The sequence below is a fragment of the Adelges cooleyi genome, unplaced genomic scaffold (genome assembly GCF_023614345.1).
Source record: "Adelges cooleyi isolate 19-005CV unplaced genomic scaffold, UGA_ACOO_1.1 ACOO_flye_CR_arks_rails_tigmint_CR_PRNA_39, whole genome shotgun sequence".
Lineage (NCBI taxonomy): Eukaryota > Metazoa > Arthropoda > Insecta > Hemiptera > Adelgidae > Adelges > Adelges cooleyi.
In genome coordinates this window covers 116,599-178,658 of record NW_026096067.1, presented here as the reverse complement: position 1 = coordinate 178,658, position 62,060 = coordinate 116,599, and the positions used below count along the sequence as shown (strand labels likewise).

Genomic DNA, 62,060 nt, shown 5'->3' with positions numbered 1-62,060 from the left:
GGTTATACTTCCAAAAGTTAACCCTCTGATGATTTAAAGAGAAAAACACCGGTAAACCATAACTCTTTAGGATTGCGTAAAAGCTGAAAATAAATTACATAAATGTTATGTAGAATTCTTAGAGGCTTCGTACGATTATCTCGTTTCGTATTCCAACTTTTCTTAGCATTTATTAGTTAGCGCTATTTTAAAAAATTATTATTACATTTATTTACATATTATTATTAGAGATCTATCGTCTGTGGAAAATTAAATGCTAAGATCATTGTCAACTTAATAAGTATTATTCCTGTCATTCGAACGATTCATAGTACGTCCGTAGATCTGGAAAAACATTTTTAAATGTAACGTAACAACAGAATTATTAACAAATAAAAATTTACAATAAATAAAAACATTACTCCGGCCATAAGTTGATGTATATTTCATTATATTGTAATATTCAGGTAGTATAAGACGTAACATGTTTAAATATATTATATACATATGTTAATGTTATTCATAAGCCGTTAAAAAATAATATAATAATAGGTGAAAACTATAATTAAACGGGGTTTTCCTCATATCATATCGTATTAAATTGAAAGGAGTGGAATTCTTAAATAGATAATCAAGTCCTTGTACAAACAAGTGTAAACCATTATACAGCTGGTATGTCTAAAGTGAAGAAATTTCACTTAATTATTATTATTTAACACCTCTAGCTTTTTCACATCTAAAAGTTTTCAACTATTTCAATACATTACACCTATGTATTTTGTCATAAATAAATTTAAACGTTTTTAAAATAATGCTTTTAAAGCCTTTTTCTACAGCAAGGGTCAAATTGTTTTATATTATTTGGTGTAGTTGACATTTTTTTTTATAGATAAAATGCCAAATGCCAGATTTTTAAATGACTCTCAAAATTCAATCTTTGTTCAAAATATGTCAAACGTTGTTTAATATTTCGACATAAGAAAATATGAATTTTGATACACGGTGTAATGCTAACGTGTACTTACAAATGTCATTAAAATTGTTCACAATAATTACAGCACAATTGTTTCTCCTTATTTTTAAAAGTACCACACCAATAATAAACTACTTACAAACATCAGGAATAGATTTATATGGAACATACAAAATGGTAGAAAACGCAATAAAAACGTTAAAAGATGTAAGTAGAAAATGTATCCATGTGTACGAAAAAGCTAAATATTTTTCATCTGCTATGAACGCGATTTTTGAAAATGAAGATACAACATTCAGAGTTGAAGGAGATTTAAAGAAAAATAGAATTGTTACAAAATATGAAATTATTATTTATAACATACTTTGGTTATTGTTATTGAGAGTTTAGAAAATAGATTTTCAAAGCATAAAGAAATGTAAATGAAAATTGTATACTTTGCATTATCCATAACAGATTAAGAAGTAATTTAAGTCAAGAACTTGTGGAATCATTTATCATAATGTCGTGTGAGAAGGATATATTAAATTCTTTACAAAATGTAGATATCGTTGAATATGTCGCGCAAAGCAGTAACTTAGGTACTAATTATTGATTAAATAAACTAATATACAATGTAGGTAGGTACTATGTTTTGTCTTTTGTGTACACTTAGTAAGTACCTACAATAAGTATTGCCTGTATTATTTTTTTATGTAATAATACCTAGTGTATAATTTAAGTATTGTATTTGAAAATAGAAAAAAACCTAAAATGAGAACTATTTTCTAAGATTTGTATTTTTATAATTTTACAATTATAACTATCTATATAATGTTTTATAGACATTTGATATTTTATTTTAAATAAAGGGTCGGCAATTGTGTATCGTTTAACTAAACTTTTAATTAATAATGTGAGATCAATTTAGGAATACGAATGGAGATTTCGTTTCCTCCAGTCTCATCATGTGCCTTTTCGTTTATTAAGGCGCATTGTATAGGCAACATTTTACCATATTTTGATCTTGTATATCAAAACAGAAAAAAGGGATCTACATGGATATTTTTTTTCTGACAACTTTTTTAACGCTAACAGACCGTAATTATACCGTTTCTACTTCAAACGGTACTTTCCTATAAAATAAAAAATCCTAATTATAAAATATTTTCAAAGAGATCTTTGACAACCGATTTTTGATTTTTTTATGTAAAAAAATTGGGTTTTAATATGCAGCAATCATATTGGATATTATAGTATTTCCAACAGGAATATTTCCAACCATTTACTATAGCCAGTTTTTTTTTGCCCGGGAAATAGTTTGGCATAAATTGAATCTTACATGCCGGTTTTAATTTGACTTGTAGCAAGGTGTTCATTCTAATATTATACCTAAACACCGTTCTCTGCCAAACATTGTCTCGGCTGTCCAAACTTAATCTTAAACTTAGTTTATATTATGTTCTCATATTACCATCGTGGTGCAATTTATCAATATTAGTTGCCGGGTGAATTATTTTAAAACGAATACATTGCCTATTATCATACTATGTAGGTATCAATTTCTTAAGCTTTTGGAGTTTTCTATAACAAGCCAATTAAATATTTAATTTGCAATACTTATATAATAACCTTTTTGTGTTAATTAAGCAAATGAATTTTATACTGCTGTTTTAGTATGTTTTGGGCATTATTTTATAAGTTGCATTTTTGTGTAAAACAAGCAGCATCATCTACCTAATTAAGTTATATCGGAAACGAATTTTAAATATTTTGCTTTATCATGTCAAAAATTACTTTTTAATAATGACAAAATTGCAAACTAAATGTATTGAATTAGAAGAAACTGACATTTTTTAATGAAAAACGGTTTCCTACATATTATATAGTAGTGTAGCCAAAGAACTTGAACGTCTTTACAGAATTGTTTTCAAAATTTTGTCTGTTTCTTTTAGTCTAAAATAAACGGCTTTCACTCAAAGAAAAAATGTATTAAAATTAAAAATAATAACTCGAATCATGTACAAGTTAACAAATTTAAATTATACCTATTTCTCTTTCCCCTAGGGTCGGGGGGGGGGGGTGCAAGTTATTTTGTTTTTAGTTGTTTTGCCGTAATTAAGACCTTCAAGTTGTACTACAAACACGGTGTACTAGATGTGAGAAACGAACAGACACTAATAACAGTCGGTTGGTAACGCGTGTGTAGTGTGAGAGATAATGTTTAATCGCACCCAAACGGTCGGTATGATAATATTGTGTTAAAATGTATAAAGAATAATACTTCATCGAAGAGTTGATTGATACCTCTTGTAAATGACTATAACTGTAGGTATACAAAATAAAATAATGAAAAAAGTGAATGAAATAGAAAAAAGTTTTTTAATGATCATTGCCATAACGCGGATAGTAATAACGTCAAAAAAATATATATATTTACTACAAAATTGAACGGATTACTCAACACGTTTTTTATTATTTCAAGGCTGTTTAGATTTCCTAACTTGGTTAGGCACGATTGACACAAATGACCTTACACCGGTGTGTATCTACATATGCTTTTTAACACTAGCAGATTACACACTAAAAAAGTCGAGTCTATATAACTAAACACAAACGATTAACTCGGAAAATGTATACAAGTAGATGCCAATAAACTCTAACATTTTATAAAGAACATAACGATAGAAAACATATATAATATTTAAATGTATTATTTAGATAATATAAATTAAAATGATAGGCGTGAATGACAATGAACGCCTTTTAACCGAGTGTATCGTTATAAGCTTTATATATGCCACCACTCTGTATATAATAAAATAATAGATTTAATGTATAATAAAATAATACCCAAATATTGACCTAATCCATGAAGCAAACCATAAAACTCATAACACCGCCTAGGCCTGCAGAAACATTTAAATATATAATTATTTAATACATCTACTTCATTGATATTTCATTTTTTGATATTTTTTCTTTTAACAACATTTTAGCTAAACAAAATAACCACCAAATACTTGTTATTATAGGCTAAATTAAATTTTAATATTTGTTTGAAACAAAATATAAGAACAATAAATAACAATGTAACGAAAAATAATATTATATATTTTATTTAAAATAATAACTGTTAAATGTTTAATACTTGTTTGCTACTAAAAGTTAAACTTTTTAAAAAAAATTACACAATTATAAAATTGCATTATCTCACGGTAAAAATAATTTTAAAAACAATACACAAAACAGAAATTTGCTATGTCCTAGTTCATAAAAGTAGAACACGTTAGATCAGTATTTAGTTAGGTGTATAAGTATATAAATAATATTTGACTATGTTTTAGATATCAGATTGTAGAAAAATATTATTCCAGCATGGAATTTTACACAGGTGTATACTTTGAACTGAAAAATGACGTTGTTGATCATATAAACATACGATATAAGTATACAAGTATTGCAAATTAAGTATTTGAGAACGGTGTTTTGGTATAATATTATAATGAACACTTCGCCAAACTGTTTTCCGGGGGGGGGGAAATTGGTCATTTTAAATGGTTGGAAATATTCTAGTTGGATCTACTATAATATGATTGCGCCAATTAAATCATTTTAGTTAGAAATACCAAACTAGTTTAGTTGTTTTTGGGCAGTCGGATAAACTATGTGAATTTTCTATTAATATTTTATTGATTGTTAAATTTGGCTTTTATGTATTTGTACAATGAGTTTGATAGTGTGAAATTTAAATTGTCTTATGTATATGTATATTGAATAGTATGCTGTGTCATTTGGCAACCCGCATAGTGGGCAGCTCACTTTATGTTTTAATTAAATAAAAGTTGTTTCTCTCTTTATTGTTAAACATCTATATTAATTGTCCCAGCTACATAATTTTTTTACTTGTACTAATAATACACAAAATATTACCCAATGAAGTATTCAATATGATGACTGCAATAAAAAAAAAATTGATTTTCTTCATATTGTACCGAAATACGAATCTTGTAACTCGAGGTGGTCACGCCGTTCGGTTGTACGATTAAGTGCTTTGTAACAATACACAAAACAGAAATATATTATGCCCTAGTTAGACCAGTATATTTAGTTAGGTGTATACAAATAAGTTTGAACTATCAGATTGTAGAGAAATATTATTCCAACATAAAATTTTACGCACGTGTATACTTTAAACTGAAAAATTATGTTGTTGATTTCATAAACATACAATTCATGCGATAAAAGAAAAATGTAAAAACAACTTATGAGACTGAGCAAGAAATAAAATAAACACTACTGTATATAGTAATTCTACATTTTCAAATATATATATATATATAGGTATAGAGAAAAAACAAAATTGACTTCGAATTTGTATCATATGTATCAATTCAAATATTTAGACCGTTTTCGACCAGAATTATTTTTAATTCTTTATATGAAAGACTAATAAGAAAACTATGTATGTTAAACTACTGTGTGATAAAATGTATAAATTGGATGCCAATGGAAATGATTAGTTATTAAATTAGATTACATAAAAAAAATCATCGTTAGCCTAGAGGTACTCAAATGTATAAGTATTTTTTGACGGAATACAATTTGATCGTTTGAAATAATAAGTAGGAGATGCCAACGATCTTTTAATGCTATTTTGTTAGCGTATTTCTGATTCGGAATTTTCACTTATTATTTGTCTGGTTGGGTAAGGTTCAGTATAATATACAAAGGGGAGTAACATGGGGTCACAGCACAAAAAGGGCAGGTGGTAGAGTATACAATGGGGCGAGGGTCGAAGAGGTTTTCTCGGGCCTTTGGGATTTATCACAATGGAAATAAAATACAATGACTTCCAAACAAAAGAACAACGCTTCCACGGCCATCTGCTAGGGGTGTAAAATACCAAACCCCATAACAAAAAATATTACCCTCGTCGTTTGAAATGTTAGGTAAAGCTAGATATAATTTATTTTGCCATGTGGTTTTATCTACAGGCTACAGTGCCACTAATGCAATTATTACCAGTAGGTGTACAGTAGAAAATAGTTCACATTATAGACCTATAAAGAAATGGACTGCGCGTCCCACACACCCCGCCTGTTAGGTTTCCCTTGGAGTAAAAATTAAAAAGACCTGGAATAATAAAGTTATTTATATATTATACTTATATATGCCAACTAATACACACGTATGGAAATATGAAAATAATTAAATATTATTTAATATTATGTTACTCGAAGCTGTAAAGTATTTAAGTCCCTCGCAGATGTGCATCTAAATTTTAAAAAAATTTACTAGGTATTTGGTAAAATTATTAACTTTTCAGTTTCTCTTTTAAGCTATACCTACTATGTAATTAAATATAAAAAAAAAAATCACAGTGTATAAACATGATACAAATAATAATAGCCTCAATTATGGATAACTAATTAGGGTTAGAACTAACTGAAATAAAAAAAACATTTTTAATATATTGGTATTATCATATTACTATTTTTCCATGTTCTACAAATACCGTTTACTAGAATATTTGATCATGATGTTTTAATAACATTAAAAATAATACATGTACATATATATTTGTATGGAATATTAAATTTCTATTCGAAATACACTACCTATTTTTCAATTTTATCGTGTAAAAGTAATTTTCTTCGTTAAATGTAAATATGAACTAGGATTTTGGACTTGAACTTTTGAGGGGAAAAATATACCATATTTTGTGTCCAGTATAATATGATTTTTGTAACAATTAGAAAAATAACTTTAAGGAATTATGTAATTAGACCATTTGTATGGTAATTCGATGTAACGTTAACCTCCAACATAAACTAAAGATTGACAATTGGTTTTTAATTGAGTTTTGCAAAAAAAATTGATAAATAGGTGGTACTTGGGCATAACGCGTTCCTTTAAACATAAATTTAAATCAATTCAATATATTATATTATACATATTATATTATTATGTTGCACGGATATCAAAATAAAATATATTATTTCCAAGGTGACACGAATGGAAAACTAGAATTTTTGACTTCACTAATCACTGTATGGTAATAATTGGATAAAAAGTCTTCTAATAACAATTATTTGGATGCCATTTTTTAGACAGTTATTAAATAAGTATATATATATATATATTATTGTCATTATATTATAGATTTGTTGGTATTTCCTATAAAAAAAAAAAATATGTATTTTTTCAATTTTAGGTTGGTTTACGTTGGAGAAATCAATCTGTGTTGGATTTTTTTTTTTTTGCAGAATTCTTTTAAAATCTATTGTAGACCACGAATAATATTGTGTAAATAGAAATATAGTTCAATAATAATGACCGCTTGTGCACACCAAGATGTAAATATTAGGTACAACCATTGTATTTTATCAAAATTAATCAAACAAATCATATCTATACGGTAATATATTATATAAAAAGTAAATATTTCTATTCAAACTTTATTATTTAGTTTTGATGTCGACGCAACCGAAACCCTAAAATGACCTCTCTCTCGCTCCTTTTTAAAAATTTGTTTTGTATTTTAATAATATGACAACCCATAATCGATTGCACACCGCTGCAGCAGCAGCTGTTGGAGGTAACTGTAAACCCGAAAAGCGGTCACGAAACAGGTACGTCGGCAAGTCACGTTATCAGATTTTTGATAACGCGGTCCGCCATCAAATACACGGCCGCCCTAGAACGCCGGGCATCCATTTTGCCGTCAACGCGAGCCCGCGACGTACCTGTGGTTTTTTTGCCCCGGCGCGTTTGCCTCTATCATTGCAGACCAAAGCCCCAAACGTGGTTTCTCGACCGGTGTAAACATTAGTAGTTGAATTTGTAAACAGATCGATCTGTTCATTTTCATTATTCATTCTTCTTCGAACTACTGCCTACCACGGATTAGTTCAAATTTAACATTTTATCTCATCTGTGCTGCCACCCGGAGTGGCGGGTCTGTATTCTTATTTCTTGTCAGTTGTCTGTGAGTTTCATCCAATTTTTTCATATATAGTTAAACAAAAAAACAAATTCGGAGTGACAAAATCGGTTTTTCGTTTTACTATTAATAACAGTATCGTTGTGCAAACCGGATTAATGATTGCCGAGTGAATTCAGAATAATTATGTATAGTTCTGATGCGTTTGCTAGCGGCGGTAAAAGCGACGGTGCCAATGACGACAACGTGTCCAAAAACTACAACAACCACTATCGTCGACCTCGCAATGAACCCAATCAATTTCCTCAACAGCAACCAGCATATTACTCCACTCAACAAAACTACTATAACCGAGGACAAAAGAAGACAAAATGGGTAAATCGTAAAAATGTTATCGATTTAAAAAAGTCAAGCTCCGTGTTGCCAGCTCGAGCGCCGCGTCCGGATCCGCCGAGTTCTTGGGCAAATTATAAAGTTCCTAATAGTTGTGATGATAAAAACAACAAAAACTCTAACAGAACAAATTACCAGAAAAAACAATTTTACAAAAAAAACAATAACCCTTGTACAAATCGTCTCAATAACTTGTGGAATCAAGACCTTTCGAATAGTTATTGTGTTGATCCAACCAAAAGTAGTATATTGTCCTGTGCCATTGCTGAATCTAAGATAGTGTCAGAGGAAAACGCGATAGTTCCTATTAAGCCTAAAATAATTTTGAAGAAATCATCGTCATCGACCGAAGAAAAGAAAAACAATCTCTTCAATTGCAATATAAAAAACGACTATGTCAATAATACTAATGAAGTGCAAATAGACCCGTTCGAAAAGGTCATTTCAACACATATCGAACCAAATGTATTACAAAACACCGTTGAGAAAATGTCTGCCTTAAGTGTGGCGGATGCGCCGTTTGAGAATGATCATGAATCTACTAATACAAGTCAAGAGTCATTAGAAGACGATAGACCGCATCCGTTGGCCTACATGGGCACCATGAACAAGTTTCCTTATAAAGGTCATAGATTTGTTTATACAAACAATAATGCTTGTCAGCAAAACCCAAACAAACGAGATCTATTATCACATTTAACAGCCAAAGACTTTGAGTTCGATCGGTATGCTCGTTATTCACAACAAGCGTGTCAAATCAAAGACTATGTACGAACCATAACGTACCAGAATGCCATCGAACAAAACGCACACTATTTACAAGTAATGACTGCATTGTTGACTCGTAACAATATACATACTTACGCCAGATATAAATTATGTTAGTTCTTAATTAATTTTGACTTTTTAGGGCTCGGTTGTGATGGTATTGAGAGCCGGACTGGGATTATTAGCCATGATGTGTGCTCGACACGGCAGGGCTCGAAAAATTATCGCTTTGGAGACGAGTTATTGTGCAGAGTACACTAAAAAGATTATTGAAGATAATGGATTTGCCGACGTCATAACTGTGATAAATAAAAGAGTAAGTGGACAAATTGAGAATAAATTCAATGCAAATCGATATGTATTATCCCAAAAACCCAACTGATCTCTCAAAGTAGTCAAACGCCCAAACTTGGTCGATACAACGCTTTTGCATTGTCAACAAATGCACGATAAATGTTTGTGTTTAATTGCTAACGATAATTTTCAGAAATCGTTTAACTTTACACGGTAAAATTTTCTGATTTCTCATTAACTATTTTCTCAAATTTGAATTTTACTTGTTTTTAAACTATTAGCTGTAAATTTTGTGACTCACTTTTTTTCTTCTTCTATTGCAGCCATCCCAAATCAAAAGTCTGAGACAATTCGGTGTACAACAATTGGACGTCATCGTTTCGGATTGGATGGGAGACGCCGTTTTCGGCAACGGCGACCAACTGGAAGATTTAATTATGGCCAGAGATTTGTTTTTAAAACCCGGAGGTAGACACTTGTAAAAAAATTTTTTAAAAAAATGTTCTAGAGCTTGTAGTATACCTATAATTTTTATCATATAGGTCTGCTGATTCCTGAAAACGTACAGCTGTACGCTCAAGCTCATGATTCCAGAAGGCATTATGAACATAATTGTACGTTTTGGGATGACGTTTACGGTTTCGACATGTCATCGATGAAGAAATTGAATTTAACCCGCTCGGATAAAGAAAAGGAGAGACCCAAGGGAAAAAACAGAAAAACCAAAAACGGCAAACAAGTCTATCCGAATTGGAAAGAACCTCTTGTCACGTTCCTGAATCCGTACAAAGTAATCATAAGAAGATGTTTGAATTTATGTGCTCCCAGTAAAATAGAAAACCTTTGGAACAGTTTTCAACTATTGAACTTTTTTACAGGTCGTATCCAAAGCCTGCTTGTTGTACGAATGGGACTTGCGCACGTGTAGCCTGATCGACGCACGTTGTGTTCACGACAGGCCTATGAACTTGTTGTTCACCCGGACAGACTATTGTCATCTGATAGAACTGTTCTTCGTCGCCAGGTTCCCTTATTTGCTGTCCGAAGACGGGTGTCCGACGACCGATACGGCTCATCGTCAAACCTACGACCTGGAGTCGACCATCGGCTTCTCGACCAGCTCCGCCAGCCCGAACACTTCTTACATGCAATGCGGACTGTTGTTGGACCAACCGCTGTTGGTGTTCAAAGGCGACACGTTCCGCGGTCGGCTGTGCGTGTGGCGCGAGCAAAACCAAACCGCCGAAAGCGCTGCGACGAAGCCGCCCGGCAAACAGGACACGTGCAAGTGTTGCGACAACGCCATCGCATGCCCCGATTTGAACAACGACCCGTTGCATTTGAGAGACGAGTATTTGAATTTTTCGCTCAAGTACAGTTTCAAAAACAAGTACACGTCCGTGAACGCCAACGTTTGCCGTTTCAAACTGAGAAGACACGCTTTTTGAGTGGGGTTTTTTTTTTTTTTTAAATTTATTTATACATTCCATGTATCGTTTAAAAAAATTAGATCATTTGTTCCTTATTGTTTTTTTTAAATTTAATATGTATTGTATCGTTTAATTTGGTCCGTTTGAATTTAATGTACTCCGTTAAAAAAATATATAAATGTTTTTTTTTGCGTTTACAACGAACGTGTAAAATATATTCGATAAATACTTTACGACACTATTATTAATTGTTTTTTTTTTAAATCAATACAGGTAAAAAATAAAAGCGTAAAAATTGTAAAAACGATGAAGGGTGTAGTACAAACAAAAAAATACTGTTATCCTAAACTCAATTTTACCAATATGTTATTATGATTGTCAGACAAAAAATATAAGTGTTATATTGCAATAATAATTATTATAAAAATGATGTGCTGTAGTAAAAAAATGAAAATAAACGACTTGGAATTCTTTTTAAAGAGCTCACTTTTTTGAAAAAACAACATTTTTAATTACCAATTAATTTATTGGTTAAATTTTCCGTAACTTAATACTTGAAAATAATTGTTATGTATTATTTACGTTAACGATAAATTAATTTTAATAGAATTTATAATCAAACAATATTAAATGTATACAAATACGTATAATAACTTTAAGGGAATTAATCAAATGATTAATGAGCAACAACTAAGTGTACACATTCGATATTAGTAGGTACATAGTTTACAAAAAGTCGATTCCTTTTGATTTTTAACGTATCGTATTTTAGATTTTCTCTTTTATTTATAATATTTTTTTTACATTTTACCAGTTTTTTTCAACAACTTTAATAATACTAGCCGCTTGTAACATACTTTGAGCGATTTGTGCTTCATTTAGATCATCTTTGTGTAGAGCTTATTTCAGTCTTTCATTAACTTCTCTTGAAAACTTATCATAGGCTACTATTTGCAAATATCAATCAACATTAATATTTCTTTCCTTTTTCAAAACTTCTTTTTCTCGTGGTACAGAGCTTACTTTTTTATTTAATTTTCACAATTTAACTTCACCACTTTGTTGTAACACGTCTGTCTTGGAATAATTATTGAAAAAAAAAAAAACAATTGGTTTATTGTATTGTAAAGTATTTTTTATTTATTATTTTATTCACAAATACAAGATAGGAGTGAACTGAAACGATAATCATCTTAATTTATTGTTATAGTTGTAGTAATTATAGATTAAAAAAAAAAAAAAAAAAAATCTAAGTTACAAACCAACGTAAAGAAATAATACCTCAATATGTATAATTCATCGTTGGTCAATTCTTAACGTCTAGTCTACATAATTAATAAAGTATAAAAAAAAAAAAATGTCAAAAATTTAAATCCCTAAATATGTATATATGAAAAAAAAAAAAAAAATCAGATTAACTGTAAATTGTCTTGTATTCTATTATTTGATAATCGCCACAACTTGGGTGCCAACTCTTATCAAGAATTTGTCAATGTTTGTAATTGATATAATGAGAAAAAAAAAATCGTTATCAACGCGAAGGTCTACCGCGGCGTGCCACGCCTCTGCCTCTGCCGCCCCCTCGACTGCCACGACCTCTGGTCGGAGTCGGCGGCGTATGCACCACCGGTTCCGGCTCTTGGACGGGTTCCGGCTCCGGAGTGGGTTCTTTTTCCGTCTTGACGTCCATCTTCTCGGGCTCTTGTACTTCTTCTTCTTTTTCTTCGGCCGGCTTTGGAGAGTCCGTAATTATTTCTATCTTGGGCGTTACTACGACGTTTTCGGTTTTGGCTTCGGCGACCGTTTCGTCAGTTTCGACCGCAGCGACCGGTTCAGTTTTGACCGTCTCGGCGACCTCGGCGGCAGCATCGGTTTCCGGTACAGAAGTGTCCATTTTTTCTACTTCCTCGGCGGCAGCAGCGTCCGTCTCCAACTTGATGCGTTTAGTAGCTCGTTCCTACAAAAAACAAAAAAAAATCATTAAAAAATCATACAGACACAAATTGTCTGATACGTCAACGTGTGAAGACAGCAGAATCGACAACTTACGTCGGTTTCTCCATTTTCTTCGTCCGCTTTCACCTCCTCTATGCCTTCTTGGTTCTGACCTTCGTCTTTCACTTGATCGATTCCCCGTTTTTTTCCACTCAACGTAGCGTCTTTCATTTTGGTCATTGTCGTGTAGTTTATGTAGTGCGCGGCCGTTTGACAGTGCAAAGCCACTCCGTTCAAGTCTCGCAGGTAGCACGTGCACAGTCGGCAAACGTAACCGGTAGACGGCACCAATAATTCTTTGCCTGTAAAAAAAAAAAACACGGATAAACATTGTTTAGCTAAACCGAATTAAAAGAAAAAAATAATTACACACCTATTGCCACGTTCGGATCGTAGCCGGCCACCAAGTCCGATGGATCTGCTTTGTTTTCGTCGGCTGCAGCAGCTTCGTCTTCTTCTTTTTCCAAACTGGGAGCGGCCGATTCCTCGTTGACGGCGACGGTTTCTTCTTCGGTCGCGGCCGCTTCGGTTTCTTCTTTCTTTTCTTTTTCTTCCTCGACTTTCTCTTGTGCCGGTTTGTTTTTGGTTTCTTTGCCCGTTCCTCCTTCCATTTCCAATTTCACCTTGACGGCGTCTCGATCGCCGAGCATTTCATACTTCTTAGCCACGGGCATCTGGTCTTGATCGTCCAATTGGTCTTCGACTGAACATTTATTGAAATAAATTACAAAATTATTGTACTACAATACACTAGATTTATGACGATAATTAAAAGAAAGTATGACTATTTTTAATACCTTCAATTTTGATCATATCAATTAAATCGAACTCATCATTTTTCAATTCCGGATATTCGTCAGTTCTAAATTTGGCAACTTTCTATAATAATAAATACAAATATATCAATTAATAATCTTTAACCCGACATTGTGCATACAAATATTACAAAGTAGTTAAGGGACCTAACAACTACGTACGATAGTATTGATTACGTTTAAACAGTTTTTAAAAAATTTATATTGCTATTGTCGTAAAGAAGGTGTCAAATGCTGGTTGCTCTTTGAAAGGGGTTAATCATTTATTTTTTTACTTACTTTCAAATGTCCAGCCGTGAGTTTATGCTCGTCCATCTCCAAACGTGTGTGGAACAGAGCATTGCACAGCTTACATTCCGGATGTAAAAACTGCTTCAATCTCTATTGAATATAAAATAATAATATTAAAAAAAATTATACAATAATACTTTAAAAGTATTACTAGAAAACATAATTTCGTTAATTCTTACTCTGTGACGGTCACTTTTTCTGTGGCCAGTTAATGGACCGTAAAAACGGACATCGCACATTGGGCAGTAACTTCTCAAAAGCGGTTTGTTACCGCCAGCTTTGCCACCAATTTTTTTAGTATGGTTTGTTACACGTTCCAAATCGATTTCTCTTTGATTCTCAACGGCCTTGATTTGATGGCGCATCAAGTCGACTTTCATTTTGTACGCCTCGTCCAAATAAGTAATCATAAGTTCATGAGGTCTGCCTCGAACGTGTTTCTCAAACGACTAGAGACAAACAGAACAAGAACAATTAAATTAATCGTTATGGGAAAAATATATATAATTTCTATTTATAAATAAATGTCAACATTTAATGGAATTGAATAGTTTCGTTGTTTATTTAAAAACTATATTTGTCTGTGGGAATGACTATTTCAACCTGACAATAATACGTACTTCAGAATCCCACATATGTTTTGAACATACATGACAGTACAACACTGCACTGGGGACACCCGAGTAGGATTCTCGCTTATCGGCTTCCATTTGTTCTTTGGTCCGTTCGTTCCTACAGTAAGAGTAAATGTTTAACGAACACCCGCTTAAATCGATTACAATTTTGACATGTAATTCAGTAAACTTACCCTTTCTTGTTGTTTGCATTGCTGTTTTCGTTGTTGGGTTTGGGTCCTCCTCCGGCAGATTTACGCTTATCGGCGTCCTTACCAGATTTACGAGCGCCACCAGAGTATCTTCCTTGGGATCGCTAAAGAGACATAATTACACACACGAATGAGTTTCAATTCAATTCATGCCAAGCTGGAACGACCCGTTTAGGGCCGTCGCCGCCTCCAAACTCGGTCATTAATTAACAACTTCAAGTACCAACCTTGTTATAGCCTCCGGCCGGACTACGCATTGAAGAGCCCATCATTCTCTGCGGCGACGGTCCAGACGCGGCACCCCAGTTTCCTCTGTTTCCGTAACCTCCGCCCATTCCGCCAGGGCCCGACGACTGTGGCGCGACCGAACGATAATTGTGTCAATAACAAAATAATACAAAAATATACTCTACCGGCCGTCTTAAGCCATACTCACCGGGGAATTGTTTAGGATTTTAAGCAGATTGCTGGCCATCGAGTACTGCTGTTGCTGTGGTCCTTGACGAGCCCCTACGGCAGGGCCGCCGCCGCCGCCGCCTCCACCTCCAGATTGCCAAGGGTTCACTCCAGGCCGGTGATATCCGCCGCCGGCACCTCCTCCGCTGTTGAACCGACCGGCTCCGCCACCGTATCCGCCGTAGCCGCCTCCTCCGCCGCCGCCTCCATAGCCACCGCCTCCTCCGCCGCCGCCGCCTCCATAGCCACCGCCGCCGCCTCCGCCACCGCCACCGCTACGACGATTGTAGGCCATTTCGAAGACTCTGTTATAAAAACTAAAACCAATGGATATCAAAAATCGGATGCCGAGAAAAGTTCGGATTTCCCGGGTGTAAAATAATATTATGCTGACGAACGTTGGACGCGAGCGAAAAAGATGGCGTCAAGCGTGTATAATATTGTCGTGCGCTACACAACGCGAACTACAGATTACGGTCACGGACCACGGCGAGTGGCGTCGGTTTGTTTACGACGGTGGCCGGCCGCCGCGCCACGACGCCAGACGCCGTCGTATCAGCGAAACCGGGATAACGCGGTATACGCGGTGATTCAACCGCGGTTACCGAGTGGTTACAAGCCGTCGTGACCGCGGCCGCTGTTGATAAGCGAAATTTTGTTATCACTATGACGGGCGAAAGCAAACATAATATCATCCATTATTCTATGCATAATATTTGGAAATTTACATAAATTTTGTGTTTTGTACAATTTTTCAAATGCAAATTAATAAAATACATTTTATCGGAACATATTAAATTAAACGACCAATTATTATTATGAATCGAAAGAAAAACACTCTAATTACCGTAATGCCATGGTAAATTAATGATTTTTCATCCGTCTTCTGTACCTACCTATATTTTGCCGTCAGCTATTGTCATTAATGATCTTTTAACACATTATCAGGCCGTTCTCGCCCAACGATTAAGTATAGTTTAACACTATTGAAATTATAAGATAATATTTACTTAAATAGGTCAAAAGGCCCTGAAATTACCTACATTTATTTTTAAGCGTACACCGGACACGTACAATAATTGTAGATAATTCCTAAAGTAGATTTATACCATTCTTATAGTTCACAAGTATGGGAAAAGGCATTCAAGAAAATCATTTAAACATAACCAAAGGGTTATTTGTGATATATAAATTTGGTTTTCATTTAAATAATTAATTTTACTTTTTAAAAAACCAATAGTTTTAGATTTTGTATATTTATCTCTTGTTTTTAATAACTAACGCGGTTTTTAATTTTTACTTTATTTTTTAATACATTTATTTCCATTTTACTGTCATATGTCAAATTAATATTAATTAATTTGACCTGTTTTTTAATTTGTCATTTGTTTTCCCTACTATATGAGTTGTACCGCATTGAAGGTCCAAAACCTACTTCAGAGAACATTAATTTATACTAGTAGTAGTTTTTTAAAGTGTTACTTTCAAAATGCATTGAGTACGCTGATACACTACTCAAAATAGTTATAAGTTGGAACTAAATAATTTAAACTTCTCATTCGAAAAATAATGTTTACAATAAAATACATTTAATACATTTAATTATCTAGACTTAGTCCAAAAAATATAATTAATCGACCTTTACCTCCAACCTAAAAATAAATGTATAGTATTTTGAAATAGTTTGTAGAACACGGGATGAAAAAAGAGTTTTTTATTATTTTATTGTATTTATGATTGTTACAGAATAATAATGAAGAGATACATTTTTTTTTAAGGTCACTTTAAAATTAATATTTATTCAATTGCACAAAAAATGATGTACAATAAGTAAATAAGATATTAAATAATAATAAATAAAGGGTGAATAGCTTGAGAGGAAGACAGACATTAGAGTCCCCTGTAGTCATTATACGTCTTATAGTTTATTATTCATGAATAGTGAGTTAAAGGAAGAAATTAAGTAACGATATTATAACGTGTGGGTAAGTAAACTTGGCGCATGGCAGGATTTAGCAACATAATATAATATTCTCCAGTCTTAGCATTTATTTTTGACATTAAATATTATTATTGTGGATTCAACGTAAAGGTGCCGTAAATCAGGCCATCACGTCTCCAGTATCGTTTGTAACTTGTACCGGCCCTAGCTCGGTCATGACTTATGACTAACATCTATTCTCCATTAGTAAATAGACTAATGATATATTGTATTAATTGGATCAATTTTTTTTTTTTTTTATAAAACCTAGCTGAGGATGGCATTGGTTCATTACAAATGTTTATTTCTTTTTTCAGAAAATCTAAAATTTACCTATTGATGTTTGTCAGTCACAGAGGCAGATTTAGTTTAATGTACTATTTTTTTTTCAAATTTACCCAAGTATATTTTTTTAAATAAACAATCCAATTACTTTTAAATTTGTATCGACAATCCTTTAGAAATAGTATTACCGATTAACGGCAAAAACTTTTTTATCGTTTCTAGTTTTTGGTGAAGTTTTAATGAGATTAAGGTTTGAAAATCAAACCTAATGTAGAATGTACAATGAGGGTATTACATATTATATAATATCTATAATTTTCTCAAAATGTGTACTTAAATTTTTTTTTTCTTAAGGAAATATAAAAAAAAAAAAGGGGGGAAATTACACTTTGTATATAGTCAATTGCTAAGTTACTATATGTGTGATCGAATCAACAGTCAACAGGTATTTGGAAAATATTTTCATTATAGTTTTAATTGCTATACTTTGGGTAACTATGGCAATAAATTATTATATAGACAGACGATCGATGACCCTAATCGTATCCACTATTTTGTATGGTAAAAATATATTTTCAAGCGCATTGTCATTAGGTAGGTACAATGCTTCTATCGATATTTGTATTTCTACCATTACAGATTCGCTTTCAAAGCGTTTACTTGAAAGTGATTTATCATTTTCAGTTGTAATAATTCATGTCAGACCTTTGTCTGACATTGCACACGCATATTTTTCTTTTATAAATTTTATTCATTTTACAATTACTTACAACGAAAAACACGAATTATTAACCTCTGGGCAACGTTCTTGGAAATTAATATAACACTATTGCTAATTATTATTTTTCTTTTTACAATTTTATCAAGCATCCCCAGAAGAGGCTGTACCTTTTTCTTTATTTAAATTAGTTGGTCGTATTTTTATGATAAGGTATGACAGTGTTTAACAACTTGTAAACAATTGTATTAATTTTTATTTAAAGTGGTCACACTGTCGATCGCCTTTTTGCGATTAGGTATTTCGTTGCTGAGTAGGTACAGGACATTATAACAATAATATAACGTTACAGCTCTTTATATTTTTATTACTTTATCAAGTATTATAGAAAAAAATCATTATAAACGCATTCGTTAAATAATTTTCTAACAGAAACAATTACCAATGGGTAAGTATACTGTATAATAATCAATTAATTTGAAAACAATTTTATCATGTATTTATATTTAATGAAAAATTGTGTTTAAATCATTATAGTATATTGTGTAATAGAAAATTGATCAGATCCATTAGATTGGTAGAATATAATTATTATTATCTTTGTATTCTTCAGCTTGTATCGGCCAAGTCATCTGTCCCCACAAATAATTTCACTCCGCATAAATGTGTTCATTATTGTGTTTATTTATAGCATCCACCCTATAACGTCTCCATCGGCCTGTCTCTTTCTCTTTAAATCTATCTACACTAATTTCTTAGTTATTTCGCTGTTTAATTTCCCTTCCTAATTATTATCCGTTCACTTTAAAGGCCACTTTTAGACATACAACACAACTGTTTACTCAGAAAATAATCGTACACAAGAGACCTTTGGAGTGTCAGTCGAGACTCTTGTCACAGGCGCCTATGATTATTTTTGTTTCTTTTGAGTACATACTTGTTAAAAATAATATTTTTTTCCACCCCTCGTTAAACATAAAAGTGCACAACTGTACCCTACTTATACAACAAGCTCTTAAAGTCATCGACGTCGATTTTTTTTCATTTCAATCGCCACACTGGGTTTTTAAAAAGTCAAGAAAGTTAAACTTATTTATAAAAGGCTAGGGCAAGAAGAATAAGTATGTAGGGCAAAGTGCTGCCTCGAATTTGCGGCTTCTTTCCAGCAACAAAATGACGGGGCTGAGAACAAAATATACAACAAATATAAATATTAAACCAAGTAAGGTAATTTTGCATATTATTTCAATATATACCACCAATTAATAAACATTAAGTAACGGATATTAAGACTAGCGCTCGTATTCTATTTCTATTAAATTACATTATTATGTCCCGTAGCAGTAGGTACCAACCTATATAAAATTCACATTTATTAATAAGGTGAGTGAACATATGATATAAATAACATATATAAGTACATAAATATAAGATTAAACAAGCAAATAAAGTAAAATAAAATGGCACCCTCTAATATTAGGCATACATATACAGTAAACAGTACACTCAAAAATATACCTTAAACTAGAGCAATAAGATTCACTGGACAATTGTTGTTTTTAAATGACTAAGGTTGTTGTTTTGTTGTGCTCCTTATTTTCTAAATTATAAATTTATCCATTTTGGTTGGACGTGGAAAATTGTATTTTGTGTGTAAAGCATATTGTCGCATAAAGCACATCCGTGGAGAAGGAGCCTAACCTAACCGATTGGTAGCCCTGTTTCAATGGCGACCGGCCGGGCGCATGCGCGGTGCACACCTATCGCACCCCCTTTTTGCACCAAAGAGTAACAGTGGGTAGGTGTGCTCTTTATGCTTTTCGCCCTTTGGCTCGGCCATGGACATAAATTATAACGTTATGCCATTTGTGTGTGTATATATATATATATATATATATATATTACTTATTTTATGTTTGCTTCAACAAAGCACGGGCAAATCCCGGCAGCGGAAATCCAAAAAAAAATACCTACCAAACTTTCTTAATAATATTATCCCGGCAATTTTTTACTTGTACATAAACCAAAGCTGTACACAATGGCAAACAAAAATATTGTTTTCCCCCGAGTTCATAATTAAATTAGGATGATAAAAAACAACAAAAATATGTATTTTTGTTTTTAATTGGTGCTGTGCTATGCTATTGCCGGAGCAAACAAACTGCAAATACCTACCGGTTTTTAAAAAGTAGTTTTAATTATACAGATATATATTTGCACACGCTATACATGAAAATGTATTATTGACAAAAATATATTACACCGATTTTGATGAGTGTCAATAAATGGCGTAGTACAAAATTAACTGGCCTCGACCGGCCGGGCTCGATAATTTATTCTTTTCATGGTGAATTTTGATTATTTTACCAGTTAATTTGTTTCCCCGAACAAAGGGGAGGGAACTATGTTAATTGGGTACGCGACTTCCCCCCAAAAAAATCACATATTTATAGCTAAAACCGTTTGCAAATTACAGTACCTAAATCATATTATGTTCATAATATAATAACTAGAAATTCTTGCAAGTCTGCAAGTGAAAAATCAAACCGAAGCCTGTTATTAAAACTACTGGGACGTTAAATTTTTAATCACTGTCCGAGGACTACTGAAAATACAGTTTAAAGCGGAAAACCAAATTACATCTACGGTTATCCTCCATTAGGGGGATCATAGTTAGTTCATTTTTATAGCTATTTTTAGTAGATCTAACCGAATTAATTATAATTGGGATTTACTTACGAGGTCCGCTGGTCTATGCGAGCATGGTGTGGGAGGTTTTGTCAATAGTGGAATTTTAGCACAAGGGTGGTCGACCCTTGTCGACCCCAAATTGTCGGGATGAATTCTAAGGACTAGAAGAACACTATTGGACGACAAACTTTCTTGAATATCATTTAAATATTTTATGTAAAACAATTAGAAATAATCCAAACAGTTTGCTCGATTATGTATTTTTTATAACGAATTTTTCTTTTTTTCCTCGCCTTTATTTATTGATTGATTGCACCGAAAAAACTGTGCATAAATATGACAACCGTATGTAGGTACAATATAAATATGTATAATTGTATATATTTACAGTGTAAATTTGAAAGGGTTATGAAGGCATACGCATAGTAAAAATATGGATAATAATTGTGTACAGAAAAAGTAAATGTTATTGATATTAATGTACCTATGTTATTGGTCGGCCAATAATACAGGTGTACTATATTATTTTACTTTGCAATTGTTTCTCCATTCTAATATGGAAACAGTCAGTAGGCATCAGGTACAACCATCCGGGAAAATGTCACTTGGTCGAACATGAAATGCGGTTTTTTATTTTGCATGTGTCTGTCCAACAATTGGTGAACAATATTTCTAATAAAAATAAAAGAGGAAAAAAACTTTTCCCTCGACATTCCTCTCGAAGTCCCAAACAAATGGAAGTTTTTTTTTTCCATTTTATCAGCACAATATTTTTTTTGTGCAAAAACTTGGTAAACGGTAGAACTTATATAATACAATATATTATTATACAACACCCTACTTGATTGATAGTAATCGTTATACTATTGTGATTAAAATGTAAAATTTAATTGTTTGGAAATTATAATTTTACACATATTTTATATATTTTGGCAAACGTTCATATTATTACAACGGTATAATAAATTACCCAAAACTACCGTCAAATATTTTTATGTTAGTAATTATTTATTTTTTTTTTTTGGCAAACGCTGTGTGTTTTGGTTTTATACCAAATAAGCATTTAAACACATACATTAAGTTAATCAACAACGGGCAACAATTTAGTGGTGGGCTTTGTATATTATTTTATCACCTGAAAACACGGCGGGAAAAAAATGTTTTGTGTTTATAAAGTTTATATATTATAACAAACTTGGGTTTATAAAAAAGAACAAACAGGCAATGAGTAGGTGTTTTTGTCCTTATTCTAATCCTAAAAATATAGATAATCAATTTACCAATTATATTATTATTTAATTATTAATTTATTCATACAAATGTAGGTCCATTTATTGAATTATTGAACAAATAATCAATTTAAACACTAGATCTGGTCATTAAATAAACAGTTTTTTTTAACAAACAAACATTCATTCGAATAATTCTTTGGTGACTGTGTAAAGAGGGATAAGTATGAACTTTGAAAATTTACTGAGCAAATCGTTTTGGTCTAATTTATATGGAAACAAAACTTAGGAACAAATTTTCTTACTTATTTTTTACTTATATTACTATATCAAAAGACAATTTTAAAATTAGTTACCTTAAAACAATTATTTATTATTACAAGTAAAGTTACTTGTCCTTTTTTTGCACACGGTTTAAGTACGAAAACAAGTTATGTCAAATGTAATTTGTGTGCATAAAGAGATAATAGTCAACTTGACTCGTTTTGCATAAACTTATAATAAGTGCGTGACGAGACAAGTGAGTTATCCTCTTAAGGGCAATCTCGTTATCTCTCAAGTATCAAGTTTAAACAAAGTTTAAATTAATCCTACCACTTACCCCGCTGTGCCCTTACATACACAATTTTATTTTTAAAATACTTAAAACAGATATACCCAAATTTCTAAAAAAAAAAAACCCAAATTTTTATTTCACTCATCCCCATTTATTAAAACACCATAGAAATACTCAATTGTCATATATTTTTTTTTTTAACACTTTCAGTCACTCAGTTGCTTTTTTTATTGCAGAAAGCCATTTTTTACATCAATCCGAATAGTATTTTTTTTATTATTATTATTCTTTCTCGATTGTCTCATCCGTTTATTGTTTTTTTTTTTTTTTATTACTTTTTTTTATATAATTGACTATTTACCACAGCTGATTATTTCAATAGCTGTTGTTATTCGTGCCTAACGGTTTCTATTAATTAATATCGTCATTGCGCGTTAAGCCAATACTGTATGTATATATATACATTTGTTTGTGTCGCTTGACTTCTCTTAGCCAAAATCGAGAAAGATTTTTTTTCTGATCTAGCATTGCATAAGTGCCAACAAGCATATTACAAGCGTGGCGGAAACAGAATGTATAGGATATCAATATGGTAGTGTCGTACCGACAACCGATCAAAAACAGTTGACAATAATTTAAATTTGTCCAAATAGTGTTGTATACCTATTATAGAGCGGCCTATTGAAATATTGTTAAACATTCTATTTAATCGGTGGTGAAGACGGCTATAAAATCATGCACTCCTCCATTCGGGTAGTAATCATATTTAATTATCATCTACTATAGTTTTTTTTTAATAGATCTAATAATATTAAAATGTAATAGGGATTTACACGTGAGAAAAACCTTCCTAAAAAAAATGTATTTATTTAAGTGTAAAAATTATTCCATAACGTTTGTTCGAATATATGTATTTTTACTTTCTTGATATTTTCTTAAAAAAATAACTTTAATAGCTTGTTGTGAATAGAAAAAAACAAAATCCTGTGCGAAGATAGATATTTGTCTTGGCTTTAATATAAGATAATTTCTGTGTGTGTTACATCTTATTAACACTTAAGAAATTCGCGTCTACGCTCATCGTAGGAAAAGTTTGCCAATAAGATACAAAATATGAACTAAAACAATTAACAACAAATTATTTAAGTTTATTACAATTAAAACAATTATTTATCAATTTTAGCTGAATTTTTCTTTAGTCACGCAGATATCTAAAACCAATGTACGGATTTCGTTATTTAAGATTTTATTACAATTACCTTAACATGTAGAGAAGTGCTGTGAAGAGCTTCAGAACTTTATCTTATACAGTTCATTTACTACAGAGCTTTAAAGTTGTAAAAATACATTCCCTCTCCCCTAAATTTTCATACTTTTATTTAATTGATTGCTTAATAATTAAATATATATATATATACTAAAATTTTAAGTATTGACATTTTGTATTGTAAGATACTAAAGGGGTAAAAAAAAAAAGACATTTTGTTCCTCATATAACAAAAATATAATGGCAAAATATTAAAAAAATTATCAAGCTTTTTCATTTTTCCCATTACTTATCATTATGTGTTTATCATCTTTTTCTTTTAAGCTCCCGACAAGATCAATGGTTTAAAAATTGTATTCTTGTATTCGGCTAACTATTTACAATCGTATCTTACCCAAACGGTCCAATCACGATAGTGTACTTTGGTTTATGTAGAGCATAATATTATGTTATAAAGTTTATGGACAAACTTGCTAAAGAAAACTGCGAGTGGGCTAATCTCGTGTGTTGGCAAGTTTTAGAGTTTTGGCAAATTAGCTTCAAAGTTTTCGCCATAAAGACCACTCACGGCACGGGTTTCAGCATGCTGCTAATAAACGAAATTTGACTTGTAGAACTCAACTCAAAAGTCAAATAACATAAACGTGCGAGATGTGGTTTTGCTGCCTTTGGCAAAGGCAAAGCGTCCGCGAAACAATATGTGTAATAATAATATTGTATGTACAAAACACGGACGTTGCAATAATTGTTATATAATATCAAGTCGATAATAGATGAAGATATTATCTCGGAATAAAATTAAAAAAACATAAACGCCCAATGTGTTAATTACCAAACGACTTAAGGTCTAAAGAGCCCTCTCCCCCCCACGCCCACGCCCAGCAAAAAAAAAAATGAATACCAGAAAATGTCGTTGGTCTTTTACAAACTCTATAATTAAATTCGTACCGTTATGGTTTTTTTTTTGTCTTTAATAAAAAGGGTAACATCTTTTTAAAAGGGCGCGTCGAGTCGGGATTTTAATTATAACGACTTTTTTTTCCCTTCTCTTTTTGCAATACTGCCGTATTATACAATATTATTATAATTTATGTTGAACGAGCAGAGTAACTATATATACATATATATATATATTACTTAATTATTTCTTATCTAAGTATTTTGTTTCAGCTATTTAATATTTCACGAATAGACCAAATGTATAGTGTATGAAAGGTAATAATAAGTCACAATTTTGTCGAAAATGACTTTTTGTACGGCCATTCGAACATTTAGTTAAACCACATTCGACTGTAAAGTGGGGGGGAAAGTTCCTATTAACGATTTATACAATTTAAAAGGCATAATAAAATAATAATATGTCGGTAAAGTAGTAGTTTTGGTTCACATCGCTCTATTGCACATAGTGCTAGCTTATGATTTAGTACTTTTATTTGTGAAAGGAGTTAATTAACTTAGTTTGTTTATGAAAAGGGTGAATCGGACCCTTTTCATAATATTTTATGTCCCCGTTCAATTAAAACTCTTATACTGTGTGTGTCGAGTTCAGGACCTAAAACACTTTTGTTTATTTCAATGTAAATATATTAATGCAATGAGTTTTATCTAATACTATGGTAATGGTATTTAATCGCGTTACTCTGATAATAAGTTAATAAGCCGTTATAAGAGGCAGAGTGGTACCATGTGTGGTTGAATTCAATATGTGTCAATTATTGTAATCAATGCGGTTTCTTTAAGAAACACACAAACACAGTCCAGCCAGTTAAAATTCAAATTTTTGCCAATAAAGTAAACTAGAAAAAAAAATGTAGTCTAACATGTAAACTTGCGGTTGGCGGTGGAAGTGTGAATTCAAAGGCATTGCCAAATAATCTTGTCAAAAATTGCCTACACCTTACCCCTTAACAGACACTGGTGTCGGCCTTTTCTTATATTCCCAGCCATTCACAATGATTATGTTTTAATACTGACATTCTTTTTCAAACTTTTTTAATTGCTTTGTATGAAAGTTTTTCAAAAAAAAATCATCGACCACAGAACTTAGCTGTTATATTTCCCCATTTTTTAACGGTATCAACCTTCTTTTTTTTCTACGACCATTTCGCTTTAATATTTCCTCGTAAAAAAAAAAGATTTATTTTTAATATTGCCTATATTTTACCCCTTAAATAAAATAGTTAGTCCGCCCCCCAACAAAACCTTTGTCCAGAGTTTTAGTCGGGCTTTCGTTTTTGTTGACATATCGAGGGGATTTTCAGAGGCTTAAACAATGTGGTTTTGTACCATCCCTCAGTAAATTGAAGCTTATCGATGACAAATTGTTTGACTGTAGGGGATTAAACTACATTGGCTTTTATTGTTCAATTAGTAATATTGAAATAATTGCAATTGTGTAGTGTTTTTTTTTTTTTTGAAAACATTTTTACTTATGTTATAGTACAACGTTAGACGACATTCAAATGTTTACCTTTTTCATTATTTGCTAGAGCTCTATCATCGACTTATATATATATATATTTTTTTTTAAATTTAATTTTAAACTTAGATAACTAAAACTATTGTTTATATTATGTTCTACAAATTATTCCTAATTTTAAAAGTAATTTTTTTTATAATATATAAGTTATCATTTGAGTTTCAAAATTCCTAGAAAATACTAAAAAAAAGGTTAAAAATTTGAATATTGTATAAAATTATAGCATAAACAAAAAAATGATTTAAAAAAGAAAAACTACAATATAGCAAATTTGTTTGCCAGAGAAAACTGGCGTAGGGCGTTAAAAGAACCACCCTGTATACAATAATCAGTAAACAATAAATAATATATTATTATATAATATGTTATATAAGTAATAATATTATATCATAACGATTGTGTATTGTGCGCGATTTTATTATTACACCGTACGTCGTAGCAATCGTCGCGGTACGTTGTAATCGCCCGGTTTATCCAAATATGTACCGCGCAGGTAATATACATATTAATATAATTCCAGCGAGACCGTACATCCGCCCGAAACGCTTCCGCGTGGTATATACATGTGCGGTGTACATACATATATATATTTATATATTTATTATATGTGTATAGATTTTAGAGATATAACGTAAATACACACACACACACACACACAAATATATATTATTATACAGCGTACATCGCGCACGCGCCCTCTTGTTGTAAAGCGGTACACGTATAACGTGTATATATATATATTCAATACAGAACAACGGGCAGGGCGCGGTGCAATGTTTTTCCAGTAGAACATCCGCCGATGCGAATGACCGCGGCGCGCGCGGGATACGCCGCTCATGGAGAGTGCGCGCGGATAAAAATAACCGGGCGGCGGCGGCGGCGGCGGCGGCCAAACGGAGCGGGGTTGGAGGGACCGAGCGAGCAGAGCGGCGGCTGCGGCGGCCGTATGGGGTGTAGCCGGGCGGACTGGTACACGGCGCACGCACCCCGTTTATTACGGCGGCGGCGGCGGCGGCGGAATCGATGACGGAGGATCCCGGTCCGCGCGCAGCTTCCCGGGAGCCGAACCCGGGCCGACGTGCACAGGCATCGCGGGTCCCGGCCGCCCGATAACTCGCCCTCCCCTATGCCGCCGCCGCCGCCGCCGCCAGTCACTACCACCCCCTGGATGCGGTGGCGGCGCGCGGCGGCGGTCCAGCGGCGGATACACCGCACATAACGCGCGGCCAGTAGTGTTTGTAGCCGCGTCGTCCCCGGGTTCGCATTGCGCGCGCTATTGTGTAATAGTAGAAATATATATTATAATATCATTGTCATTACACACGACGACCGCCCGAGAAAGCGGGAGCAACCGCCCTAATACATTAATATTACATCCGCTGCCGTCGCGGCGGTTAACCGACAGTTGTTGCAGTCGTACGCGCGCACACACGGTCTCGTATTATCATTATCGCGTGTAACGTACAAACGTATTATTACGTGCGTGCGTGCCGTACCGTACGGTCAGTGTTTTGTTTTTTTTTTTTTTCGGGTTTGTAATAATAACGGTTTTTGGTTTTTGTCGATTTCGGCGATAACGCAATAACATAATAATAATTGATTTCGGACGCGCGCGGTAAAATAAAAAAAAAAATAACCGCCCATAATAATATCTTTATTATTATTGTTATTATTATGCCGCCGCCGCCACAGCCGTCGTCGAAATTCGCGGGACAACGTGTCGTGCAGCATCGTCGCGGATTATTATCGTCCGGTTGCGGTCGCACGTTTTTCTGTTGAAAATACAACGCCACAACAACAATATCTAATCTGTTTTGCTCAAAAAGCGCTCAAGTCTACACAAACACTACTTACGTTTTCGTTTTCATTCGCATTGTTGTTAAAGTTACTTACTTTCACTGCCTACACCGTTTCGCTTTGTATACCTACTAGCGTATAATATCGCGGGTAATCGTTTTGTTTTGTTTTGTTGAACCCAAATGGATTCGAACGCGATGATGATTGATGACGACGACGGCAGCCGACCGCCGTCGTCTATGATGATGTCTACGCCGCCGCCGCCCCCGTCGTTCCACGGCGAGGCACCGCTAGCGCAACCCGACGACGATTTGCGTACGCCCGGCGGAATAGACGACACCACCACGGGCACAGGCTCTACCGTGTCTCCCGTGTCGCCGGTGCACAAGACGAACGCCACCAAGGCGGCCACCATGGACGACGGCGGCGCCGCCGAATACGTCCGGGACATCGGCCGGGACAGCGTCATCATACCGCTGGTGGACAGGGACGACGGCACGCCGCCGCCGCCGCGCCATCAGCAGCCGCAACAGCATCAGCAGCCGCAGCAGCAGCCGCCGCAGCCGGCCGACGACCGCAACGTGCCGGTGGTCAGCATGTCCGGCGGAGCGACGGCGGCCGCCGCGGCGGCACCGGAGTCGGCCAAAGGCGGCGGACAGGCGGAACAGCCTGCGGCGGACGGCAAGAAGGAAAAGGACAAGAAGAAGGACAAAGCCAAGAAAGACGAGCCCAAGAAAGACAAGTGAGTTTTGGATTATTTCGGAGACAATGTCAATGTTCTTTTTTTTTTCACAAAACCCAAATTTTAACGTTTAAAATCGCGTTTTTGTTCACCGACAAAGATGACGAAAATTAAATTCTAAGCATAAAATATTATATCGATGGAAATACAATAACGGTGTGTTGATCACACAATTTCGGTTGGCAATCAAAAGTAACCTTTTAAGACCCGAAAATAATATATAGGCGATTTTTTCGCCCTAAAACTCAATAATTAAACGTTAGGACACTGTTGTATGGAAAACAACACCCCAGCAAAACTCATGGGTATATCTAGCGTTTATAAACAATAACGACCAGGGGCGGGTACAAAGGGGGGGGGGAGAGCTGAAAAACGTCCCTCAAGTTACACTATATGACTATGTATGTATTGCTGGTGTGTGTATTGTCTAGCCTCCAGAATAATTATTAACGATGACAATAAAAAACAATGTGTTAAACTGAAAACATAATATTTTTTCAATTTTTTCGTGATCCGACCAAAACGTTGTAAAATATTTGTCTTATTATTATCACGGTATTACTGCTGCTACTACTAATACCGTTTTCGATTGAATGGAGACATCATCGTTGGAATAAAAGTGGCGCCATTTGCCCGAGGTGGGAGGAGGGAAGAGCACGGTGTTCTACAAAGTCGTTTATATAGCGTACTGGTCGAACCGTCCAAAAAAAACAAAGGGTAAAAAATATAATATTACACCACCACCCTTCTTTTTGGGGAATGTATATATGTTTTTGGGAAACCGTCGACGGGGCGCCGTTTTGGGACGTTGCACACCCTCCGCGCCGGGGGGGGGGGCGCTAGTTTTTGGCTGATTTTTTTACGCTTTTGCTTCGCGTTTGCATTGACTATTGTGCTCTATTATTATTATTCGACAGTACCCGGGCCAATAGTGGTGGGTTCGCGGGTTGTGCAACTGCGACTGTATAGGAACAAAAAAACAAAAAAAAAAAAAAAACCTAACCGTATATATGAAATCGCCGTGCCGTGAGAGAGAGGTGGAACGGAGAGGCGGATGTTTGTTACACTTATTAGCTAAACAGCAACTGCGATGCGATGCGGTTGATCTGCTGCTGGCAGTAGTCGACTGGTAGACCCGACCACCACCACCGGCTAGTGTCTCTGTGTGTCTGTCCGTGCTAGTGTCTCGTGTCTCGTTTCTGATTGATAATTTAAATACACAATAACAATAGCCGGTATACGAGGTATAGGCGCTGTGTGTGTGTTGTTTTTTTTCCGTGTCTTTGGCAGTAAAAAAAAAAAAAACGCCATTAATCGCGTACGGATCCTCCTCTCGAGACAGTGTCACCGACAGTGACGACCGTATGCCATGTTAAGTCCACCACAATAAGAGAACAAGTCTTCGTTCCAAAAAGTAACCCTCCCCCCGCAAAGGACAGCTCTCTCTCTCTCTCTCTCTGTTTTCGCCGTTCATATTGTTATTATTGTCATGGCCAAATCCAAGTCGAGCAGTTCCGGAACGGGTCATTACAAGTGAGTGCATTATATATTGGCGTTTTAATTCGGGGGGAACAGCCCCCCCCATATAGTTTTGGCGTTTTCCACCGAGCTGTGGTACTTGCGTGTACACATTTATAAATCTGTATATGTATATATTTATTTACCGGTACACACCAGAGGTGATAGGAGAGTACAGTAGGGTACATAATATCATATAATACTCGTGGGAAACTCTGTGTATAGTGTCGATCCGGAGGTAACCGGGTGCCTTGTGTGTGTGTGTGTGTGTGCACACTAATTGATGTCAATTGCATTATATTTATTGTATACATATATATATGTATAGGGTATACGTAGGTCGACGTGTCCCATCATAATATATATTTTTATTAATATTTATATACATATATATATAGTGCACACGGTATCATGAGACTTCCGACTGCAGCAGCAGCAGCAGTATATTGCGTCGAGGTCGTTTCAATAATATACTTAACGATAACAAAACGGTGTTAATTAATATGATAAAATATACACCATAAGTACCACCTTTGAAATTTGTTAAATTGGCCGGGAGCGTTAAGTTTTTATTGAAAAATTGCTCGAAGACCTCTTAAAAAAAAAAAAAAAAAATAGTATACACATAATATACAATATGTATATACAAACTCACTTTTAAATATTTATCTCTTAAGGTGCTTGTCATTCTTGTGTGTGATCACTTTTGAGTTGTTAGAATAGTTCAATCTCATAAATTGATTAAAGGCGATTGTTCCCAATGGTTTAATACTTAACACAAAGTTTTCACAATAGGTGCACCAGATACTTGCTACCATTTGCATGCTTTTTACATTTGTCCTATTTTGTTTGTTTGTTTTTTTTCCACAATATTAACCCCACTGGCCCAGATTCTATTCAATGTAAGCCAACAATAAAAATTCTAAAGGTTTTTTTTGTTCGAACGCACTAAGGGTATACACACTTTTACCAGTCGAATTAATGAATGTGCAATCCAAAAAAAATGATATATTATTCTAATATTTTACTCAGGCGTTGCCGTTGAATAATCGAAAATACGGGCCATCTTTGTAGGTAAAAATAAAATATTATAAGGGTGACATAATGTATAATACTAGCCGACCACGTTTGAAAGGTAGAAACGCTTTTAAAAAAGGGGTTAAAAAACAAAACAATCTGTTTTTTTCAACGAGATAAGTGCAAATTAAAAACCGATAGAGATTATAATATTAATAAATTACCTATTTTTTGTTATTATTATTATTATGGCGGCGGCGGTATCGGTGTCGATGAACTATTGTTATAATTATTTGGTATTCAAAGGGCGTTTAACTGTCGTCGAATTCGCATATTATACAGCGGTTGTGTGTATGCGAAAAACAACCGTCGATTCGTGTACTTGGTAAAAAAAAGGAGGCCTTTAACCTTTTTAACGCTTTTTACCTGTAGGCGCGCGTCTATACAAACACTTTTCGGGGCTGAGCACATCATAATCAATCAAAGTGTGTTACACCTATATAGTGTATACTTTTACTCGGTTATACACAAACGGCACTTAGGTTATTATGTTCGCAAACAACAACAACACCTCCTCGTGCCTAATAAATAATAATATTTTATTATGACGACGGCGACGACGACGATGAATAAAAAACGAGACGCTTTTTATTGATACAATAGCGCAGTGTAATAATAATTACTATCATTCGTTAAACAACGACCCAACCCGAATATTTTCCAAGGTATAGGCATTTTTTTTTTTTTTTTGACACACCACGTCCACCACGTATAGGACTATACTGTACTATAGTGGCCGTACAATATATTATATTATATTATAATATAAATATAAAATATATAATATACCTATATATAGGTAAATTCGACAGAGATATATGTAGGCAAATCGAAGGAGTTCGTTAACCCGTCGACGACGGTGTCGGTCGCGCGCGCTCAGGCGACAGGAAATCCTCGAGGGGGGAAAAAAAACGGCGGTTTTTGTTTTGTATGTTTGATTTTGTCCTTTTTTTTTTTTCATTATTATTACTATTACCTATTATCTATTATTTTTTAAATACTCTTCACGATTTCTCTCCACCGCGACAGCCACACAGTCGCGGTCTCGATAATCGAGCATGCATAACCAAAAAGTGAGGGAAATACACAAAAAAAAAAAAAAAAACCTCCTACAACAACAACAACGCACAATCCGTAAGAAGAAGAAGAAGAAGAAGAAGCTACCGGCGGTCATGGTGTCGACCGATTCGAGAGGGGTGGGGTGGGGGAGGGGAGGGCAGAGGAAGAGGGGAGGATGCGAAACGATAGGATGTTATATTGTATGTTATTATTCAAGTGAAGTGTGTATAAAAAAAACCACCCAAAAAAAAAAAAAAAAATACAATAAGGAAATCTTCGTGAAAGTCTTTTTGTGTCAGCGCGTAGTGTTCGGGTATATATATATATATAGCTATAACATATATATATATATATATATTGTTTTTTTCTTGTATATTATATCCAGAGGAAACTGAGAAAACCGAAGGACGTTATAACCTGTATATATATATATATATATATATTTAAATAATAATTGTAATTAAAAAAAAAAGCCTCCGCGTCGAGACATTGGCGGAAATGGGGTGGGGGAGACGGTGCTTGTGATACTAAAAAACTTAAAAATTTCAAAATTAGCGCTGATTTTAGGTTTTTAGAATCCTAAGACCACCACCCCCAAATTCCCACCAACGTATTGGAGTGTGAATTATTTCAGTGATAAAATCAAACTTGCCAGAAACGCGAACATTAGATAAGAGCATTGTGCACCCGTGTCTAAAGGCAACAATGTGCTTGATATTGGGATGGGGATACGATTAGGGTGGATCGCCTATAATATTATTATAAATCTATTGCCATAGCTGTTACCCTTGTATGGGGCGATTAACAGGCGAAATGAAAATAATTTTCAATACTAGTCGATGATTAGCTTAAACCGAATCGAAATGCACTAGCTTATACCTTTATATCTCCCTGTGTAATTTTTCTGTAGGTATATACATTTTAATTTTTTTTATCGATTTAATTAATTTGATAAATGATAAATTATGCTTTGTGTACACCATATTATGCCCACATTTGTGCGCTATATTTCAAAATATATATATAAATTGTTGGTCAAATAAAGTGCAACTCTCAGGTAAGAAGATTTCTATAGATTTCTATAGCTAAAATATTTTACACACACACACAAGACATGAATTATTCGCACAAAGACAATGTGGTATTTTGCCGCTTATAATACATACGGACTGGGGCGGATTGTGTAAAGAGGGCGGAAACTGTTGTTAAAGCGCGCGCGCGTGCCACGCTGTACCTACCGCGCTGTACCGGCCGCACAGACTCGGCGGCCGCGCCTCTTGTTGCCCTCAATACAGGCTGATGTAAGACATCTGATTTACTGGAAAAACTTTCCCCTACACTATAGGGGTAGCTAGTCACACGGCTTACTGCTGTATTATTCAATACTTTGGGGAAAAAAAATGTGTTTACCACAATCCCTTACGCGCAAAACGAGTACCTATGGACTTGTTTTTTTTTTTTTTAGCAATCTGTTCGCATGCTCTGACTTTCCCATTTCATTACATACCTATTTTCTCCTTATAACCGTCGCCACCTTACCTGTCTTATCCAAATCTAACCTGAACCATTCATATAAAAAATTGTTTGAGATTCATACCAAAAGTGGTGAGGAGATGGGTTAAATAATTACAGTGCTTAAGGATTCCCAGTTTATTCAGTCTTTGCCAAAATTGCAACAATACAAATTTTGTTGGATATCGCGTTTTATTGGGATTTAGCGAGAAAATAACAAAGCGTTAATAATTACCTACTGTTTTAGAATAAAGCAAAAATCGAGGAATTATTTCATCTATTAGTTCTCAATTTTTAAAACTTGCACTTTTAGTAGGTGTTTTTTCCCTACGCGTCAAGTTCCAGCAATATAATATTGTGTGGATAATTCTGTAAATTACTTTGAGTTAACCGAGAACAATATTAGATATTAGTTGGAATCGCTCAAATTATTATTTCCAATTGACATACATTGATATGTTCAACATGTTGTTATTTTTTTCTTCTAATAACAAATTACAACTTTTTGCTAACGGTTTAGTGTTTTGTTTTAACCGTTTATCATTTTTTAATAATTAGTATAACCGAATCATAACGAATCAGTTAGTACAATATGTTGATACCCAGCTGTTGATCAATATTGGGGACCCAATGTTCGTTTACTTACCAACCTAGGCAAGTGCCGGCAGTACAATACTGTGTGGGATAAATTCGGATACGGTCATTAGGGTATTATATATTTTAACTTGGTTTATTTTTGTACCTGAGGTACCTGTATTGGAAGTAATTTTAATTAACAAGGAAAACCATACCCACTCACTTCAACTTATGTGTTCATGGTAATTTTTCTCATCTGTCCTCTCTTCTCCACACCTCTTCTATTTTTTCCTTCCCTCTGATGTTCCCTTTCTCCTCTTCTTACCTGCCTTGTTCACTCCTCACTTCTATCTTCTATGTTCCTACCAGCTCTTATTTTCTGCACCACTCGTCGCTCGATGTCACAAAGTTAGCTCTAACCTAAACCAAACCTAGCCTTACCCGTCTCATCCAAAACAAACCCGAACCTAATGTAATCCGTTTGTGTTTCATATACCAAAAGTAGTGATGAGATGGGATTTTTCAGGATATTTACAGCGTTTTTCAATCATGCACGCCCCCAATTTTTTTGAAGCGCCAAAGCGTTAGAAACGCCAATCATAACTGTGTTCTGACTGACACAAACGGCAAATAAATGTCAAGTCCCAGCAATGTAATATTGTGTGGATAAATTCGGTAAATTACTACTTTTGAGCCAAACCGACTAACGGCCAACGGCGGAAAAGCCGCGTACCATAACGTCGCGTTATTAGCCAATTATTGTGTTGTTACAGCGGCGTTTACCGGCGCGTTTAGCCCGCGTTCTCCGTGTGTGACCAAGCGTGAACAGCATCTCATTCGGCCCGGTTGTCGCGCGTTTCACGGCGGTTACCGCGCGGTGGTCGCCTTCCGTCCGCCCCCGTGCGTTCCCCGCACACTCGAGATCAATCCGCCGGCAACAGCCTAAGAGTGCTTTTGACACACTCAAGTCCCCTTTGGCCCGTTCAGGCGGAACTGGCAATATCGTCACGAATTAAACACCCTCGGTTGATACTCAAACAAAACCGATAATTAGGTATTTCAACGATAAACCCATTGGAGTGTTGTCGTTTCGCGAAGGTGGACGAGTATTTAACTGGAACTCGGTTATTTCATCCGAATATAATCGGCGCACTTTGCAGAACGGCACTTGAAAGTGACAATATCAATGAAACAAAAAAAAAGAAAAAAAAAAAGGGGGGAAATAAATAATATCTAATTATCTTTTTTGATGATTAAAACATCAAGTAAGAACGGTAATTGAAATCAATTCAAAATGTTGATAACTTGTTGTGAATAGGAAAAAAAAAAGCTAACAGTGAGATGATAGATATTTGAACAATACAAGATAATAATACATACAGGTAGATTTGATTTTGAATGAAATAATAAAAGATATATTTGAAATAATTCTCCAAAAATTAAAAATCAACAAAGTCTACATAACGACATCGACGTGGTAAACGTTGTTTTAAAATGTTATTCAAACGAAATGAGAAATTTCTATTCGTTTAACAAACATGTTTGCTAAATAATTAAATAGTACAATTTAAGTATTAAAAAAAATGAGTTAAACTAACAACGTATTTTTGCTATATAATTTGAAAATAATTTTAATAAGCGTTTAATAAAAAAAAGATTATCTCGGCAAATCATTGACTTTCCAGCTGTGACATTAATTTAAGGGCTGATCAATACATGGGTATCATTGTATAATTTGTTTAAGATATTCAACATTTTTTTAACCTATGTTTAAAGCATACATATCCGGTCTTTAATAATGAAAATAATTTAACCGAGTATAGCTTTATTATTATTGACCCGGGCATTACAAAAATACAAATGTTTCAAATTTTATCTTTTATGTACATTCCTTGTTTTATCACTCCTAGTCCACTATTATAGTAGTTAAAAGTAAAGAAATAAGTGTCTTTTAAAAAAAAAAAAAACAATAATACGTTAAGATAAATAATAAAAACATATTTTATCATAATATATAGAGTACTAACCGCTCAACAATGAAGATTTATTATTTTTCTTTTGTGTGGTCTTACAATATTTTCGGCGCTTTAATTTGCCCATACTGCACATTAGTTCATCTTTTAGCTTCGGTGCGGAGCTGAGAAGGTATTGTTTTTACAATGATGTGTTTTTATTTTTGTGTCTGGACCCACGATATTTCGTAAGCCGCTAAACCGATTTCTTCATGTAGCAACATTATATATGAGAAATCATACCTGGAAGGTTCTTTAGTAGGCCAAAATTTAAAAAAGACACCCCTTCCCCATCAAAATCGAGAAAAACACCCAAAAAACGTACAAATTTTTCAACTTAAAATTACGATGCTCTATAACTTTTTTAAAAATAGTCGAAAAAGTTCCAAATTTATATGGATTGTTCTTCAAACATAGTACTGTCGATAAACATTAACAAACCTAAAAACTATCCTAAGCCCTTTCCCCTAGAAGGGATAGAATTTTTTTCTTTATTTCACTTTTTCAAGCAAAGTTTTAGAGATTTAGATCTGAAAATTACACCGAAGGTAGATATCTAAAATGGAACTATAACATGTACAATTTTCTCAAAAATCTGTAGTCAAAAATTTTTTTTTATTAAAGAAAAACACCAAAAATAGTGTAAATTTACACTTTGGCCGTAGTCGGTTGTTTCTAGGTTGCTATGTGTGAATGATTTTCATTATATTGTTAACTACGATGTATGGGGGGTAACTATGACAGTATCTTTTTATAGACCAACCCTTATCACGTATCCACCCCGCACAAGACTAAATGTTAAATTTTAAGTACATCACTGCTGGTCCCGCGATATCTTCTAAACCGCTATAACTGGTAAACCTGTAGACCCGTGACATCTCCGTCCCCACTATGCCCCAACCCCCCCCCCCCCCACTGTACTGGCTTTTTTCCCCTATATTTTACTCTATATTTACCCAATGATATATGGTTTACTCTATGGCGTATACAGGTCTAAGTACTCGACGGCCGGGGCTGATGGAACAACCGGAGAGGACGGCAACTCGGCCGCTGCGCAGAGGTACTCCTCCGGGGCCACCGGATGTCCGGCCACCACGGAATACGTGCTGCTCACCGTGCTCTGCGCCGTGCTGTTGATCGCTTGCACGGCCGGCACCGTTTACTGGACAGTGGCGTTCCGCGGCGGATACGACACCACGCCGGCCGCGGCCGCCGGCGGTTCGTCGTGGTTCCCGTGGCCACCGCCGAGCTTCAAGGAGATCCTACACGTGGGCGTGTTCACCTATCAGCTGCAAAACGGGTCTCAACAGCCTGCCGATCAGTCCTTTTTCACCACGACCACCACGGCCCAGCCGCCCGTCTCTCAGAACGCGTCCCAGAAGATCAGCCTGGCCGAAAGACGTTTCAACTTGCACCCCACCATGATGACGGCCGGATTCGTCACCATCACCGGATTCTGTGAGTACCTATAGATATATAGATATCCATGGTAACCATGGTATGTGTGGTAACCATATGTTTTTTGTCTTTGTGATACATAGAAAACGTGGTAACGTTAACGATTAAGATAACGGACAATGTAATGGTAATGCTAATGATAATGTTAAAGACAAAGACAAAAACAAAGATAAAGATACATTTTGAGATTGTTTTATTCGGGATGTTCGAATATGCCGCCATTGTTGTCCAAACATGCTTGAACTATTCTCTCAAACGTACCACGGTTATCACACATACCACGGTTACCATACATACCACGGTTACCATGGGCATCACAATAAAATAACAAAACTAAAAATAGCTAAAGAGACATTTTTTCTACTAACCCTCGTTAGTGCATCATGAATCCGTCTTATAGTACCTGTATGGGAAGACATTTTAATTAACAAGAAAAACCATACCCACTCACTTCAATTATGTGTTCATGGTAATGCTCTAACCTAAGTCTAATCTAAACCAAACCTAGTCTTACCTATCTTATCCAAAACAAACTTGAACCTAATCTAATCTGTTTGTGTTTCATATACCAAAAGTAGTGATGAGATGGGATTTTTCAATATTTACAGTGCTTAATCGTGCAACCCTATTTTTTTCAAGGAAATTACGCCCCTGGCACATCCTCAATTTATTTTCCAAAATTTCAACTGTATTGAATGACCTAAAACACCAAAGCGTTAGAAACGCCAATCATAGTTCTGACTGACACAAACGGCAAATGTCAAGTCCCAGCAATATAATATTGTGTGGGTTAATTCAGTAAATAACTTTGAGCTAATTGAGAACAATTATTATTTGAAATCGCTCAATTTGCATAACGCTGTCAAATGATGGTATACTATTATTTAGATTTGACATACAATATTTTCAACATGTAATTATTCATTTTTTATGCTATGTTTTTTTTCCCAATAACAAATCACAACTTCTTAAACCTGACAGTCAATTGTGATACACGCTGTATACTATAATAACAATTACCAACGTAAGAGTTTTGACAATAAAAAACACTGTTCCGACTTAAACAGAGTGCATAATTTAACAATAAAAAAAAAAACAATACAACGTTTGGTGTAGGTGAGCCACAAAAATCTCTACCGCGCATATATAGCAATACACTAACAAAGAGTATTAATTACTAGGTACACCGGCTAGCATTAATGTAATAAAATCCGTTAAGCACTGATTATCTACGGGGTGTCCCATTGCAACACCTAGATTTTCGAATTCAGTTTATTGTACTAACGTTACCTATTTTTATTTCGGTTAATAACATTTGCATTAAAATAATACTTTGGTAGGACTAGCCACTTTTATTAAGTGTCGATTTTTATTTATTATACTTGTTTAACTTGTTACATTTCTTTATAATATCTGTAATTTGATTACAGAATACAATTTAATGTGCCCTATGTACCTAATATGGTTTTTGATGAGTTTGAGTTATTGCAAACAATTACAAATAACTTGTACCTTCTTTTTTGTGTTATAAATACATTGAAATGTACAATTTGTGTATTTTCATAGACATCCAAAACGACTACACTGAATAATTAAAACTGTACGCACCTGCGTTTAGTGTGTATAGTTATATTTAAAAATTTATGTATAATATATAATTTTTATATTTGAAAACTTCTCCAGAGTAGCACCCAGCAGTAGGTATTAACTAAATATACAATGCAACGGGTAAGTCCTCGAAGGACACACAAAGTGTATATGGGTTTTTATTGATGTATCGCTTTACAAGTATTAAGACATAACGACGTCGTTGTTCGTGCGACATAATCGCTTGTAATAAATAATAGATTTGTTTTTTTCTCTACTCTAGAATTACCGACTATTTTACAACTGCAAAGTATACACACTATACACCCACGCACCCTTGTGAACGTCCCTCGTGGTGGGAAAGGGCGATGACGTCGCGTGGTATACCTCACTCAAAGGGGTGATATTATTAAACCGCGTACCTGTCATGATGTACTACCTCGTTAAATGCGACAATCCATAATAGTTGGTGTATATTATTATGACGGATGACTCACACGTGATAAACAAATAAACGCCTCCCCGCCGTGCACCTCTCCTAGAGGGCAGTTTTTTTTCTTTTTTTTTTTTTAAGGGAGGTCGGTGGCTTTAATGTGACTCGTTGACGGAAAAATTCTTCCATCTTTACCACGGTAAACGTGTCCTGTGTCTTCGGATGATTCTCTGTCGCTTATTTTAATTATCTGATAACATTTACCTTTACAGGAATGATCGATTCCCCCTTGTCACGCTATCCCCTGCCCCCCCCCCCTTTGTGTAACCACGGAACCGGCTGGCTGGGGAAGCCATAAGACATCATATTGGTGTCGAAAAAAAAAACCCCCTTCCTTACGTATTGTATATAGTCGACCTAACAACCAGCCCTATTCACAGGGCTGGTAAAACGTGTAATCCAAAACGTTTTGTTGATTTATTGAATTTGATTTGTATTTTCTATTCCAGCTATTCTCGTTTACCGATTGGCGTCTAAGTGCACTGGACCCGGATGCAAAACGTCTTATCTCAAGCTGACACACTCTTTGCTGCACAGTCTGGTCGGCATACCGTGCGTGTGCATAGGCGCCCTCGCGGCCGCCCAGTACCACACTTCTACCCGTCTGCCACATTTGTACACGGTGCACAGCTGGATGGGCACTTTCACTTACTCTCTGTTCTTAGTGCAGGTAAGAAGACAAGAGAAATCGGTTGCAAAAGCTCAAAAGATCTTTGAAAAAAAAAATGCCATACATTTTATCATGTTGTCCGACTGGATACAAGAAATTTGATGTCGTTGTTTTCGCGTTACACTTTTACAGTCACGCGATAAGAGACAAGTGATAAGAGAGAAGTGATAAGAGATAAGAGATAAGAGACAAGAGATAAGTGATAAGAGATAACATTTCCATAATTCAATGTTTTAGCGTGGAGCGGAGAAAATAACTAAGTTTTTTTTTAATCAGATCTTATCCCTTTGGTTAAAAAAATTGAAGGAAAACAGTTAATGGCAATCCCAGGTTTTTTTTAACTGCAGTTCAGTAATACAATATTTAAAGAATACCTCGAATGAATTTGCCACTATTTAGACTGTTTTTCTAAAAGTTGTTTTCCAATATTTTTTACAAAACATAAAAATCCGGTATCTAATAACGAAATTACTCATACCCCTCATAGCTTTGTTGTTGTTGACCCAGGAATTAAACATGTTTACAAATGTCATAAAAAGGAATTGCTGTCGGAAAATTATCAACAAAAAGTTGAATAATCGAGCGGGTTTATTCCATAACTCTCATTTTCACATTGCCACTGACAGTGTATGTTTAATATTTCTTCTTCCACTTGGCTTGAACAAATGGTGGGGTCTGCCAGTCAAATACACTCTATCCATCAAAATGTCTTTATTCACTCCACCCATCTCCGTTGATCACATCCGCCCACCTTATTTTTCTCTGGTCTACATTTACCCTTTATCTGTTTTCTCATTTTTCCTGATGTTGGCTTAACCCCAAAACTTCCTCTTGAAATGGCATTCTTTATTTTGTCTAATCTATTCACTCCACATATCCATCAAACATTTCCGTTTCAGCAACAAATTGTTGTGTAGCCAGACAATCGTATCCACACTAATACTAGAAATATATTTTAAGCACATTGTTGTCATTAGGTACAACCATGGTTTTATCTATATGTTTTGTGTTTCTGCCATTACAGATTCGCAACGAAGCATTTATTTGAAATTGTCATTTTATCACTTTCAGTTTTATTAAACCGTATAGACCCGTGACCTTAATTGAGCCCCTACTTGTTCTCTTTAGTAATGGACGAGATAATTGGACGAGAGACTTGAAGAGTGTAGAGAAGTGCTTGAAGGGAATAGACTGAGGATGAGTAGAAGTAAAACGGAGACAATCGTGTTGGATTTTTGAGAAAGTTCAAGTGCAAGACAGATAATGCAGATGGGTGAGGTTGATAGGTTCAAGTACTTAGCATCGGTAGTTCAAACAAATTGTGGATATGAAAATGAAAGTGAGAAACAGGATAACTTGTTGATGGATGAAGTAGAGGGGACAGAGAATGAGTGTAGCGGAGATGAGAATGCCAGGATGGACGAGTGGAGTGACTAGGGAGGATAGAATAAGAAATGAATACATGAGAGGACGTGTCTAGGAGATGCATCAATTGAACGGGGAAAATGAGAGGGAATAGGTCGAGATGTGTGGACTAGGATGGTCGACACCATATTATGCAGTTGGCCGTGTAAGGCCAAGACAGTGTAGAAGACGTACAGACTTGTGACCACCCAGGTGTTGTACCTGCCTTTGTCGTTGGTGTTGGCTAAAAGAATACTTGCGTTGTACTGTTTTTTAGCTGATCTTGGGCTTGTTCACATTCGTCGTGTTGTTGTGCTGCCGGGCCGCCACTGCCCGTTGCCGTTTGCGGTGCTTCGCACCCGTCCACGCCACCCTGGGCCTTTGCACGTTCACCCTGGCCATAGGCACTTGTTTGACCGGATTGCAGCAACGCGCCGACACCGTGGTCTACACGTCCAACAACGGGTACGTGTTACGACGGCCGCAACAGCGGTTCATTATCATCATACCTTATTTATTTTTACCGTCGTTAATTAATGATTTTACTCGAAACAAAACAATTTGAACTTTACCCGACCACGTGAATAATATATATATTATAGCGAACGGCAGAGATCCGCGGCGGAACAGACCGTTATCAACGCGTTAGCCGTGATACTGGTCTTGACGCTCATGTCGGTCATGTATGCCCTTGTAATGTTGAAATCGTCGGCCAGTAAGCACAGCAGAAGACAATTCAACGGCCACACGTTTCAACTGGTCTCCTCGTCCAACGGAGTGTAGTAGTCGGTCCTTGTCGCCTACCATTTTTTTTATCCTACTACCATCACATAATACTATTGTATACACACACACACCTACTCGACCATAATATATACAGATCTCTTTTGCTTTCCCAGCATTTATATATTTTTCCTTATACGATATCATCATTACCAGTGTTATTATATTTGTTTCCGTTCCTAAACAACAATTCACATGCTAAACCCCTTCGTTTCCGATCGACTATTATTATATTACGTGAGCGTTACAAATAATATTATATACAGCTATATGTCTAATATTATGCGGTGGTTGATTGGTGTTGGCAATTAACAATCATTATTATTATTGCATATACGGTTGCAGTTGGAGGATTTGGAACTAACAAAAAAAAAAAAAAACATAAAACTAACCGGGAGGTTTTTTTTTTTTTTTTGGTGTACAGTTGGTAAAATTGCTTGCAGTTTGTAAAATAATTTTATTCATCTTAGATTTGTTACAATATTAGTTCGTCATGTCGACTACTCCTTAATGTGTACTGACTAAATGACTGTTAAATATTTATTGATCTCTGGTGGTAAATCATAAGAAGTAACCGTTTTAATAATACCCAAAAGCTCTGACTAATTAAGGATTTATCAAAATAAAATAGATAATATGATAATATGAATATGATTACAGCCGAAAAATATGAATTACAAATTCTTTTTGTAGTCGAGATGTGACAAACTAGTATAAAATATATTGTACGTTACCATCCTCCACTTCATTGTTTACTAAAGCAAATAATAATAATTTAAACAAGTAACGACCAGTTTTGTTTTACAGTTATTTTTTTTTCAACCCTTAACTCGACAAAAAAAATTTTAATTATTAAAAATATTATTAAGTTGGTGAAGGGAAATAACGATTAAAATCTAGGTTTGAAAATTATTGAGAGTCAGGTAATGTATGGAAACTTAATACGACAACTGTTTCTACAATGAAAATATTTGGTCTTTTATCAAAGGGAGAGAGGGTTATTATTATTAGTATTTTTAAATGAATGCAGAACCACTTAAATTCAAAACATTTACTAACAATCGTCGTTTTGAGGTTCTCACGGGGCTGAAAATCGTAGAGGGGTGCTTAAGCATCCTTTTGAGTGTAAAAAAGAAATATACTAATCTTATGCTAACCTCCCCCTGCTCCTCTAATACGGTTTAGGCTGCTGTGTACATATTCACGCCTAAACACATTATGCATAAGTCAAGGTGTATGTTTTGTAAATACATTGGTCGTTCATTGTAAAAGTGGTGTAACTCTGTAAATGAGTCGCATCTCGTCATATCTTTAAACACTGAACGAATACTTACCTGGAAATTAATTAAAAATAAGCTTGTTATTTCAAAATTCACTAACGATGAGATGATTAACTTTTACAATGAACGTCACATACCGTCGGTCGATATGCAACACCGCATTTCTCGTTTCGCTCAACTTTGCAGTGTGGCCAACTTAATTTGGCAAAAAAAAAAAAAAAATGAGATATGAGGTGTTGCATTTTCAGCGACGGTATACGTATATATTATATTAATCGCGTTAGAATGTGCTTGAACTTAATCGTTGTCGGTTTTCAGAAACCTCAACTTGGCCGGCATTGTCAACGAGAAACTGCACACGGCCGCCGCGGAACCCCTGGTGATCAACTGCCTTGCCACCCTGTTCGTGCTTACCCTGGTCGTGGTATCCTACACGGTCCGCCGCGACTCGCTGAAGAGATACCGCATCGGCGCCGGAGGACCGCCGTTGATATCTTCGGCCACCGTAAGTCCCATGCGCGGCCCCACCGGTGCCTCGATCAAGTCGTCGGGCTCCACCAGAAAGCTTCAGCCACCCGTTTAAGCGTCAAATCCGCTTTTTTTCCCACCCGAAAATATGTAATCCGCCTAAAATATATTTCCAAACGCCGCGATTCCTCTGCCATTCTTCCATTTTTTTAGTCTATAAAGTTTCCATTTTATACATAATTATTATATTATTATATATTCCGAACATACCTACAGGGTGTAATGCACGGTTCTACCGAGCTTCAAACGAGACAATCTGGATGCTCTATATGGGTACAATAAATAGTATTTATTTTTTTTATTTAATAAAAAATTATTTAAAATAGAACTCGTATATCATTAAAATATTGTTGTGCGAAACAAATAACTTCAGATTTGAATTCGGGAGAAAAAATCGTATCGAATTGATATGTAACATGATTTTTTTGGTATCTAGCCACACTTGCGTCCGCCGAGTGGCCAATGAGTGGCCAATGAGTGGCCGGCATGTGACCAAAACCAACATATGACATGTGACACATCACTTTGGGTTAGAATTTTATTCTCAATCCATTGGTGTCCTTAGAATTATTTTATACTAAATGATGTGTCGCATGTTATTTGTTTGGCCACCCTGTGGACGTATGTGTGGCCAGATACCAAAAAATCATGTTACTACATATCAATTCAACGCGATTTTTCCTCCCGATTTCAAGTCAGAAATAATTTTTTTCGCTAAACAATTTTTAGCGAATAAGATACGAGTTTCGTTTTAAATAGTTTTTAAATTTAAAAAAAAAAATGAATACCATTTATTGTACCCATAGAGCATCATGAATGTCTCATTTGAAGCTCGGTAGAACTTTACATAACACCCTCTATATTAAACTATTTTAATATATTGTGTGAGCGATACCCCCCCCCCCCGTACCGTGTACGCCTTAGAACTGACATGCATACACCCCGGATGCCGCCATTTTGATTCCGTTTTGATTTTCGACGATGGTTTCTGACTTCGTAATGTTGATATCGACTTTTTTTTTGACCGGTGATAAAATAAAATAAAATAAAAAAATTGGTACGCACAAAATGAACTATTTTGTCAGATTTTTATCATGGAATAAACTATATTACACCGTTTTTTCCATGACAGAAATCAAGATGGCGGAATCCGCGCGGGATCTATATTTGTTTTCACTATGCGCATAACCTCGAATATAGTTAGCACGACTTAACCCGACTATAGGTACACTGGCAAGACAAGGAGTGCAAACGACCAATTAGCTCTGATAATTAAATATACATATGTGTGTGAGCATTGTTAATACCTGGTACCCGGTTAGTACCATTGTTAGTGCCTGGTCGATCAGAGCTCTGTCTGTGTTGTAATAGAATGAACACACAATAATACTATATTGGTTTTCTAATCGTACGCGGTACCTGCCCGCCCATTATTGACTACTTTAGACAATTAACGTTATATTATTATTATTATATTTTAGCGGAATAAGGCAAAAAAAAAAAAAAAAATGTGTTCTGACAAAATGTCCAAAGTGACTTTTTTTTACTACATCGAATAATAAGACCACCTCTTTTTTTTTCCTAACATAATATATTAATATTATATTACAACGACTTCGCTCCCGTATGCTGCAAAATGATAACATATTTTATCATAACTAATAGTGTTGAATAATTATTACTGTAGTTTAGTGTATTATTGTAATTTAACAAGTCCAATCCGTTGGCGAACGTGCGTTAAAAGTACCTATCTAAATAATACGTTAATTATTAAAATAGAAAATACATGTAATCATAAATCGACCAAAAAAAAAAATTAAATTAAAATAATTACAAATTTATTACATTCTCGGTGTACCTAAACATACATTGACAAAACACCGTATTTTAAGGATAATTAGATTTATATATATACATTTTATTACATTAGGTATCTTATTATAATTATTATTATAGCGTTTTTAAATTTAATATAGTAGTAATAAAAATATATTATACGTTGTCTCCGGACAAACGAGTACAATATAATAGCAGTCTCAAGTTTCTATAATTATAATAATAAGTGTACAATTATATATATATATATAAAACAAATATTATTACCTATTTATGAGATAGCATTTATGTGTAGAGAGTAGAAATGTTTTAATTATTGTTTTCGTTATACCTATATATATAAAAAAAAAAAAAAATGAAATCTTTCCTTATTATTATATATTTGAATATTATATAAATAACGTTTTTTCTTACAGTAATTATTATATTAATTATTATTATTATTGTCATTACGAGACGGTTTTTTTTCTGGTGTGTTGTATTATTGTATTAATAATAGATTTTTAGCATTTTATTATAATAGTAATAATAATAATTATACAACTATTAGCGTTTAAAACAAGCACTCACCGACCGAGTACACCTTTCGCAATTTTAACTCTAATAATCGCGTACCCATTCGTCGTGTGTATTATAGATTAATGTATTATTAATAATAATTATTATTAGTCGTTTTCTTACTACAACATATATATATAATATATACTAAGTACCTAATATAATTTACAAATTTCCAAAAAAAAAAAAATTCCAATACAAATGTGTTTTTATTTCCAACAGCGATCACTGTGATTTATTAATATTCAATTTTGAGGGGTAACCCTTGGAGGAATATTTTCAGAATTTTGTTTTCCTTGACTTTTTGGTACATATTTAACTGTATTTTTTAATATTTTGAAAATTGTTATCATCAATCCTTATAGGCCAAAAAGAGGGTAGGTAATCTGTAGACAGGAACCGTTTGTCTGTCATTATTTCCAAACCGTTTTCTAGTCATTTCCTAGTTGTCAGAATGTTATCGCCAATTGGAAAATGCGGAAAAAGTCATAGCTAATGGACGGTTAAATGAAAATAAAAAATTCAAACGCTAACATATTGTTAAATTTTTCGTCTACAAATGTATGCAATTAAAAACATATGTTGCCATTAAAAAAAACCAAAAATCCCCCTTCTTGGCTTGTGAGGATTGGTGATAAAAATTTTCAATGTATTGAAAAATGTAGTAAACTATGTACTAAAAAGTTTAGGAAAAAAAATGCTTAGAATATTCATATGAACTCAGAGAAAATGAGTGTCTTACGCATTTATTATGCCAATTTTTGTTAATATTCAATTTTGGAACGATTGCAGTGCATCTGTATTCCGCTGTCCTGGTTTATTTAAATTGATAATAATAACGATTGGATAACATAATAAATAACACATTACATTGCGCCATGGGAGCAAATTCCGAGTTGGCCAATTTAAGCGTCGACCAATTGCTTACAAGGTTAGACGGATTTGTGTCCCCTTGATTTACACAGCTCATATGGTTGTTGACGAACATCAGAATAATAGCAAAAAAATTTACCTTCGCAGCTGACCCATAAAAGTACTTACCACATTTTGGTATTTAAACTCAATTTTGTTTTTTAAAAAAAAAATCACAAAGAAACAAGCCTTTTGCCTCGTTCAATACTGGTATTTATAATATTGATAACTTTTACACACATACAACTATTAAGTAATCTAATTAGGAACATTCTCCACTTGCTTCAACCACTCCATCATCTACTAGTCATCTGCAATTAGAATATATTTTTATTATTGTACAAATCAGGTTTTCGATAATAGCGGGAAAACAACAACTTGAATATAATTGTGTTAGGATACAATTTAATTGTGTGGGCCATAGGCACGTGCTGTCTCGCCTAATGAGAATATGGCTCTGCCAATATTAACTATACATTATCTAACACTAGTCTCTGACTGATTAAATAGTATATTGTTCGAAATAACTGTATACAGAATATGTCCTCATATCGATTGCTTCCAGTTGATGAAATGCAGCTTACAGAGCTTACAACAAATGCTGTGCCTTCAAACGATAAAAGAAGGTTTTTAGTTTAGTTAAATAATGTGTAAAAAAAGAACTACTCATTCAGTTGCTTCTCTTTTACTATAATTATTAAAGATATGACTAAATATGTGACTTCGTTAGGGAAAAATGCACGTATATATCATAAGACCTTGGAGTTACACCACTTTTACAATGAACTGAGTACTGGCTTTTGTTTTCTTACAAATTAACATTTTATTCTCAAAAAAAAAAAATGTTAGTTACAATGTATTATATAGTAGTTGCTAATGTCATACATAACCTATTTGATATTGTGGATATTCTTAAAAAATATGTTCTACCTTGTTTGCTAGTCTGTTTTTGATATACCTGTAATATAATTGGATATTTATTTTCTTTAGTTTTCTTCTCATACTTCCATTTAATATTCAGAAGACGTTACACTTATCATTTTTTCAAGGGCTGCATTAGGAAAATTAATCTATGGATTTGTGGACTTAGTTTTTTAATTATAATTTTAATTTTGCAAAAAGTTTCATTAAGAAAAATAGTACCTTTTCAGTTAAGGTAGAATGAGGGTCAAAGTCAAAAATGCAACAGAAATAAAAACACCTTAAATTCAAAATTTAAATAAAATTAAAAAAGGAGTGATAAAAATCCTGGATTAAACCTTTGACAAAGATTAGATAGACTTCCATGTTTTGGATTAATTTTGGTGCAGCAGAAAACATGTTAACAAACAGACAAAACGTACAAATTTATTTTTAAATGTGATTAAAATATATATTATTACATTAAATTGTTAATTGGCTATTTTTTCAACAGTAACAACGTTGCTTTGCCTGTTTATTCAAAAAAAGTAAAAAAACTGTAAAACTATTTGAATAATAATAACAAGTCAAACAGTGTTGTAAGTGATTTGGTATAAATACATTCATGTTTTATACAATTCAAAGTTTATGGTATACGTTTAATAGGTTGATAGCAGTTAGGATTGAAAAAAAAATAAAAAATTACACGTCTTAAGGATTCTCCATTTTATAGATATATCAGTATTTATTATTTAATCAAAGCCCATTTTAGATTAATTTAACATGATATTATGATTTACAGAAATAATACATAAAAAATACAAAGTTAAATTCACTAAACACGAATTATACTATTACTTATATAATAGAAAACTAATTTATACAGGGGCCAATAAATAAAGATGGCGAAGAAAAAATTCCAAAAATCTTTAGAGAGAAACACACGTTCAATAGGAGGAGGAAAATTTTACCAATTTTTTCTTATTCAAACTACATCTCAAACATAATATTAGTATCATTTATTAATTTCATAACCACTACTAAAAATTATTTTTTAGTAGTGTATTTCAGTTGTGTATTTTACTGATATAATTTTTTTTTGAAATAATTAAATCAAACTACTTTCAGGTACTTCTTCTAAGCAACGATGAAGCTAAGCAATTAAATGTATAGATATTTTTTCCTATGCTGAGAAACAATGGGACTGTAAACCCGCAAAGTCATGAGATAGAAAATATCATAAATATAGTGTTTAAAAAATTAGAATAGTAGTTATATTGATAAGTAAGTAAAACAAGGATAATTTTCAATTCAGCCCACTGTGTGTCGTTTACCAAACCGCAGAAATTGCCATTGCTGATCCATTTATTTTGATGAGTTAACTAATAAGATTTAAAGAGCAGGATAGATTCTTATCACATGTTTATAACTATTATCATAATGTTTATAACTGTTATCATAATGTTTATAACTGTTATCATAATGTTTATAACTGTTATCATAATGTTTATAATAAGTATGTTACAAGTTAAGTAAACAGCGCAGAACTACACAACTACAAACATAGGTATTAATTATTTTCTACACACATCAAATGGCCGACTTCAATTATTCTTATCACTTAGTTAGCAATCCAGTTTAATATATAATTGTGGTATAAAATCACTATACAGGGTGATCATTTTATCGTGAACCACTCACGATATCTCATGGGGTTTAATGAGAAATGAAATGAATTATTTTTCATAAAACGTTAACTGAATTTTTCACAATTTCTTTTGCAACTTAAACGTTGACCGGTCGATGACCAGTTTTGGATAACTAGTTTTGAAGTTTCGAGAGCTTGAAAGTGTATACATGATATATTAAGTGGTTTACAATAAAACGATCACCCTGTATACGGTCTAAACTAGGAAAATCTTAAACCGTACTAACGCGGTAATAATAAAACAAAAATATTACAATATTTCATTTAAGCGCACCGATTCCTTTTAAACACACCAGGGCCGCGTCCATTTTCGCTAATTTTTTTTTCCTTTGATAAGCCATCGCACTGTATTTAACACCGTTCAGAGTTACCTGAAAAGAATAAAAATTGTAAGTGTTTTCGATAATTGTAGTATTGAAACGAGTAAATGAATTTTATTTTCAACGTACGGCCATACGGTATAATCGTGCAGGCTTAGAGCTAGTTAAGACCTCGCCTATAATATCATACTTTGGCTGTACCCATTTACTGTGATCGCAAATTTGCTTCAGTAAAGACACCGGATGTGAATCTCGGATCTTTTTACGGCCGTATTTCTGTGATGTACGGTTTTTGTCTTCAACAAATAATCCTAATAAATACAAAGTTTACTCGGATTAGACACGTTTTTTTAACACAAAAACAAAAACTCGAAATCGATACTTTTATTTCTCTGCACCAATTGCATAACTCCGTCACTGTTAACGACGGGGCCAGTGTTTTCAAGTTGATTCTATAATCAAAAACAAATAGATGTATTAGATGATAAAAACAAAATGTCGACGAAATCGCTTTCAATTGAAAAAACGCTTCGATGCGATTCTGTACAAAAGGTGGAAATACAGCTGTTAATATCGATAAAAACGCATTGTACTTAAAGCGGATTGCATGGTTTTTTTGTAAGTAAGTTTTAGACCAAAAATCCAGACAAAATTTTGACTACTTGAGATGGTCCGATTTCGATTGCGTAAAGATAAAAAGCTAGTTCTGTAAAAGAACATTGGCTTTCAGTATTGAAAAAATTGCAAATTTAATATTATTTTATTACAAGAAACTGCAATTTTTAAACGCAAATCGGCTTCCTACATAACATAGAGAAATAACCAAAGAACTAGAATCTCTTTACATGATTGGACCGTATCCTAAGTAGAGGAAATTTTTGTCTAGCATTTTGGTTATAATATTAATCATTCCTAATTCCTAATTTCATAAAAATAAAAAAAATCATGCATCTTTTTCCGTTCTAGATCTACCTTTGGTGTAATTTTAAGTTGAAAAATATGTACATTTTTCTCGATTTTGAAGGGGAAGGGTGCACTTTTAAAATTGTCGGCCCTATAAAGTTTTAATAACCTTTTATGTTTTTCATAAAAACACATCAACGCAAAAACAATACCTTTTCAGTTCGCATCGAAGATAAAATCTACCGACGGAGTGATATTTTTGTAAATGTACAAAAGTTAAAACAAGCAGGAAATAATATAGAGAAACATTATTTAAACACTTTAATTGCTAATTGAGTTGGGGTATGACATTTTGATGCTTTAAGCCCATTAATTCGTCCGGTTTTATAGAAGGGCAATGAAGGAGCACAGTTGACCTATAATCAAAAGTAATAATTATTTGCAGGAATCATAAAAATAGTATTTTCGAATAGACACGTTCCATCTATATTTTTATGTCTTATCTATGATTTAAGTTCAATTTATTTGGAAAATGTGGTAGTTTATAAAGGTACGTCAAAAACTATTCAGAATGAATCATTAAAATGTAGGCTAGCTGTTTATAATAGTTAATACTGTTTTTGAGTAGGCATAGTAAAGATGTAATTAAATGTATGGAATACAAAATGAATTATGAAACTATTAAACATAAACCTACTGTTCAGCAAGCCTCAGGAATAAAATGAACATTGGACGACAACTAGTGTTTATTTAGAAGTCTGTGACTTTATTATGTCTCAAGTTAAAAACAAGATTTCACTGTTCATCTCGTTGCATCAAATTTATTTTTGATTAAAAATGTAGACCATTTCAACGAAATAACATAATATGTTCATCCATATTTGGCGACAAAAAACTAAACTAGAAATAATTTAAAGCAGATCTGAGCTAAATATATGTATAAGTTAACAGTACTCAACATAGTAGTAAGCTAATGATTAGTTGTTATACATTGTGTGAGGTTACTAAATTGAAATAATAAAATTACCGTAGCCTCTTCAGGTGGTTGAAGTTCATTGGGAATTTGTTGTGCAGCTTTAAATCGTTTATTCTTGTCGATTTTTTCACTGAAAAAACAATAATTTTTTTTATATAATGAACTTGTTTTAAATAGTTCTAGCAAACGAATAGCGAAAACACTATTAATAGTGATACTGAAATCATAAAAAAAAAATATCAGCTTAAACAAAATATATGCATATATATGTATATCTGATATCCGAATACAATATAAAAATATAATAATATTTACCACGATGGAGATCTGTGTCTTTTTGAGTTAGTGGAGAGATCTTTTGATCGAGATCGCTTATCTAGATGTTTATCTCGTGACCGAGATCGACATTGGTGATTTCTAGAACCGTAGTGTGTCGATGAAGAGTTTCCATTTGAGTCATTATCAGTGTGATCTTTCTTGTGACTCGATTCAGAGCTACTTAATCTAAAAATACCACCAGAAAAAGATTAGACATGCTCATTAACATTGCTCGGCCCAAGTATTTAGTGAGCATGTTTTAAAAAAGACACGTGTGTTAGACATAATATAAAATATTTATCTATTGCCAAATTTTATTACCCAAGTACGCCTAAAGTAAAAAAAACAATTTGCCTATGATTTTAAAATATTGTTTCAAACTATCTGTGACAAAATCATAATTTATCAGACACTTGGGCAAAATAGGAAAGGTGTTGAGGTGTTTTAGTTCTGTTACTTTTCGACATGCCTTGAAACGTTTTTTTTTTCAGATAAACTTTAAACACTTTTCTTTTTGTGGTATTAACCGGTTGTGCAATCTTTCTATTTCATTACTAGACTATTCCAGTTAAATGTATATATGAGGCATTCAACGTCCATTCCCGGGGTCGTCGGCAAATTTTTATTATTTTTCTAACAGCTGTTATGTTGTTTACAGTAATAATTTTACTGTTTAAGTATACAAATATATGTATGTAGTTAAGTATTATATTAAATGTGTACAAGTAATGATACTTTAGGTAAAGGAGAAATAATAAAAAACATTATTGCATTTAAATAGTTTCTATTCGTCAACGTTTTCACAAAGAACACATACAGAAAAAAAAAAGTTCTTATAACATTTTACAGTAATCAATGATTATTGATGCATAAAAAGTTTAGACAGTTTTAAATCCTCGATATCTTGGTTGGGTTTCCATCGAGCAGCTGTTGATTCATTTTCAAAAAAGTCAACATATTCACATTGTCTGGATCCGAGCCACTCATCGTAGGCGACACTGTCAAACCGCAGGTGGAAAAAGAAGGTTCAGACCAAGCAGATGTTGCCGGTATACATAAATATTTCTTTGCTAATAACGCTAGTCGAGGATATTCCGTTTGGTTATTTTTCCACCAGATTAACGGATTTGACAGATTATGGCTCAGCTGCGGTTCGCGTTTATACATATTAAGTTCATTGCAATCAATGTCTTCCGATTGAGCGCCCAGAAGAAAATCCATTGCAGTCACTTTCCCGTGTACGCGGTTGTCCTTAGACGAATCCAATTTGTCCAGCATTTCGGACACATGATTTTCAATGGATTTTTTCGTCTCTACCGTTTCCATTTCCAAATTTTTATATCTCGGATCCAGAAAGCTGGCGATTTGCTCCGCACGAAGGTCACCGTGTTTTTGCTTAGCTGTCATTTCGAATCTTTTTTTTAAATTTTCTCTAACGCGTGTCTTAAATCTTATAACGTCGTCGTGAATATCTCCCCCGCTATCTGAATCATCTCCGGAGTCGACAATATTTTCATCGTTCATTTCATCTGCACAATCAACCGCGTCTTTGTCAACCGTGTCGTTCATCATATCATATACTATTGGTACGTGCATGTGCTTGTGTACAATGCCGTGAATGATTGGTCGCAAAATCGATATTGTCACATTGTCTTCTTGACAAAGCACGGTCGTGGCAACTTGCAAGGGCTTTAACAACTTAATCATGTTTGCCATGTTTGTCCACTTTCTTTCGCTCATTTCGAGTTTAATTGCCGTAGCCGGAGTCGTGCTTTTACGATCAGCCAACACCGCCAGAACAGCACTTCTGTTGGCCAACAACCTTTCACACATAAAATACGCCGAATTCCATCGCGTTGGACAACTCCGAACTAATTTCCACTCCTTCAGGCCGAGTAGTTTTTGCTTCTCTTGCAATGCCCCAGATGCAACGGTCGAATGACCGAAATGACCAACAATGGCGCTGGCCTTTCTGAGTACACCCGCGTAAGATGGAATTATTTTAAGTCCATCTTTAACAGACAGTTGTAGATCGTGTGCAGCACAACGGATACTGTCAACGTTCTCGATACACCTTATTGGTGCAACAACGTTGTCATGAACGACGGCGTGGACTTTGTTTTTTAATTGCCACTCCGCTATCACCGTTTCCAAAAATAGTGCAAGGCTATTATGGCGCGTACGACGGTCGTCGGTATACCGAGCGCACAATGTATATTTTTTCAATTCCCATTGATCGGTGATGAAATGAACAGTGGCCGATATGCAAGAGTCTTGACTGCGAGAAGACCAACCGTCCGTGGACAAACTCACGTATTGCACAGCGCGCAACTCGTCTATTATTTTTGACTGTAAACCATTGTACAGCAAGCGTAGTCGCGATAAAATAGTTGATGTTACCGGAACACCGTAGCCAGGTTCCACTACAGACATGAATGCTGCAAATCCTTTGCTTTCCAAAAACGAGAGAGGTAAACCATTCACTGCTGTCATGTAAGCCAACGCCTGTGAAATTTTTTCTTGACGGTCTCCGCTAATTTCGTTACGACGTTCTGTTTTGTTATTTATCTCGGAACTGGCAGTCGATGGAATTGTAGGATCCGAGGAATCCGTCCTGATTTAAAAAGAAAAGAATTAGGGAAAGGGAAAATGGTTTGCATCAACACAATCGTGCATGAAGACATGAAATAAAATGACTAATGTACGTATTGTACGCGAAAAAACATTGTCCACATAATTTGACACACAGTTTTTAAGTTTTCAATTTAATTTCGAACAAAAAAAAAAAAATCGATTTTTACTTATAAATCATTTCAAATGCAATTAGTGTTCACAGACAGACATTTTCTTATTTTATATTTATGCTATATTTTCTTTTCCCAAACCCAACTCGTTTTTTTCCACATGATATTTTATTTTTTGAAGATTTCGAATCGATGAGAGACCAAGTCCGTGACAAGTAGTTTAACAACTGATCTGAATGAATTAAACATATTTTGAGCTCGATTCGAATTTATTTCACTTACGACGGGACAATCTGATGACGAAGGAAGAAAGAAAATAACAAAACTCGAAAGAAAATGAGAAATAGGATGATATCAAGAAGTCATTCCATTGTAACATGTAGGTATATATTATTATTGACAAGATTAGGGAATCTAAGTATAAAAACGTTATTGATTTGATTTTTTTTTAAGTGTTTTCAGAGGAAAAATTAAATTTAATCAGGTGTAGTTTTCTTTTTCCGACGCATCGATCATATATATATATATATATATATATATATATATATATATATATATATATATTAAATGACCCAGTGTGTAAATAAAAAGATTCCACTCAAATTTTGGAAATACCCAGGTTAGGTATTTAGTTAAACACATAATAACATTTCCCACCAGCTTGACAAGACCACCATTTACGTTAAAAACTCCTCCAACTTTGACAAAAACGGATATTTAAAAAAAATAATCAATACATATTTACAAAGATAATTAATTAATTTTACCTTTTTCTAATACGTGAATGAGATCTATTTCTCTTATGCCGTTTTGGACTTCTTCTAGATCTGTCCTTACTCCGAGATCGTTTTTTTCTATTATATTTATGAGATTCATGTTTTTCTGAAAATATTAATTTAAATCAAATCTGTAAAATTTGTTTAACAACATTCATTAACCAAGACAATTTTTCAACAACATCTATTGACAAATCAATAGTGAAATACTTAGACTCTCGCACAAATATTGTTATAAAATAAATAAAAAATAATTTTTTTAAAGATCATTGGCAGTTGAAACTTGGCTAGTCATAGATTTGTATTTCTCGATTTATTTGTTTTTAGATGAATCAAGGAATATAGTGTGTAGTAGTGGTATATAGCTGTAGTGGTTTGTTTGTATGTTAGTTTTCAGTTCCTCTTGTGTAAGTATATTTTCTTTAGTTTTATTTTAAGAAAAAATAATTCCCTCTTTTCAAGGTTTTAGACAGCTGCGTGCATCAGATTTCAGAAAAATGTTTGCTTTTTTTAATTACAATTTTTTAAGGTATAAATAGTATTAATTTTTAACGGTTGCTGTTCGTTTCAAAAATCATCAGTAAAAAAGAATGAACTAATGTTTTTTTGTTGACTGAAAAAAACTATTGGTATTTTTATAAATTAATCCACTACCCTGAAATATTTGTTTTAAGGGTTGGAAATATGTTAGCTTATTCCTTGTTTAATTGCAAAAAAAAAACTACTATACTCGCGTGATATAAATTTGTATTTTTCTATTATTATCCTTATATATTTTTTTTTCATAAAATTATAAGTAAAAATAACAACTGATCTTTAAGCTAAATAAAAAAATATATAATTATAAACTGATTTTATAAAAACTCACTTGAAATATTTGGTGAATTTCCTCGCTTTACGACTGTTGTTTGTTTTGTAGACGGTTCTCCTACAAAACTTTTTTTCTGTGATGTACATAAATTGTTTTTGAACTCTTCACTCTCTCCGTTAGCTGCAAGGTCAATTGTTTCCAAATCTGTAATATTTAAAGTCATATCAGATTTAAATTAGTGTAAGGATCGTTGGCAGTTGAAACATAGCTAGTAATAAATTGTCATTTTATTTGTTTTTAGATAAGGTTAGTGGAATAGTGTGGACCGTTGCTAAAAACACTTTGTGACAAATGCTATAAATTAAATATCTAGAAAATAGTGGTTGGTTTGTTTGTTTTCCGTTTCTTTTGTGTAATTACCATTTTTTCATTGAAAATATTATTTACTTGTTCCTTATTTAATTGCAAAGAAAACTTTACTATACTCGCGTGATAAATTATTCGTGAAATAAATGAGAAAATCAATTATTTAAAAAAATTAAAGAAAAAATCAAGAATTGCATTTTTATGGTTACATGTAAATTATATTTGTATGCACGCAATAAGTTCTACCATTTTCACCGTGTTTCAACTTGTAGATATATTTTGTAATGCAAATATTACCAATTAACAAACCTTTTTTTATCTTTGTCTTATTATCCAATTCGTATGAGCTACATGGTTCTTCTTCGTGTTTTTCAGCTTGCATTCTCTCTATATTTTCATGATATACTATGTTATCTTTTAAATCTTTTATGTCAATTTTCCTATTGTTGTTTGTAATTGCCGAACTTGTATCTGTAGTAAAATTAAAACATTAATATTTATGAATATATTTAATTTAACTGAAGTAACTAAACAACAGAAGATAACATATAAATGTATTTTTTATCCATTGAGAAACACTTTTTAGCAGATTATCCCTTATTCAGCCTATTAATCTATGGGCGAATAGGCTCACCAGGACCCCTGGAAAATTTTGGGAGGCCCTTTTCTCAGTATGCTTTTTCTATACTTATAATACACTATACAGGGCAATTCATGAAGGGAAAAAAACACTCTTGTTCTCTTAAATTAATTTCAATTTCGTAGTTTGTGTTATTAGACAATATTAAAAGTTTTATATATTTTTTTTCCAGAGATCATTAGACTTTTACACCAAATGGTGAACTGTAAAATTAAATATATACGTTCTAATTAAAGTTTTAAAATGAAATACCCTTCCTCGCGTCTTAAAAATTAAACTTAAAATAATTTTGAATATAATTATCCAAAACTGGCTATCGGCCAGCCAGAATTTTCAGCAAATTATTCTTAATTAAAAAGATTTATTTGAATTATGTGTATTTAAGTCTTAAAAGTCCACACAGCTCTAAAAATATAATAAAAAAAGTAAATAATTAGTAATTTTATGTAAAAAATAAAAGTAATGAAAAACTAGAAATAACAATAGAACCTACAACGACTTAAGATTTTTTATTATTAATGAAAATGTGTGTTTATTTATCTTGTAAATGCAGGATTTATACTTTTTATATATTATATTACTACTGGATTAATCGTATACTGAATGAATAAATTAAATTATCTTTATCGTCATCTCTATCTCATTATTATGCCGTGTTCTTATAAGTACATAGCTCTGGACCTTTATTGTAAATTTTACTGGTAGCAAAAATTTAGCTTATCCGCCTCTGGTTCTAGACAATGATCGTTTTAGTTAATGTAAAAATAATAGTTTTGTTGTGTTGAAAAATAAATCATATTAATCACAATGTATCTATATATATTTAGCAAGAACAAGAACTTTAGCTCTCGTTTTATTTTGGGTTTTTTTAAAAGGTCGAATTGATGCCCCTCGCCTATTACAACAGCTGAGTGTCACATTTTTTTTTACTATAGGTGATTTTGTTAAAAATTCACCTCTAAAAATATCATGATGGACATATTTAATAGTGTATGCTGTTATATATCATTCGTATTAAGGCCACCCCATTCGTTACTTTACTTTTAAATATATATTATTATATTATATTATTTTAGTGAGAAATGTACACTTAAACATTGTCTTAAAACATTACACAAATCATATCATAGTGTTTACGTCTTATGGTAATATGTATAATGTTTTTGTGTGTTTATTAATTTTTTGGGGTGGGGTGGCACTAATAATATTTATACCTATAACTTGCAAACTGTAAACCAGCAACCTACAAACTGCAGATGAGGAAAAAAAATAATCAAAGCCTTCAATCCGACCGGTTCAGGAAATTGAAGATCTTTGTTTTCCAACCAGTGTTACCTAATACATTGAAAAACGAACCGAGAGTGTATAACAGTGTTATAGAAGGTACAATATACTATACAACGGAATTTTGGCAAGTTCGGTAAGCTAAGCTAGGCTGTACATTGTAACGTTATACTCTACTGTCGTTGTATATTTTCTACTAAAAAGTGGTGGCGGCGGTTGTTTGCGTTTATGCGAAAGGCGAGGGGATGAAGAGATGTAATGGACCACCTGGGGTTTGACCCTAAAAATCGATTCGGCTGAAACGGGTATGTTTGCGCAGGGACGCCGGTTGCTCTGGAAACAAAGATCCTCGAGGCGGCTTTTAGCAAATAATAATATGGCCTTATCTCATTCGCATTTTTAGCAATAATATAGGTATAATACCCTCATTAGACACTGCCTACATGCCACTACCTATCATAGTAGTAATTATAATAGGTATGTAGATATATGGGAATTATTGCAATGTCCAACACTGTCCTATAACGGTAAAAACATCTATCTCTCATATTGTATTATGATCTTTGCTCGTAGGGCGTTTTTTCTGTGTAGGCCTTTTCGACGTTTGTACATTGTGTTCGCTACTCAACAATCGACTCGTACAATTATATTCAAGAACCCAACCAAATGTAGTACTTACTAATAAATAACAGTTTAAAATATTTCCTCTAATTAACACTTCTTTAGTGTGTGTGTGTTAAAACAGAAATTGTTGCCTAGCAAAATTTACAAAACATTTTTCCACGGGGTTTTCAGTAAACTTATTTGCACCACTGGGACTTAATGAACCCCAATACACTTAGAGAGCGGGTTAAGAAAAATTATTAAGAAAAACAAACCATAACAATTGCTACAGTAATGTAGTGATTAGTGAAAATGTTTATTCTTATTTACAAATACAGGATTTAGCATTTTTATATTTTCTAAACATTTTTTCAGGTAAAAAAACCAAAGAATGATTTAGATTTTATTTAAAATTTAAAATAATTTACTTAATGTGCGCGATAATTAAAATATATGGAAACAATTTTACAATTTGACGAAGCAAAGTCTACCTTGAGTCAGTTCCATGTACTTCTAAGTTGGATGATTTTGCAGAAACAAAAATTTAGCACATCCGCCTCTGATTACAAATCGCAGAAACCATAATTAGCGCACATCTACACATTTCCTAACCTTAAGTGATTTTTTTTATTGTTATCATTATATATATTTTTTTTTATACAATTATAAGTAAAAATAACAACTGATCTTTAAAAGAACATAACTAAAAACTGATTTTTTTTAAAACACTTACCTGAAATGTTTGGTGAATTTGCTTTTTTTTCAACTGTTGTTTGTTTTGTAGACTGTTCCTCTACAAAACTGTTTTTCTGCAATATAGATAAATTGGTTTTGAATTCATCACTCTCTGCATTAGCTGTGAGGTCAACTGTATCTAATGTAGCTGGCATATCAGATTGAACCCCTTCTCGGTTGTCTTTTTCAGTTTTTAGTGCAACACTGCCTTCGGCAGACTTTGAGCGTTTCTTTGTAGATTTTTTTGATTTCTTTTTACGCTTTTTCTGGTTTTTGTGCGTTTTTGGCGACTTTGCACTCGACACGGATAATATACCTTCAGTTCCAGACACATGCGGCACTTCGGTATCAAGAGATTTGGATAGTTCGTTGTTAACGGTGTCCGACGTCTTTTCCATAATATTGAAATGTTTGTAATAGAATTATTAAACGTTAAAGCTGACTTTTGGACAACAATGTTGGTTGGATAAACACAGACTATTCAAACACTTTAGCGACACTCCGTACAAAGAGGGGACGTTCTCGTTTCGCGAATGAGACTGACGCCGGATGACATTCCTAAGCAATTGTTTCCCGCACTTCCCGACACTGTGGGTGGCACCAGTGGGGTGGTTATTGTAGTTTTAACGTGGCGCCAACGGAAAGAATAAAGTAAGTGGGCCAAGTTGATATGATATCAATGATAACAGTATCTTGAAAATAAAACGCCAACATTTTAAGTGAGAGGTAAAAACAGCTAATTTTCAGGGATTGAAACTGTCGTTTTTTTTTTTTTTACAAACGAGTTCAACTAACTGTAACTTTGACTGTTGAAATAATAACC

At 33.8% G+C, this 62,060-nt stretch overlaps 4 protein-coding genes across 5 annotated transcripts; 2 read left to right on the top strand and 2 right to left on the bottom strand.

The window, feature by feature from the left end:
* The first annotated feature begins 7,738 nt into the window (after window positions 1-7,738).
* Window positions 7,739-11,218, top strand: LOC126841519 (uncharacterized). The gene is made up of 5 exons (XM_050578062.1): window positions 7,739-9,092; window positions 9,181-9,354; window positions 9,656-9,800; window positions 9,875-10,122; window positions 10,211-11,218. The coding sequence occupies exons 1-5, from the start codon at window positions 8,064-8,066 to the stop codon at window positions 10,778-10,780; spliced, it is 2,166 nt and encodes a 721-aa protein (XP_050434019.1). The 5' UTR covers window positions 7,739-8,063; the 3' UTR covers window positions 10,781-11,218.
* Window positions 11,219-12,011: 793 nt separating this feature from the next.
* LOC126841528 (zinc finger protein on ecdysone puffs-like) lies at window positions 12,012-15,665 on the bottom strand. The gene is made up of 10 exons (XM_050578069.1): window positions 15,126-15,665; window positions 14,917-15,042; window positions 14,672-14,793; window positions 14,484-14,595; window positions 14,043-14,312; window positions 13,852-13,953; window positions 13,555-13,636; window positions 13,131-13,460; window positions 12,812-13,059; window positions 12,012-12,719 (listed from the first exon to the last, which is right to left on the bottom strand). Exons 1-10 carry the CDS (start codon window positions 15,438-15,440, stop codon window positions 12,294-12,296), a joined length of 2,133 nt encoding a protein of 710 aa, XP_050434026.1. The 5' UTR covers window positions 15,441-15,665; the 3' UTR covers window positions 12,012-12,293.
* Window positions 15,666-27,591: 11,926 nt separating this feature from the next.
* LOC126841541 (uncharacterized) lies at window positions 27,592-47,395 on the top strand. Of its 2 annotated transcripts, XR_007686186.1 has the most exons (6): window positions 27,592-28,890; window positions 37,636-38,102; window positions 40,632-40,852; window positions 42,534-42,721; window positions 42,859-43,276; window positions 44,638-44,759. XR_007686186.1 is itself a non-coding variant. In XM_050578110.1 (5 exons), the coding sequence occupies exons 1-5, from the start codon at window positions 28,331-28,333 to the stop codon at window positions 44,900-44,902; spliced, it is 1,701 nt and encodes a 566-aa protein (XP_050434067.1). In that variant the 5' UTR covers window positions 27,592-28,330; the 3' UTR covers window positions 44,903-47,395. The 2 variants fall into 2 exon arrangements, 1 of the variants encoding a protein (XP_050434067.1); XM_050578110.1 differs by lacking the exon at window positions 42,859-43,276 and having other exon boundaries at window positions 44,638-47,395.
* A 3,626-nt stretch (window positions 47,396-51,021) lies between these two features.
* LOC126841518 (peptidyl-prolyl cis-trans isomerase G-like) lies at window positions 51,022-61,635 on the bottom strand. The gene is made up of 9 exons (XM_050578060.1): window positions 61,236-61,635; window positions 58,285-58,446; window positions 57,667-57,813; window positions 56,790-56,904; window positions 53,276-53,464; window positions 53,012-53,090; window positions 51,464-51,533; window positions 51,283-51,392; window positions 51,022-51,132 (listed from the first exon to the last, which is right to left on the bottom strand). The coding sequence occupies exons 1-9, from the start codon at window positions 61,633-61,635 to the stop codon at window positions 51,022-51,024; spliced, it is 1,383 nt and encodes a 460-aa protein (XP_050434017.1).
* Window positions 61,636-62,060: the final 425 nt, after the last annotated feature.

Bases quoted from the DNA above. Each gene is read 5' to 3' on its own strand.
- LOC126841519 (XM_050578062.1), top strand. From the start codon at position 8,064: ATGTATAGTTCTGATGCGTTTGCTAGCGGCGGTAAAAGCGACGGTGCC. The intron at 9,093-9,180 runs GTAATGACTGCA...TTGACTTTTTAG, and splicing joins AAAACGCACACTATTTACAA to GGCTCGGTTGTGATGGTATT. The intron at 10,123-10,210 runs GTAATCATAAGA...ACTTTTTTACAG, and splicing joins CGTTCCTGAATCCGTACAAA to GTCGTATCCAAAGCCTGCTT.
- LOC126841528 (XM_050578069.1), bottom strand. From the start codon at position 15,440: ATGGCCTACAATCGTCGTAGCGGTGGCGGTGGCGGAGGCGGCGGCGGT. The intron at 14,596-14,671 runs GTAAGTTTACTG...CTCTTACTGTAG, and splicing joins AATGCAAACAACAAGAAAGG to GAACGAACGGACCAAAGAAC. The intron at 13,060-13,130 runs GTGTGTAATTAT...TTTTTTTTACAG, and splicing joins CGATCCGAACGTGGCAATAG to GCAAAGAATTATTGGTGCCG.
- LOC126841541 (XM_050578110.1), top strand. From the start codon at position 28,331: ATGGATTCGAACGCGATGATGATTGATGACGACGACGGCAGCCGACCG. The intron at 28,891-37,635 runs GTGAGTTTTGGA...TGGCGTATACAG, and splicing joins GACGAGCCCAAGAAAGACAA to GTCTAAGTACTCGACGGCCG. The intron at 42,722-44,637 runs GTACGTGTTACG...GTCGGTTTTCAG, and splicing joins GTCTACACGTCCAACAACGG to AAACCTCAACTTGGCCGGCA.
- LOC126841518 (XM_050578060.1), bottom strand. From the start codon at position 61,635: ATGGAAAAGACGTCGGACACCGTTAACAACGAACTATCCAAATCTCTT. The intron at 53,091-53,275 runs GTAAATATTATT...TTGTTTTTTCAG, and splicing joins AGACACAGATCTCCATCGTG to TGAAAAAATCGACAAGAATA. The intron at 51,534-53,011 runs GTAATTTTATTA...TTTTGATTATAG, and splicing joins AACCACCTGAAGAGGCTACG to AATCAACTTGAAAACACTGG.